Source organism: Anopheles ziemanni, chromosome 3, assembly GCF_943734765.1.
Source record: "Anopheles ziemanni chromosome 3, idAnoZiCoDA_A2_x.2, whole genome shotgun sequence".
Classification (NCBI taxonomy): Eukaryota; Metazoa; Arthropoda; class Insecta; order Diptera; family Culicidae; genus Anopheles; species Anopheles ziemanni.
Genome location: NC_080706.1, coordinates 7,167,118 through 7,239,206, shown reverse-complemented (window position 1 = coordinate 7,239,206; position 72,089 = coordinate 7,167,118). Strand labels below are relative to the sequence as shown.

Below are 72,089 nucleotides of genomic sequence, written 5' to 3'. Positions count from 1 at the left end.
TCAAAATGGCACGTGATAACCGGACCGGTTGACTTCCTGGTGTGATAAGCCCGTTCAGGCCGATAATCCAATCACAGGAACCCTTCGCTAAGCGGATTAACCGATCGGCCGGGTCTGCGATGGTCTCTTCGGTGACTGGTTTCGGAGGGCGGTCATGTAATAATTAGATGTAACGCCTTCGAAGTTCTCCTCCGCGGGGTGCATTTCCAACTGTAGGCCAAGGGACTCCGAACGGGCAAAGAAAGCTGCATGAAGATAAGATATTCCAATCGCAAGATATTCCTCCGACGCTCGAACTCAAGGGAGCGAGAGGAAAAGGATTGATAATTTATGGCCCAACCGGGAGCTGTGGGCAAATATTTGAGAATGCCTTTTGGTCAAATCGTCGCTTCAAATTGTTTGCCGGATTGACCGCTAGCAAACGGATGTGCGGATCGGGTAGCTTAAAATGTTAATCCAGATGACTTTCGCAGGACTTTGCACGAGGTTTTTCTTAGCAGGATTTACTGCCCGCACGAGTTGTTTGGTTGTTTTTCCGATTGGACTTGACTGGCAGCTGAACCCGGATCGGAATAATGCGCGCAGTAGCACCAGGCAGAAAGACAGATAAATAAGATGATTGGATTTGCAGCTCAGACGTATTGGCGACAGGCAGCTCGGATGTGTGAACACTTTTCCCAGAATTGGTGTTGCTCATCGGTACTTGGGGATTTTTGGAAGATTTATTTTGTTTCTTTATCATTATTAGCAAGCAGGAACTTTCCATCATTTGCAGAGTATTTCAAACGGAAGCTCTTGTATAAATAAAAAATTCAAAATTTCCCTACACCAAAACATGGGATCCATTTGCCTTTATAAACGATTCCTCCGAAAATAATATATAACGGTATATTAAAAATTACGACTACGTAGATTAAGCATTCGGCACTGCTTCTGGGACTCTACAGTCTGCTTCAGCATGTTTCGTAAATGGTGCGAAAATCATTTGCCGATTACACGTTTTACCGTTCACTTTCCGCAACGGTTGGAATTGCACATTTAGATAAGGTTCTCAATTTCTTAATTTAAAGACATTCGCCAACCCCCATTCCCGTTGCGCTCGTCACACTCTCGGATTTTCCGTCGACATTATGGTTGGTTTGCTTCGGAGGCTCGAGTTTGATGACGATAATCGCAGCTCATAAAGCGAGGTTTGCCGATCGAATCGAGTGCTTCACAAATCTCGCGCGTTAGTCCTGGTGTGATGTGCGCTGTTGAGGCATCGAGTCTTTTTCCTCCGTTTACCACATCCATCCTGCGGGAAGGATCGAACAGGGACGTGAAAATGAGTGCCGCTTTGTGATAGAGTGATAGAGAGGCGAGCGGTTTTTATCGTCATTATCGAAAGTGCCTCCCCCTCTGCGCAATGCCGCATGCCCACCCTGGCGCACATCCTGCACGAATCGTTCAACGTCTTCCTGCTCGCTCCTTCCTCCCTCACCCTGCGGCCCCGCTCGGTCTCCAAGTGGCGTAATCAAAAATGTGTTGAAAAATTTATATAAAATCATTAACTTTGATCACTGTAATCAGCCGTTGCTGGGTCGCGCTACACCCTTGGGGCGTTTGTATGTGTGTATGCATGTGGAGCGATGGGGACACGAGACAGTTTAGAGCGACAACGGGCAGGATCTCGGGCGGAACGGTTTCACGGTTCGTACTGGTCCATTAACTGTGGTCAGCGATAACGGATCGAGTGATGACAAGCGCTCGAATCAACTCGAGTCGACGGTTTACAGCGATAGGCCTTCGCGTGTGAGGACCGGCTGCTTCAAGCAGTGGTGCAGTCCAATGGCCATCGATCGATAATGGTGTCATAGCTGATGATGATGGCCACATGACAAGACTATGTGGTTAAGAGTGATGTCAGCCAGTTGGCCTGCTTAGAGTTGCTAAAAGCAAGTTTTGGGAGTTTTATTGACTACGGTCTTAATGAAAGAATGTTTGATTCGATTCATCAAATACTATTTACGATGGTATTCTTGTTCGAAAAGTAAAGTTTGGTGTAAGTAAGTTTTAGCGATTTCATAAAGAATTCATGCACATGCACTTGGTAACTTTACGATCAACCGGTTAAAACGTACCGATAACAAAACTGCTGAATCAATCTACCGCGGTGCAGCAATTTGTGATCTTCGACCATAAAATTACATTATTAAATTTGTGATCGCGAGAAAATTGCTCGTTACCTTCAGCGACGCACCCAGGTCGGAGGGAAGTGGGCTAAATTGGCCTTTTCCCAGCCCTCGGACACACGCTTCACCGCAAGCCACGTAATTTTTGCTCTCCACCCGTTGCATCATATTAAGGAAAATGGTGATTTGTGAAAATTACAATCATCGTTAGCCGTTATGAATTGATTTGACGGGTGTCGTCGGCGGGTGGCTGAGGTGCCCGGGGCGGCGATGGGGGGAAACGAAACGATGCTAAATTGTTCACACATTGAACGGTCAGCAATCTGCCCGATGAGCGGTTGATCGGTTTCCGACGAAATTCACCGGCGAACCAGCGCGGGAAGAAGCACGTTAACGATCTTCGAAATAAAAACGTTATCACAAGGGCCGTTGATTGAACAATTTCTTTGCGGGTTTGATCAGTTAGCCTCAAAACGAAAAAAAAATTGTTCACTTCCATGAATTGTTTCTTGTCAAAATTTTCTTAGCTCCGATGAAAAGGTACCGATAGTTTTTGCTTGTTAACCAAATTATTAGTAAATCTTTATTTTCTATTATAGTGAAGTTCGATTGATACATTTTTTTAGACACCCGCTCTATTTAAGGGCTTGATTTTATTATCAAATTAGAGGCTCATAAATGGTATGCTAACATAACCGAACCATTTGTTGAAAAAAAGGGGATTGCCCAGCAATCGATCGGGCGTTTTCGAACGAACGCTAATACAACCAGTGTTAATTGAAGCAGCAAAACCGTTTCATCTTAGCCGCCAAAGGCGGAGGCCGCCATCGCGGACTGATCGTGCCGAAAAGTGTTGCCGAAACAAAAAAGGGAAATCTCCCCCATTCGCCTGCGCCGATCGAGTTGTTCCGGGTCTAATTCGTTGTCTAAATATTTGGCCAAAAATAGGTTAACGCAACCCGCGGGCGCTTATCAAAAGAGCCGTTTGTTGAGCGATCGGTATGGAACGAGCTCGTTTGAAGAATGCAAAATTAGATGACTTATAATGCTTGTGAAACGCTCCCGGAAGCCGGTACCGATCGAAGGGCATTTCATCGTGCGATGCATTTTTTCTACCTTGTACTTATCAAACGGCGGACAACGTTTCCGACAGTCCGCGTACACAAATCCGAACGATTTTCAATTTCTTCTCTAATTTACGCTAATTAGCTTAAGCTCAATTAATCATTCGGACCACTTCAAAGTGCCGGCCCCGAAAGGCTGACGTCAGCCCGCGCAAGCACAAGCCCGCGAGATGTCACCGAAGCAGATTGTCGATGTCGCGGCGTGGTTGTTGTCAGGTTTGTCGTGTTTTCGGCCGCTCGCTTCACGGGCGACGATTCTGTTGATTTGTTTTGTCGAACAATTTGGAAGGCTTTTTTCCGCTCGCCACCCTCGGGCAGCTTTTCGAGGTCGGCCAGGCACGGGAAAAAGGCCCATCGCCGACAACGCAACGCAATCGGGCAGAAAGAAAACAAAAACGGTTCGAACCCAAATCGGGCGATCAACACGCCGGAGACAATAATTTGATAATGATTATGAAGTGACATAAGTGTTCGCTTGCTTCCTGCTGGAATGTCAGTCGGGCCGGGATTCGGAATGGACAAAACAATGGCAATTTTGGGCTTGGGGAAAAGAGTTTAAAATTCGCACGAACGCGAACGGCAGCTTAATGAGGGTATCGGCGTAATTTAGGCCTTGAAACATAAATCGTCGTCCATGCGAAAAACCGATCCGGGCCACTACTATTATCAGAGAGTGCACTTAATGAATCGAATCGCCGGCGACGACTGCGGGACCGGGGACCGAAGCAGCCTTCGGGTGACGGTCGAGTCGGCGGCACGATTGAATAATTAAGACCTTTAGTTCAATCAAATTGACACTAATTATCAGTTTCAAGCTCCAGCGATAACCCGCTCGGAAACGGAGACGATCGAAAGTGAGCCAAGGAGCGCTGGCCGGATCCCGGTTCCCGAGTTGCCGAGAAGCGGTATCGAGCTCCGCGATAAGACTTATCAGCGCAGAAATGGCAAAACCGCTGACGACATTCGAGGCCGGTGGTAATCGCGACCCGACGCTGGTGTCTCGGCGATCGTGTGTGTCGACAGCTAATGAGGCGCAAAGGTTAGGATGGAGGATTAGCAGGAGGACGATCGTGCTGACAGGGCTTACAAGGCGGGAGCAGACGGGCAAGCTAAACTTGCACGTTTGCAACCGCTTCCACGAGGCTTCCCATAATTGCATCCGATTACCCGATCGAGCGCCCTTATTTCCGAAACCCAATCATTACGCCCATTATCGATCGGAAGGGCTGCAGGGAATTGAGTTTTTAACCTATTACATCTCGCCGAAAACCGAGCTGTCCTTCGCTTCTTCCTTCGAACGGGACGCGGCGCAAATTGTCCAGCAAATTTGTCGATCGATTACCATCATTACCGAAACAAGGCGTTCGATCGTCGGGGACAAATTGAATGTTTCGCGAACATATGAAAATCGATCGGTTTTGCTCTTTTACTCTTACAATCAGCTCTACTGAGCATGCTTTATCAGCAAGAAATTGGTTTGCGTTGCATCGATCATTACTTGGAAAAAACATGCTTTCTATTAAGCGTACGAGATGTGAGATGTAATTATGCCTCATAAGGTTATCAATTTGAATGTAAATTTTAAATTATTTCTTGTCGGTCTACCCTGATTTCAACAACAATCATCATCAAATGACACAATTTACAATATTATAAAAATTAGAAAAAGCACATCTTTATCATCCAATTTATTTACCTATTTGTTGAGTGAATCCTCCGTAGATATTTTTCAAATTAAATTAGCTAACCATTGTTTTGCAACTAGCCTTAAGTTGAGCTAAGGTTTGTTTTAGTGCATCGAACAAATTTTCGCAAGTCTGTCTACTCCAGAGTCACGAACACGATTTGCATGACCGTTTGTAAACAGGATCGGACATCAACACGCGGTGGTCGAGAACGGAGAAGCACTTTTCTCCCTTGTTGTGTTCGGTGCGTTTGGATAATTTCAAATCAAACATTCATAATAACGTAATTAGCACTTCCCACCGTTTCCTCCCGCTTTCGCCTACCCTTCTTCAACCACTGACACGATGGATTCAGCGTGTGTGGTCCTCTTCCGGCGGCTTTTGAGCCACCGAGCGTTTGCACCGGATGTTCGATGCACTCACTGCAGCTCCCGCTGGATGGAGGTGTTGCTGCTGCTGCTGGCGGTGGTGGTGATGGTGCAATTATCGCGTCGGCCACAGCGCAGGCGAGAGGGTGTGCGATGGCGACGTGCTAAATGGCCATTGTTGTAATAGCGCGCAACACAGCACCGGCAAACAATATAATTATTCTCCTACAAAACGCGACGCGACGCTAATTGTTTACCCAAACGCAGGCCGGGCCGATGCATTTACCCCACCCTGCAAACGATCCTCGCATTGCTGCACCGGCTGCTCACTCACGCACACACAAACACTTACACCTCCAGCACAGCGTGCACCATGATCGTGGCGGCCAGCGCGGGAGCGAACAAATAGCTTAGCATGCGAAGGGAAAATGCATCGAGTCGCACGGAACGCGAGGTTGGACGCTGCATGCGCTACTTTCGGCACCAGCGGCAAATTAAGCTGTAAGTGACGGACTGCCTTGTTGTCAGCCTCTATTCCAGCTCGTTCCTACCCGTTTGCTTCGTCCACTTCAGATGAAAGTTACTTGTAAACACCAGACGAGTCTGAGAGTGCACGACTCGAGTGAATGCATTTTGCAGCATACACCAGCGAAATGCATACAATCCATGGACTCATAAATAAGAGCCTGGGCAGCCTATCGACTCAAGGCGATATTACATCAGAAGACAGAACAAGAATAATAGAAGACAAATGTTATTCAGAGAAGCAGATAACAGACAGATAAAGTGGCAAGGAAAATGTTTATTCAACTTGCAATAAAATTCAAAATGCATACAATATATAACCAAAGTTTTGATGCTTCTGAAGTAAAAAGGTTGCTTCAAAAATAGTGGGTGAAATAATTACGAGCAACTAATCAAGCAAAACTCATTCGCCACTGTAAGGACTGACTTTCGATGTTTCCCTTTTGATGTTTTCACACTTTATTAATCTAACAAACGAGCGAACGAGTCGAGCAAAGTTATGCTGTGCGAGCCGTTGTGTTTGTGTTTTTCTTCAATCGCTTAAATTTCAATCTCAACACGGCTACCCAATGCCCGACTCAGCGTCAACGGCTGTAATGCGCCGCCATTCTACTTCTAACACTATCCGCCCGGATAAGTTATGATCATTACCATGCTATTCATTTGCCACGCTGCTCTCGCCTCTCGGTCCAACAGATGGTTCGTCGGATAAACGGTGCGACGGGATACGGGCCGAGCCGGTGGCCAAGGATCGACTGTTTACCATACGAATTCATAACGATAATGTTAATCATCGTCCTCGCACCTCCCGGGCGAAGCAGAAGCCACGGACCCCACGGGGGTCTTCAAAGACAGGCGGCAGCAAATGTTGCCGTTTGGTTGCCGTGTCCCTGGTCCCCGGCCAGGCAGGGATGGAAACACGACAAACAACGTCCAATGATGATGAAGATGATGAGCACCTATTGTGCGCAGTGTCGTTGCGCCAGTGGTCACTCGTTTCGGGGGGGAGATTTAAATTTTTGACTTAATTGTTTGTTTGACCGTTTCGAAAGCGATGAGCTCGGTTGTGCTCTTTTTTCCCATTTTATTTTCAAATCTCATTCAACTGACGCACGGCGATCGGGACTTCAGCTGCCCTCACAACAAAGCAGCAGTAAACAAACAAACGTCAAATCAACACCATCAGCTCGTCCTGTTCATTGATTGCGCCCGGTGGTTAATTATTCATTCACGACGGGCACGAGCACCGTTTACTGCCCGATTCGTTGGCGCAATCAGCAGCGAGTGTGGTTGCGTGATCTTGCAAGAAGGAAAAGCTTATCTCCTTATGAGCTCATAGGAAAACCATTCAATCATTCCACCATCGTTATGTCTGTGATTTGTAAACTGCAGAAATGAGATTTGCTGCGTATTTGTTCGCAATTAACTCCAAGCGATTTTAATTGATGTTCGCAGGAATTTTATAACTTTATTTATTTGTTTGCAGTAAAACTGAAACAAAACTACCTTGAAACACGTTTTAAATTGATAAAACAATACAATCAACTATGGCACAACAACCCCTATAGGTTTCTTTCAATGCAAAGTAGCCATTTTTCGAGATATGATTTGAAACTGCGATTGTTAATGTTAGGCCGCTGATTAATCGAGGGATGGTTGACTAAAAAGCCGTCATGTTAATGAATAGAGTAAGCATTAATCATACTCTGCATTTAATATCTTTTTATTAAAAATGACAAGCAAAACGGTTATCCATTTTCCTACAACAATTGCGGGCCAAAGTGGTGTTCGAGAAATGGTTGAAATTGAATTTTCCTAAAAGGTTTTTATCCACTGCCATATACTGGCAGGACCGTCAATTGTAAGCCTCGAGTCCTTCGCTAATCACACACATGAAACGATCAACCAATCCGACAACATCGCACCCCTTAGCCATGCTGTACCGAAGGGAGGACCACGCTCGAAAGCCAGAACGTGGCCACATGCATCATGCTGTTCCTCTTGAAGTGCGACACCTTTTGTAACATTCGAACAAAATTACCCTTAAATAGGTTTTTAACTGCAGTCGATCGTTTGTCTCCCTTTGTCGTTCGTTGCCCAGCCACTTTCCACCGCCCGTAGCCCATCTCATCTGGTGTTGTATGCATTTATGCTGCTGTTTACGTTGCACATAAATGGCTTATGTAGTCATCTTTGACACGATGCGAAAGGGACCGTCGGCTGAAGCTTTCCACCATCGGCCGGGCCTTGGGGTTGGCTTTTGATTGTTATAAATTGTTCACCCATGTGCGTACTCGTCTCATCCTCGGTGGAAATAACTCTCCGGGCAGCCTGCACGAGTCTTCAACGGCGAGAAACAACATTCGAACCCCGACACTCGCTCGCGCGATCCTTTGTGTGGATCATTAAGCGAAGTGAATGGCAGATTTTGTCCACAGTTTCAGCCGTACGGCTCGAATCCCTTCACCCTCCCCTTCCCAGGGTTTTCCATTGGCGAAGGGAAATGGGAAAAAAGCTTCCATACTAAACGGAATACCCGAAATGCAAACCCATCGCATCGTTTAATCACCGTTTCGGGGTTCATTTTCTTCCAATGAATCAAACTAATAACGCACCACTCTTCTCTCGATCGGAAGGACCCTACAGAGACCCTCTCCCTCTCTAACTCCCATCTGTTCCCGTCGTCCCATCTTTCTCTCTCTCCCTTCACCGTTCCGTTATCCTGCTGTTCTTCCACTCGAGGCCATTTAGCGTGTCGTTGGCAATGCGATGGCTGCGCATTTTACGACACTGCAGTTAATTATAAAACGATACTTGAATTGAGAGTTAATCTTGTTAGGTGCGCCTTGTAGTCCTCGCTCCGTCCCCGGCTTCAAGGGTCCCCGGTTCACCTCACCCGGCGCGGCTGACAAACGAGAAAAAGGGATTCGAGTGTAATAATGGGCTTCCAGTTAATGACGCTAATAATAAATATCGAACGAAAAAGTCAACCAGTCAAACGATCGCGTCTGCAGGAAGAAGACAACTTTGGAACTTCAAGGATATGTGCATCTACCAGCGTGCGTGTGTGTGATTTGGCCGGAGTTTGAGGATGGGAAGCAGCGTGGCCAACGCTACATCCTCACGCGCGGAGCTGACAGGCGTTTTCCGGCTCCCGGGGCTTACCGATCGTTTAGTCGAGGCTGTCGTCGCGCACAGACTCCGATTTAATTCAATTCAATTTGCCTCAGCAAGGGATTGAGACGACGACGGTCCGGCCGTTTTGGTAGAAAACGGGAAAAATCGCAGCAGATGGCTCGAATGCCAGCGCATCGGACACGTCACAGGGGGTGCTTGGGGTAAGAAACTCATAAATTAACGTAGCAGCCACTGAAAAGGAACGCTCTCGCTAAAGGACGAGTACGTTATTGTTCCGCTTCGTGAAAGGACACCGCGCAGATACTGTCGATAGACGATGAAAATGAAAAGATTTGCTGCTTTTGAAAACAGTTCACACCTTTCGCTGAAAATGAATGACTTTTTCTATGTCCGTTCTTTTATAAGGATTATTACAAATGAATTAAAAAGAGACTGCGTTTAGCCTATGTCTAAATTTTTTATTCGAACGCCCAAAGGAATCGACCAAGCGACTCCATGACTCCCTCAATCAGCAAGCAATCAACTCAGCTGCACGCTTGATCGTTGCTTTTGCAGTCGCAAATTTGTGAAACATTAAAATCTCATTCATAAACATCATGCCAAATGAGCGGTGGTGTTGTGCTGCGCCTTATGCTCCGGGGTTCTGGCAGACAGAATGTGTTCCTTTCTTGTGCTGCCGGGCATGGTGCACGAGCATGTTTTGGTTTGCTTTTTATTCTACTTAGAATCCCTCGTCGCTCGTCATGTCGCTCGTAAAAGATGCATTTTTCGACGATTCGCTCACTAATTGGCTTCCGGTTGGTTGTAGGAGGTATGGGCTGGATGATGGCGGTAGCGACGGGAAGTCATTTCAGCAAACTCATAACCGATCATCATGAGCCAATGGTGCGGTGGATTGTGGCACGTGAGGATCATCCTAATAGGACAGCAAAAGAATCAACCGGGAATGATGGATCTTTAAAAAAACGAGGCTTTTCTTTCGACGAAAATAAAAGTGAAGACCGGTGTTGCGGTCGTCTGCTTAGCCCAGAGCGTCACGATCTTCGCTTCGATAATGAAGATATTTGCCCTTTTGCAAGGGAAGCGTAACGTCGCCGAGTCTTTACGATCTGTTCCTTGGTTATCCTTTTATTTTTGACTTAAGCAATAATTAACAAGCCATGCTCAAAGCATTGGGGAAGTGTTCCGTTTGAAATCGACGAGCAGGATGTACGGGATGGCTGTATTTCAGGGCTACTTCAAATGTCCACCATAAAATCCGCGGAACCGAGAAACGTTGCGAGTGTGTTGTGATCGCAATTCGTCGCTCATCGATCGTGAGCATCGTCTGCAGAGTGCTCTTAAATACGCGGAGGGTGCAAAGCCATAACGCTTCACTGCTTCCCACTCCAACACTTATGTGCGTGAGTTTGTTCACGGTTGAAGATGAGGTTTTACGGCCGTAAGCAATCAAACCGGCATCCGTCGTCTGTCGGGAAATGATACTGTGCTGGGTGTGGAAGGACAGTTTAGGTGCAAAATACTTCATTATATTAAAACCGAAAAAATGTCCACGGAAATCGTTTGCTCGCATGAAACGTGGGACGTGAGAGTGTCAGTATAATCTAGTCTTCCTAAGATTAAATGTAAAAAAACAGTTTCTTACTTAAAATCTCAAATAATTGCTGAAGCTTCATTATACCAACATACAATTGGTAACATTCCTTTAATGAAGTAATTTACTAAAAAAAAATGTAAACCAATCACGTGAAGCGCAATATATGATAATGCACAGCCAGCCTCATGCGGTTGCGCATGACTGCGTTGCGCAATTAAAACACTTCGCAGCAGCAAAAGAAATGTTAATCACGGCAGGAACGAAAAACATTAAACGAATCAACCGGCGAGACGTTGATGAAAGATCGGGTCGTTAATGACGACGATTTGTTAATTGATCGTAGGAAGCGCGCCACATGGAACACGTTCTGGTGCGCGTTTGGCTGTGTAAGTGTTCGTTTAATTGGCCATACGCGTAGGATTTGCAGAAGATGGCCAGCAACGATCGCCACGTCGCTTCAAGATCAGGACGTTTCCAGAAAGGAGCCTTCCGGTTTGGCGGATGCATTCTAGTTGCTTTTTGTGCTCAAATCATTCAGTTTTCGAATTTTCCTCTACATTTGCGAAGCGCGTTGATAACGGAACAGATATGGCTGGCCACTGCTTGACCTAGAAAGAATCGTTAGATTTTCAATTTCATCCCCTTCGCGCCTGATAAGGCGGACGATAATGCCGGACCGCTCGGATGTGTCAAATGAAGTGTGGAAAAGTATGATTACTCCCCGATTGCGTGACGTAACCAAGACTTTTGGTGCTTTCTTTTTTCATTGCAAACCAATTCCTTCTTTCCCTCGGTACTCACCATTTGAATGGGTCCAACAAATTTATTGCGTTCAATGTGAAGCGAGTTTTGCAATCTGAAATACGTTATTTTCGGCAGCAAAAGTAAATTTCTTATCAAAAATCGATGCGCTAGAACAAAGCTGGCAGCAAACAAACTTGCCTCATCATTAGCCCCTCCTTGCACGCTCGATTGCGAAGAAAAACAAAACCGTCTCGCTGGTCGCAGTTGCACGGGCTGCTGATGATGATTACGAAACAACTGCATTCCGTCAACGGCAGCTGCGCAAGAAACATCGGAACACATTCGCAGCCAAATAAAGAACGAAAATCAAAACAAGCGAGAGTGTTCTTCCCTTCGCCAGCCGGTCGCAGTCGGGCCGAAGACGAGCAATCCGGGACGTGAGCTGGTCGAAAAATAGAAAACACAGTAATCAAGCAATTAAATGTTATCACTTCGCAGCGAAAACATTGATGCCGGAGGGAAGCGAACGCTCGGATGATTAACGGAAAATATGCCAAACAAACGAACCGACGGCAACAAGAAACGGTGGGCTTCGAGATTGACTACAAAAAAAAAAATAACTGGCAGTCACTCCGGATGAGAAAAAAACGCCCCACACCAGACATGCTAAGTCCACGAGTTGACGAGGGCGAAGAGTTGAGAACACAGCGCTCCAAGATTACACCGCATGTCCCGCCGGCCAGCTCTAGCGTCTTCGGGAACTTCTTGGCCGCCCCGAACCACGTATCACTTCACACGACGGCCGCGGTGGGATGAGATTGAAATTAAAATTATTAATTGCACCGAATATAACGATGACTTCATCGTGTTATTTTGATTAGCGCGTTGCGGCCCGGTGGAGATGAATTTGCTTCATTTAATTATCATCGAGCGGGAAAACGTGAGCCAACGCTGACGGACAATGGCGGCCACGAGGGATCATCCAAGGTGGCCCTAATCTCGTTCGCGAGTGTTCGTCGATGGGGGTTTCGCTGGGCGCAAGTGATGGATTTATTCCCTTTCTGCTCCCCCATCGAAAGGAGCGATTGGAACTATGCTTCGAACGGCACTGGACGCCATCGCTAGGCAGAGTGGCGACGACGGGGATGAGATCATAGTTTTATTTCCGACTTTCGAAATCTATTCCCAAATAGATGGGGAACTTATTTTCGTTTATCGATCGACCCCGGGTCCGGGATGAACTCGTTTGCTTGACAGGTTGGGTCTTCATGCTACGATTGATCAACACAAATGTTTTGCAAATTTGTTCCCTTCATAGTTCAGAGGACATCGTAACCTTGTGCCGTGTGCGCCGAAACCGTACTTTGAACGACGTTGACGTACGTTTTTTGATAAGATTTTCAGCACACGCTTTGCTCAAAAGATCGCTCCGAAATGTGCGGTTTTACGCATGAAAATGTTTACCAAATGGCATTTGGTTTTTGATTAGGGGCGGGCTTTTGATGAGTCTGACGATGATTGATTTGTGCACAAATTAAATTCCAGCGGTCCTGTTTAGGGGTTATTAGCGAATGCTTAGGCGAAATAATTGGTAAAACTTATCGCTTTCGTTACACTTGCAAGTGTAGCCACAACAGGGCAATAACTGGATGGAGATTGGATTCGTGGAATGGAGAGTTCAAGGAACAATCAATGATCGCCGGGACTGTGCTTAATTTAAAATATTGCTTTTTCGCGAGCGGAAAAATTTAGCATTGATTTGATTAAAAATGTACCAGAGCAAATAAACGATTAGAACACGACATTGGCCGATGGTTAATCGGAAATACTTCTAATGAGTTACAAAAAAGATTGACAACCTTTTTGAAGTAAAAAAATATAGCTGCCTTAAAGAATAAATAAAGAATGTCCACGATCGATCGATCGTATGGGATGACTAATCGTCGCTAATTGCAGTATTGGCAAATGGTTTTGCCAATATTTTGTTGTGCTAAAAATAGTCAGCCCACGCTAGCCGGTGTTTGCCGAACAGTGGACACTTCCCACGGGACATCGCCGAGGCCGAAATGTGCGACTTTTCTCACGGTCGGTTAAGTGCGCGATCGTCAAAACAACGCATCCGTTTGATCGTCGAGTGTAAAATGTACCTCGCGCGACACGGTTCGCGATTTTCAATCGAAAAGTGCTAATCGGCGAGTAAATAAGGCATTCTTTAGCTTGTGGCGAGAAGCCGGGATGGATGGTGCCTGAGTAAAGGCACGTCACACTTTGTCCACCTTGGTCGTTAATCGATCGTTCGATTGCAATATTGATCTTTTGCTGCCGGAGGCCGACAAAGAACGTTCATTTACAATGGGTTCGTTGAAGTGGTGGGCTTTATTCTTCCTCCAGATGTGCCTTTTCTGTGGCGGGTTTAGATTCCAAATTAGTTGCAGTTTAAGGTATTCTTAGATATTCACCACCGGATGGTTTTTTTGCTGAGTTACTTCGAAGAAACCCTAGAGCCTTGGCAATAAAATGCAACAAAAGCTTTTATCGCACTTAAAGAAAATCAAAAGCAAGGGCCTGCATCTCGAAATGCACTGCGTAGAATCGATTGTTGTGCATCGATGTGCCCCGAACCAACACCGAGCCAAAACAGGGACGCATCGGAACGTCTCCCGTCGTGAGCCTCAAGTACCCGCCCCGGGATGTCGTCCACTCCGGTCTTTTGTTGCGACAATGACCCGGTTTTCCGTGCCTCATTATTTGAGTGCATATACTGGCACCTTTAGCTTTCGCTGCGTTTTGCGAAACCATCCCTGGGACGGCCCTGGGCATAACCGATTCGATCCGGAGCCTCATCTTCCAGGACACTGTTTTGTTTGGTGCGCTAATTTGCCGAGCAAACCTTTTTCTCCTTTGCCACCATCGCACATTGAGGCAATTTCTATCGCACGTTCCACCTTCACTCACGCCCGCAGTTTGGAAAGTTTTTTTTTTACACGGGTGTCTTGCTGTCGCCAGGCACACAAACGCACCGGAACGGAACGTGGAAGGCCTCCCGCCGACCGGACAATCAATTTCCAATACAAACTCCCGACAAAGCCGCCCCGAAAGTCGGCAACCGGCAAACCCCCGGGTAATCGATGACAAACGTGTCCGGAGATTCTGCCACTTCCACAGCTGCTGTCTGAACGCATACCGACACACCGTGGGCTGGTGCAGCTGGCCAAGAAGGGTGGAAAACCTACCGTCGAGTGCCAACGGATCGGGACTGGTGGTTATTTAAAATCGTATTAGTTTAATTTATCGATCGGCAGCGATTTAAGTCGCCCCGGGGGCTATAAATTATTGTTTATTAATATTTCTCGTCCCCGGCGTTCGCGCTCACCACTCGGCTTGGTCGACGACCGGCGGTTTTGGAGCTTTTCTGAGGGACCTCCGAGGCTCTCGAGGCCGACATCCACATCTGGCCTGCGTTTGCGCACCGGCGCGGTTGATAATCGTCTTTCGGAAAACCCCGCACGCGCAGTTTCCCCCCTACGTATCGTCCCATGTTCTGCTCGAGTGTCCATTTACATTTCGATTCGGTTTGTAATCCACCGGAACGGCACGAGCTGCGTAGGGTGTGAGATGCAAATTTGACATAAATTTAATTTGCTGACATCGTTAAATAATTTCGAAATTTTATGATAATTTATTGGTTATTGTAGTGCAATTAGCGGATTCTCGCCACATCGGCAAAGTGTGTGAAGGTGTTCGCCTCTTCTTTCTTGCGGTTCTTAAAGGGCTTTAATGTGCTTTTGCAGAAGAAAGATTGCCGTAAAGAAGCAAGGAAACTGGCTGTTGCTATTCTTACAGCAAAGGCTTCTTTAGGTAAAACGCACAGGGGAATTAATTTTCTCGGGTACAAATGATGCGCAATTAGGATTGATCAAAATGGCCTTTAAGAACCATGAAACGTGATTTACAAAAGCTCATGTTAAGATTGTGCGGAAACAATTTTAAAAATTCATAAATCTCAACACATTCTACAACCGAACGCTGCAAGTTTCTAATCTATAATAAGTTTTTGAATATACAAGAACCTTAAATGTTAACACACAATCAAGATATTTTTGTCTATTTTTTTTAAGTATTCTTTCAACCATACAGAACCACAAATTTTCTTCCACTCAGAGCTTCTACGCATTTTTGCTTAGGCGGCATCCCAAACGCGGTGTCAAACGATCGCGCAACCAACAGCGACACAAGCAGCTTCGCCAGAGCTAATAAATCATCCCTAATTTTCGCCTTAGGCCCATAACAAATTCAAGCCGAGCCACGAAACGAAAAGAAAGGCGAACTGTTATCTGCTGGCGCTTTTCGTGTCCCGGGATCGGTTTCACGCGAGCAAACGATCGAACACGCACTTCAAAGGAACGGTCCGTGAAATTTTACTATTTATCTACGCTCGCGCACGGCTAACGCCGGCAGGATAATTATCAGCACATTTCGTGGCCTGGACGATGATCCTTGCTGGCGCCAGGGGCGGTTCCACGCGAGGCGTCGAGAGACCCGCACGGCAGTCGGACCAGTTTTGGTCGCGCACGATTAGCGCTGGCCGCGAGAGCCTTGCACGAAAAGTCTTGCAAAGGTCCTTCGGGACCCGATCGGTGATCTCATGTTGCAACACGAACCGGGCACTCCAGCGGAATACGATCCGTGGAACAAGTGCGACTTCGAGTGGTCATAACTCACGGATACAGTCGCCTCGTTTTGCGTTTGCGATGATCCTTTTTCTCTCGGACGTAAGTTAGCATAAGGATATCAGCGTGTTGGCGGCGGCTCGTTAGATCCTGCCCGACAGAGACAAATGCCTCACTACCCTGGAACACTGAGGGTTAAGAATGATTTATGTTGCGGTCATAGCATATGTTCAGTGAATCGGTCAAGCAACAGGATAAAGTAAAGTTCGCCAGAGCTGCATGGCAAGCCCCGAGAAAATCGTTCAGTTGATGATAATTGCACCGGACGAAGCTTGCGCCAAATTGACCAAGACTTCAAATCGTCAAACAAATGTGCTGTAAGGCGTCATATCACTCCATTCAAAGTTCTCGAATGTAAAGCGGTGAGGTTGAGAGGCAACTTTTCCTTCCCCGAAATTTGGCGTAGCGACCAGATGACCGACACATGACCAGATGAAACACCAAAGAGAAAAAGCGCCGCCGCCAAAGTCGTTCAATAATTAATCACCACTCTCACTTGAGCTGAATGGTTGGGCGTGGTGTCAAGTTACATGCCGATACGATAATGATGTGCCGCAACGAATGCATAAAAACTTGTAAAATTTGTCCAACGATGCACCCACGGAAATATGACTAGAGTCCGTGTTGGAAAGGAACCATGTCTACGTTAGGCTCGGACTCTTGAAACGAACAAGCATCATTGATATACTCATATTCTAGTCTGTTCCTTCATGTTAACTTCAAAGTATATAATCGAAATCTACACAATCTCATTTAAATAATAATCCATATGGTCGATAGTGTACGAACGAAATTTCTTAACGAGCTCAACCCTAGCGATTGATGGGTTATAAAACACATCTGATTTCATTAACGAACATAAATTACAACCGCCGAGGATCTCAATGTAGCAAGAAAAAAGCTATCGCACACCAATCATAGGAAACGATTGTACTGATTGGCAGTGTTTTGTAATTGTGCCGTGCTTAATTATGACAAACTGCAACTTCCTGCGCCCCGGCTCGACCAATAAACAGCGCCATTGATTGCCACAGCCCGCTCGAGGCTGGCGACAGGAAGCAACGGAATCGAACCGGCTGCTGTTCCGACGCGCTGATTTCCTCTTCCCGACTAGGTGGCCCTGTGACCGCCATAAAACCGTGCACTTTAGAGCCCACGTTTGGGTTTTTCGGGGCCCTCATTGGTTCTAATTAGCATATCGCTGAACGCTGATCGACAATTACCATCTGGCCATCGGGGATATGAGGATGATGATGCGTTCGGAAAAATAAAGGGGAGCTCCACGATCGGTCGCGCACACGAGGGAAATGCTAACAATCAACGCCAATTATTGTCCACCAGCGATGCACCACCGTTAATCCTTATCAGATCGGCCCAATCTGTCAATCTTCTGGCCCGGAGGATCTACCCAAGGGGAAGGAAAACTGCCACGGAAGGTGGGAACAAACGGAAGCCTGCTTTTTGGCGAACGGTGAACGACGAACCACGGCTGGCTCCGTAATGGTCTGTCGCCTTTGGATTGATTTTTTGTTTGTTTGCATTTCAAGGAACGCGTGCACGCGCTTTTCGGTGTGTTTGGCGCGTTTGTCCGTTTTCAAAGAAACAAGGACTCCGCGTGTGCCGGGGTCGTCCGGCTCGCAATCGCCTGGCAGTTATGAAATCATCCTTTGCCATCACAATCCACACGCACACAACAGTGTACGGAAGTTTTGTTTCTCCCTCTTTTATCCTTTTGCCTCGTTCGTTCGTTGATCCTTCGGGTGTCCTTTTGGGATGCGCGATTACACCAGCACATGCCAACCAGCATGCAGGGAGGAAGTGAGCGAAATGTCGTAGTACGAAACAAAAACACCTCGTTAGAAGCGGATTACGATCGGTGGCAGCTGATAACGAGCGAAAATAAAAGTGACTGATACCGGGACCGGTACCGGTACCATGGTATCGGAAGCTGCGTTGTCTTTTCCACCGCTAGGGGACGAAATTTTCTGCAAGGAAAACGCGATGGAGCCCCCGATAAGCTCGCAGCATCGCCGGGAAAATGGATTCGGGAAAAAAGTACCCATAATGGTGAGTAAGTTGCATCGTTTTAATGATTCGCGTTGGTGCAAAGTTGTCGCTCTGGGGGGTTTTTTGAGTCCTTCACAAAAGAGACAATCGCACTCTAATCATCTTAGGTGGAGGGTTGGTTGTTTGAAAATTGTTTGATGGTTGTAATAAGCTTGTGATTTGATGAGATCATAGTGATTTTACTACATTGCTGTGGGTTGGCAACAGCGAGCTCGTTTTTGGAAAATAATTGGTTTAACTCCTTATGAAAAGAGGACATTGAATTGCGCTTATAAGTCAAATAGGAAAAATATGTGGGACCTTCAAAGATATATTTATACCTCAAATTGAATCTTGGTGCTCTTTTTTCCCATTAATTAGTTGAAAAGTCTTTAGGACTAGGATTACTTAAATTTTTTTATTACTACCCAAAATTTATTACTTGTAAAAGCCTTTCCTAACTAACGTTTCTAATTTTCCTGCCAACCAGCATGGCTTAAAGTTCAAAGCAGAATTTTATTTACTCACTAAAAATCTGATACCGCAGCAAATCAGCAATCGGAAACTTGGGTCTGGTCCTGGTGAATCACACGAGAGGTCCTTTCGGGTCGTTGTTATGCCTTTTATGCGCTTTCGAGTGGTTCAACTCATTAAAGTCATATTTACTATCGGCCGACCGTACGGCTCTTGCCTTTTTGATGCGTGGCGAATGCACAAGGTGTTGGTTTCATCTTTCGTGCCGCTCGGTGAGTGGTCCTCGTCCTTTGTGGTCCTCTGGACAAATTCTTTCCTAGCCAGCGCGGAAGCATCCGTTCCGTTGCAAAGTCAACCGAACCCGGCAGAAGCTCGTAAAAGTCCTCTCCTCGGCCGTCTTGTCGTTTCTGGTGTCGATGCGGTTGATTTTCGACTGCACTCGACACCGACCCCTGCCGTCTCAGCATTGTCTCAGTTTGTCGTTTTCTTGATTTGATGCCCTTCGTTCTACGGAAAAGATTCCCTTCCAGCAAGCGAGCTCGTTTTGCAGAACTTCGAACCGGGATGGCTCTGGGCAGCTGTCAAATGGGACGAATTCGGAATCGTAACCAATCATGTTTCGTACGGAGCGCTTGTTAAATGTGTCATTTGTTTGTTGTTAAGTGACTGTGCCCTACCTTTCCTGGACCGGTTTTCTCCCCGTCGTTCAGACCTGGTTTGTCCCTACGAACGGTACCGTTTTAATTGGAAGGGATTACCCCTGATGATCGGGATCGACAGCGGTTTACTGCACCGGTACTTGATCGGTTACCAAACCGCAAGGATCCGTAGAGAATAGACAACAATTTATGAGCAGTCTACCTCCATTCCCGTCCGGCCCTGCACGAGATCCCTCTCCCAATCCGACATCGTGCCAGAGTGGAAGAGGGAAATATTAACAGCAATGACCATTTGTGGTCCTGAAGCTCCTTGATAGTAGTAGTGATGTTGGTTTCGTTGAAATATGTTTCTCGTATTGTCTATCACAGATTAATTGCCCTCTAATTATCCTCATCCGTGCGTTCCCTTGCACACGAAACAGCAGAAACCGAAGTTCGTCGTTGTAACGAAGATCAAAAATCTGTTTCGATCCGTCTCTAAATGATCGATGGCAGGATCAAGCGGAGCTGGCACATCCCGAGGGGATTTGAGCTTTTCATGCACGCTCCTTCAAAATCTGCTCGCTTGACAGAGGCACAGTAAAGCAAAGTAAAAAGCTGGGAAAAATTGGCCAACTACTTGGAGTAAAGGGAAAAGTGATAATTGTGGGTTGCGGTGAGCGATCGTTTTCGCGTTAAATGATTTAGCGATCGATCAAACCGATGACTGACGGATTGGACGGTTTGAACGATGGAAAAGGTAGAACATGTGTTGTTTGGTGGTAGAAATTCCCATGAATTCCGTACGACCTGATGGGAAAAGTTTGAACAACTTCATTATTTGTTCATCTTCTTAAAGTATGCTGATAAGCAAAACATAGGAAATTATTGATTTTCATGAAAACATGTGATAACAAAATAAAATTTAATATATAACTAACGTCATAGTTCAAATGAAGTTCAGAAAACCGATGATAAATTGATTGCTGAAAGAATGAAGGGTTTCTACGTTCTTTACCATTGGCCTCCTTCACCTTGTGCATTTATTAGCGGATTGAGATACGTAAACTGAATTTCTACAGATTGCTGCAGAAAAAATGGATAATGACTTTCATTCCCTGAAGAGTATTACTCTGCACCGCTGGGAAATTTATTCTATGGAAAACCTCATTAGAACCTTATTTCGAGCTGTCAATGTGACGAAATGATCAAACCCTGATCGCTTAATCCCGTTTGAATATGCACGCTTCCAAAAACTGACACAAGCGGATTACGAGGCATTTATGCCACTTCTAAAGTGTGCCTTTTTCGATCGTCAACAATGTGCACTCTATTAACATCCATCAAACCTGCATTACCGGCGTGAATTGGACCACTTCACTGCCCTCTTGACTTTGCAAAAGGGAAACAAATGAAAGGCCGAAACAAAACTAACCATTTGCCACCCGCACAGCTGCAGGATATTTGCGGAATCCGAAGTCAGCCTGCATTCAAACGGACCGGCACGGGATGACACTTGGGCCGGACGGTGTTGCATTCATTGCAGCTTTTCTGCGTGTAAGCAAAAAGAGCACCTACCTAACGTCAAGGTGCGAAATGCCCCACGCACGCAGAAACGGGCTGGCAAAATGTCAAATTTAAAGCAAATTCATCAGAAACCTTGTCCCTCCCTTGGTCGTCACTTCGAGAGGCTTCCCTGGGGTGGCGAGCGATCCCTTTGGGCAATTGTTTGGTGCTATTATGTACAGGTTTGCTCAGCACGAGACAAAACGTGCTAGTGGCGCACCGGAGTGTGTTCCACGAATTTTTCCTTTGCCTTGGTCGAAAGGTGTACCTTCAGGCTGCGAAACATCATGCTCAATAAAAAAGGAACTTTCCAAACGTACAAACATTCAGGTTCCGTAAATGTGTTGAAACCGATCTACACAGAACAAAGTAGATAAACGACAATGTAATTGACTTCCATCGTTTTCAGATTGTACTGAAAAGGAACTAGATGGTTTGAAATGTTACGCTCAATGTTGCAGAAAAGCGGCACTCTAGGGATCACAAAGACCAGGATCTTCGAAAGAAATAATGTAGCTAAATGGTTCTGACAAAGAACTCGTGCATAAAAATATAATTTAACAGCTCATGTTACCTATTGTTGGTTAAAGTGTAAAATAACTTCGATTGATTTCAGCTTGAATGGTAAATCCTTTACTATCTTTTTTACATTTTGATATTCATTCGATTCATTTTAATTTTTCTTCCTATAAATAATAACAACTACGGATGAAATTCTCTAGCAAAATAATTATGTCTACCCCTATTTTTCAAAAGGTTCCATTCCGAGTTTTCTATCAAACGCTTGCGTAAGAAATCATAAACCTTCCCCGGGGAAAGATCAGTGGGAATGAGGCACGAGGGAAGACCAACGCTCAATTACAATCACTTATCTCGTTAAAATATTTGTTTGAAAATAATGCTCGGAAAATACGCACCGTATTCGGCTGCGTCAAGGCGCATAGGGTGCTGGTAAATGCGACATGAATGGTTCCTCTCGCTGGGGAGGGATTTTCCGGAGTGCAAACTGATTCTTGCGCTGAAAAATTCATTGCCCACAAATAGATTCCCTCCCAGCACATAATCACAATAGCCCGATTGCATCCCTTACCTCATTTCATCGTAGACAAACTCGTCTTCTAAATAGTCTACATCATCGCCCCCTTTTTGCGTTTCGCCGAGGACGACTGAAGGACCAATATTTATGGGACTTTCGGTTTGCCTGTGTTTAGCTCCGGCGTGGCTCTGATTCGTGAATGTTAGGTTACATATACCGGAGAAGCTCTGCTTGTGTTACACGCATACACGTCTGACAGTAACTGACACCACGGGTGGAGGGTTTTTTGGATGAAATGTGTATCATAGCAACTAAATCGGACACGTGCGCAGAAATGCTCGAAACGATACGAAGAATTGAGTTTCTGCTTTTTCCCCGTAATGGTCCTGCGAACGTCGGTGGAGAGATATTGAGGCAACCGACCAATATCGTTTGTCTAATGCTCTTTTGTGGTCGATTTCATAAGGCTAAGGTAGTTCATTCCGATTGTTTCCAATCGAGCGCCGTTTCAGAACAACGAGATGTCTAACTGAAACGACCATTTCGTCACGTTTTACTTTGGTTCAGCTTATATTTCTGAATTATGAATCATTTAATTTTTTTAAAGAACATATTGATATGTTTTAGTCCTATAATAATTTTAATGATTTTCCCTCGGTATATTGAATTATCACCATGACTTAAAGGACGCATACGTGCTCGTCGTTTAAAGCAAACGCAGCCAAAGACTGATAATATGCTCCCAGCAAGAGAAAGTTTCCCTCGTTGCACAGTATTGCCTCGAAAGGGAACATCCTTAGCTATTATAGTAAACGATATAATAGACTGCCGGAGCGTTGGTAGCTTCAACCTTACATCGTCCCTTTGGTCGCCATCTTGCTGGTGTGAAATTCGAAGGGAGAAATTTCTACTCCTTCCATCCTTTTAGTAGCAGCGATCGTTCGTATAAACGATGTCGATGGAGTCATTTTGACAATTTTATGAACTATCAGCTCTTGCGTTCTCGGTTGGTAAAGCATTTCTTTCATTTCTTCTTATTTTACACCAAACTTTAGCCATTGGTAACGGTAGTTATCCATATATGAACATAAGTGATAGATTTTTGAAGAATGTTTAAAGAGTGAGAGTGGGAGTAAAACAAGACATTTTATCCTTAAAAACAAATTGCTTCGAGTTGGTCAATGATGAGTCAATCAATGCAAACTTTCTCCAATTCTACACTACATTCATTTCCCTAAAACAATAAGGCATACTATCATACTCTTCAAAACACCATTTTAAGATTCACTACCTGGCATTTGAGAGCCTGAACTCATGGCGCCTCCGGTGACGTCCGGAAAACAACGACGTGAAAAAGGACAAGCACATAAACGTCACCGTTGACCGGAGTTCTAATTAATGACACATTTTGCCCATCGCTGGAGCATGAAAGGGGCAGTGAAGCTGGGAGTGGGGTCGGCTGGCTTGCTGCCTCCTCTTCGTTCCCTGTCAGACGTCACAGAGAGTAATAAATCAATTTCCGTTTGTAAGGTTTTTTTCTCTTCCCACTTTTATTTGAGTGCACGTTCATTTCCTTTTCTTTCCGCATTCGAGAGCCGTCCGCAAAGACGTACAACCCCTTTTTCGGCTGCACTACTTCCCGTTCTGGTCTGGTAGAACGGCGATGGCTCGAGTTTTGGCGCCTCGGAAATCCTTGCCGCCATGGAAAGCGGATCCGGTACAAGCAGCGAAAAGCCAAGCCCACCAGTGTGGCCAATGCGAACTTGCAAGGATTCAAATAACGCCGCTGCAGTTGCCTTTGCTTTTGTTTGCATCCGTTCGAGTTCCGTTGCAGAGTGGGAAACAAGCAGACACACACTTCCCCGACCATGGAGGACGGGAAATATGGGCTAAAATTAAGAAGGAATTTTTCATTTTCCCTGCCCTTTACGCGATGCCGACACCTTGGATGGAAACCTCCTCCGTTAGCCGTGCTTGAGAGAAAAAAAACATAGAAAATGGAACAGAGGAAAAATTTCAAAGCAGCCGTGAAAATTCGGTACGGTGGAAAATGAAGTGCGAAGAACGACGGCTGCGTCGAGAAAAATGGAACCATCCGGCGGCTGCAGCACAGGGAGAAACATAATGATGAGCACCGTTTAAAACGGTTTGTTACATGTTAAGTGGTTGATTAATAATGTGATCACTAATGGGAGGTTTTACGCTAGTGGCGTTGCATGCGTTCTTGCTTTTCTCCCCTTGTAGGTTGTTTATGTGGCTTTGGAAATGCTGAACACGAAGAATTCATTATCCACTGGGAGGGACTGTCGAAAGCGAGTGGCATAAGTTATTATGTTTAGCATTCCAGAGATTGTAAAAGACTCTTGAAACGTTGTCGATCTACGAGCAACTACATGAACAATTTATGAGATTTAAAAGCGGTATATTTTGATGCACAAATAATGTAGGTATTTATTAAAAAGTAGTAAATGATAAGTTGAAGTGTCTGTTCTGTTAAACCTGATTTAGATGTCCTAAAATCAAATTTTTATGTTTCATGTGTTCAAACTTACCGGCCCGCGTCTATCAATATTTTGTAGTAAAATCTATCATGTACTAAAAAATGTTTATATGAGGTGCATTGAATTGAGTAGAGGTGATGATATCCCCATCGTAATCAATTTGGTGAATGGTAAGTCGAATAAACTACAAGCTTAACATTATCGTCCCTTCAGTGAAACCCGGATTCTCCCTCAACAGAAGTATCACAATCAATAACGATTACTACACGGACAGGTCTTACTTGTCCGTGTTCCTTATTCTTGCCACGCATTAAGCGTAAAATCATCATTTAAAGCTTGTTTCCCTTCATTTCATCCAACTGAAACGCTTACAAACCTACGCGTTTTACATGCTATACTGAAGCCCGAAGCGTTCAGTGGGCGCCGGTTCGGAGAAAGGATCGACGCCTCGCAGCATAATTCCCATTGGGCCAGCAGTCGCTTCCGTTTAAGTTTGGTCCAATGAAGTGAAGGCGAAAAATTGCTTATTAGGTGTTGGTAGTCTTGACAAGTACGCAGCACGTGGGTCGTTTTGCGTTTGCTAATCCCAGCGACTTGACATCGTGCTGCATGCGAACGTACGTTCTCGGCCGTGTTGTGAATTATTTGCCTACGTTGGCTGCCGGAAGCTTGCCAGTGCTGGGTGGGCTTAATTAGTGGGAGATTGTTGTACTTCCCGGAGTTGTATCCTTGCCCGGACGACCATTGTGAAGGGTTGACAAATCCAGATCGAGGCGAACAATTGGGGGAATCTGGTTAATGCGATTAATTAGACAGGACAGAGTACGGGTCGGAAGAGCACGAAGAAGTAAACGCAGAAAAAAACATCCAAAGTCCTTACCGGTGTGGGTCGTTTTTTCTGCGCTTAAAGTATATCTGATGTCAGTCGTATAACCGACAAAAAAAAATCAAACACAAAAGGGTTTTATAACCTTTCGGAGGAAGAAACATACAAAGCTACCCGAACCCATCTTCAATCCACGAACGATGGAGAAACTGTCCGAGCAGACCGGCAAAAAAACGCCTAATGAAAGTCAACCGAACTGTATCCTTGCCAAAACGGACAGAGGACCGAGGACCCTGGCAGAACAAGAGGGGAAGGGGAGGTGGGGCGAGTGAACCCATTAAAAATTAACCAGAATAAAATGAGCCCTGAACCGAGCCAAAAATTACTCACACAAAATGGTGGAAAGATATCGTACCGGTCGATGGTGGAGTTCAGCCGAGGGAAATTGAGCACTAAAACGAAGGAGAGCAAAGACAGGCGAGCGAAAGAGAGCGAGTGAGTGTGAACCGGGTGACCGTTTTGTCCGAAAATTAATTACACAGTAAATAAGAAATTATGGAACGAAAATTGAATAGCCCCTCGGGGGATGGGAAGGACGATTCGGAATGTTGCTGCTGCTGCTGCTGGGAGGCAGAGAATGAACGTGCGAGTGAACAAGAGCGAAGACAATTTCTGCTGTCCGTGGAAGGGAGGAGAAGTGGTGCGGTGCGGAAAAAACGGGGTGGCGAATGGCGGCCCCGTCAGAAAGGACAGCTTTTATAGAATTTAGCAGCTGCTGCCTCCGCTTCTGAAGTTAGTAGTATGTGCACGGCGGTTCAGAAAATACGAACCATCGAACGCACACACATACCCCTGCTTGTGGGTTGAAGGGGGCCAGTGTGGGGTTGGAGGGGGAGGTGTAATAAAATATGAACAACTTCATTTCTCCCCCGAGACCGACATCGCGAATAACAGCTTCTTCGCTCGAAGAAGGATGGCAGACAGTACGTCCCCGTTCGGAAAGGAGCTAACATTTCACCCTCCCCGGAACCTCACCACTCCGTGCCCACAAACCACCTCTTATATACGATCGTGATTGGTCCCCATATCGACGTAGACGGAGAGAGCGAGAGGAGGAATGACTGTTTGAGTGAGAGAGGAACGTACGATGCAAACAGAAGCCCACAAGCCACGCCTTCGCTGGGTTTCGCATCCTACAACGGTATATAATCGAAGGAGCCATTGCACGCACACACACCCTCCGCACAGGGGTTGACAGCTCGCCGTTGGTGTTGGTGCGCGAGGGTCTCGAAGGGACAGAAAATAACCAGTTTCCGTGCGCCGGGGGTTCTGCAGCAGCGGTTCGCATGCCACATTGGTTAGTTTCCCGACAGACGCAGACTCGAACGCACGTAACGTAAACGTCCGCACGCACGCACGCACGCACGCAGGCTAGCGATCTTTAGGAAATCATCGAGTCAGAGAGTCAGAGGTTTAGGCGTAAAAGTACGTCTTAGCAAACAGTTTAAGCAAGTGAAAGGAATTTATCAGCTCGTTCCGTTGGATGTGTTAAATCCTTGAAAAATTTGGAAGTTTTTGAAAAAACAAAAGTTGTGATCGGTTTCACACACAAGCAACGTAAACACTCAAAGCGGATAACGGCGCGATCGGGCTCCGAGAAGATCGATGTGATTGGTGGTATGTGTTCACGCTGAAGGTGCCGCAATCCATAGTGTTCCAGCATAGGGTTGTTGTTGTTTTTGTTGTAGCTCTTGTTGTTGCAGCTGTCAGTGAAAGTGTTGTATTATTGTTGTTGTCGGTGCCGTCAACAACACGTCAAAAAACAAAATCAATCGCTCGATCCGAGTTCGATCGAGTTCGATAAGCTCATAAGCACCCGGTGCTTTCGTAACGAGTTGTTGCAAAGGTTTCGCCGTTGCGATGCCATCCGGTGTGTGTTGGAGTTCACAGTGTGAAGGTACACGCCCGCAACAGCCAGTGCTGTGATGTGCTACGTGACGTCCAGTCCGACAAATACTCTTCCCTAACGAACAACGCGGATTATTACTGCGAAGATAAAAGCGTGAAGTCGAAGTTATTAATTTCGCTTGGCGTAACAACGACAGTACAGTGTAACCGTCGCTTAAGAGAGGAAGAGAAAAAGAGAGAGATAGAGTGTCTCCTCGTTGCCGTAGTGTTGGTGCTTCGGTGTAGATCTTCATGCTAAAATCATCAGGAATGACTGTAACTCCGGTACGAATGGCGATGACCAGCCCGACGGTGCCCATGCAGCAGAAAAGCAACTCCCGGATCAGCAACTTCAGCGTCGCGTCGCTGCTGGCCGACACCCGGCCCAAGACGCCCCTCGGGCACCATGCCATCATCACCTCCTCCGCCTCCATCACCACCACCACCACCCCGACGCACACGCACTCGCACACGCACACCCCCCACAGCACGCCGCCCCATCTGCTGCACGGGCCGCACGGTGCCCTCATCCTGCATCCGGCGATGACGGCCTCAACCACCACGACCACGACCACCTCCCTGCCCGGCACCTCCCCTGGCTCCACGAGCGACCTGCTGCCCGCCAACCTGTCCTCGCACACCACCAGCTCCTGCTCGCCTCGCTCCCAGCCCGACGGCGCCTCCCTCCAGAACGCCGGCGAACCGGACCGGGCCGATACGCCCCACAGTCTGCTGGAGTCGGACGACTACGACTCGAACCATGACGAGGAGGAGGACTCGATCGTCGACATCGAGGACATGGACCAGCACGACCACGAGCTAAGCGACGGGCGACCGGGCGGTGGTCGAAAAGGCTCACCCGGTTCACCCTCCTCGCTCGGCATGCCGCACGGATCCCCGCAAGCCGCACTCGCTGCTGCCGCCGGCCACGTCCCAATCCGACCGACTCCGTTCAGCGCGCTGGCAGCGGCGGCCGCCGCTTGGGGCGGAGTGCCCTGGCCCGGCACCCGCCAGATGCCTCCCTTCGGCCCGCCCGGTCTCTTCCCGGGACAGGGCTTCGGCGGTGGCCAACTCGGTGGAGGTAAGTTCACACTCTCGGCGCTTTCGTCGTTCATCTTTCGCGATCACTCCAGCCTAGTGTTAGTTGGTACCTTGAGGACGCGAGGTTAATCGGATGCGCAACCGGAACTTGTGTACCCGATTTTGGACGCATTGGAAATTAGGCACAGCGACGATTAGGCGCAAATGAGTCGCTAGCATGGGTTGGTCCAACCAACGGAGAGGCCGGCTGGCGATGTGGTGGGTTGAGGTTAAAGATTAATTTGGTTTTAGACGATAACTGCGTGCCTTCGATGGGGTCTTTAACGCAAGGTTAGAAGGTTAATTGTGGCGCCGAATTTCGAATTTCTTCCCGTCGAAGCACATACCCAGTTTTCGTCGGCCCGGCTACCGAAATGACGACGCAAAACTTATCAGTTTGTTGATAATTTGTAGGAAAATCCTTCTAAACTGTTGTAAGAAACGAATGGTGTACCCTTGGCATGCTTTCTTTCACAATTTGTCAGCAAGTCGTCAGTTGCAAGCAAGCAAACATTCATACAAACCATTTGCACTTGACATATCAGCTTTCAAAGCGCTGTCCTCTTTTTGCCGCCCCGGCCAATATGTTCGTTTCTATTTTTACTTCACCGAATGGCCATCGCAAGGGACCTTGTAAAGTTTCGTTCTCTCGAAAACATGTGGCTAAAAGTCATAGACAGTGGCAGCAAAAGGACCATAGACAAACGGGAACCAAGAAAGGCGAAAGCAAAGTGTCACAGGAAGGAAACTTTTGCGGCAACTTTTGCCACCAGTCATTATCACCGGGATTTGTTTGCTAACGCCGTTTCTTGCTCCTTTTCTCCACTGCTTTTGTTCGGGCCTTCCGATGGAACGGAAGGAGAACTGAACATCCCGTCGAGAAGCGAAAACCCGGCGGCTCGATTTGAAATCGATATCGCACTTCGCTTGCGAGGCGCTTGCTAAAGGGGGCTCCGTGAGGGAAAAGCTGTAACAAATTAGGAACATTTAACTCATCTTCAGCACGACCCAACGATGGGTGCGCAGAGAAAAAAGGCAGAATGAGGAAACGAACATATAAAAAAACACACACACATACACACACCAAAACGAAGCAACGTGCGGGATGGGTGTAGCGAACAAAAAAACCTAACAAGAGTTGAAATGAATGAAATGTGAAAAGAAGCGAGCGAAGTCACACATGCGTGGTTAAGATTTCGGGCCAGCAGCAGATTCACGTAATCTGGAGATGAGTCGAAATGTGTTGACGAAGTTGCGGCTAATAGGACGCGACGTTGGAGGTTTTTTGTGACTCCGAGAAAGTGTCAGCGAGAAAAACCGACGGGTTTGCTAAATGCTGAAAGGTTTCTGCTTTCGTTTAGTGTGAAACAGATTTCGGTGTGTCAAAAATAAATGTTACTTTTCGCTCCATTGATACCAGTTGGTTTTGTTTTACGTGGAAATTTAGCATTCTTTAGTTTTCGTTTTCGACGATGTCGTTCTTGCCAAGACGATTCGGTAAGAATGTTGGTTGGATTGTCGCAAATAATTACACGGTCGATTTTTCGCACATGCGATCGGATGCTTTGTGAACAATCTGGTGCTTAAGAAAGTGTTTAAGAAGCTAAAAATAACTCATCTACAACAGCTACAACAAGTGCCTCTTGGGTAGAAAAAGCGGAAAACAGTTTGCTTTAATGAGGCGGCTTTGGTGGACACATTTTCCCTCAACCGAAAGTGTTGATTTGGGGATGCCCGTTGGTAGTTTATTCGAGCTGACGATCGATTTCGAGTCCTCTCGATGGCAGCCACTGGTCGGAATAAATCATCGATCAGAAACCGATCCACGGCAAAGAAGAAGAACAACTAACTAAGATGCTTCCAAAACGGGAACATGAAATAAAACCAAATTATGGACGCAGTGAAGGGACGGGGCGGCGGCGTTGGATAAACGTCATCAAGCGCAGATGACAAACGATCGGTCGGAAAAGATATAAACATATTTTATCGGGTCAGCCCCGATCCGGAGCCCTGAATCTGATTCCGAAAAGGCGCGGAGCCGGCGAGAATTTCGGAAGGAATGTTTTGGCTCCGAGCCCGGTCGGACGCTTCTTTTCCTTCCTGCTTTTCCTTATTGGTTACTTGGGTGCTCTCTCTTAAAGCAGAGCACCCTCTGACCGGCTTTTGACTTTGTCCACTTCCCGGAATCTGGGGCCCGGGAAGTCGCAAGCCTCCTCGGGAAGTTAAAGCCTGCCGACCGGCCTGGGCCAAGAACGGAGGCAAGAAAACAATTAATTAGGCTCGGTCTGGACCTGCCGGCCACGCACTGGGTGTTTTTTAATGCCTCCGGAGGCTCTGCCTCATCTGGTAGCAACCACCACCACCACCACCACCACCACCACCACCACCATCACCGACACTGCCGAGATCAAGAGGTCCCAGGGTGAGAGAAAGAACGATAGCAAAGGAAAAGGAAAGGTGGAAAAAGAGACCGATAAGAAAGACTAATTAATAGATTTAAGATACATCTCGCCGGCGGGGATCGGATCGCGCCCCGAAGATCCTTGGGATAGAACAAATCGGAAGATTGCTACCTTCCGTGGGAAAAACAAACCATCACGGAAGGGGAGGGAAAAACAGGTAAAAGGCTAACATAAAGTAAATAAAGTAAAACACAAGCAAACCAGGGTGACGGGGGTGACGGGGACCCGATTCGAGTGACTTCATGACTTTATTTTCATCTCGCTGCCGATCTTGAAGATGCTCTCGTTTTCAGGGAACGAGGCGTGAGAGAAAGCGAGAGCCTCGATGAAGCCTTGGAAAACAAAAACAAAAAAATTAAGTAAGCTAGATCAAACCTGGGCGGAAGAAAAGCCCGAACAGGAAGTGAAACCGGTGGCTTCGGTGATGGTCGGTTAATTAACTTGTAATTAGTTTACACACCAGCCCGGTCGCTTTTTGTGTCTTGTTTTCGTTGTTTCCTTTCTTGGAGGCTTTTTTTGTGGCGTTGTTGTTAGTTTTGGGGGTTCCAAAGACGATCTTTCTATTCCCGGCGTGGTTTGCGCTTGTCTTTCGTTTTCTCGTCTCCGAGGCAAAGAAATACGAACAGGAAGCTCGAAAAACCATCAACGAAACCGAGGATAGTAGAAAAATTGAGAACGAACTACATAAAAAAAACCGTCTATGCTACTATTAACATAATTTCACCGTTTAAATTCTATAATTTAATTAATCTAGCTTCTCCCCTTCCACCAGGCAGCCGGTACTCGTGATCGTGAGGTTGATTGTCTGAAGCTTCTCTTGCTTCGTTTCCACCTTTTTGCTTTTCTCTGCTTCGCGCCCCCCAGCTCCCTTCACCTTAAGCGCCATTTTGTGATCGCGTTAAGATCAACGGCGAGTTAGCTCGCGCCCGGCCTAAATCGAGTTGTAGTCGTTTGTTTCTTCCGGGCGACGATTCTTGCCCTCCCCTCAGGGCGTCCGCCCTTCACCACGTCTGCGCCGGTTGAGTGTGTAATTAGTCATACTGTTTTTCCGCTGCCTCCGGGGTCGCTGCCGTCCCGGCAGGAGTGTTTTCGGAATTAAATTTTGACAACCCATTGACGCCATCTTTCGGGGCCCGCGATGGCTTGTGCGTTTTTGGCTCTAAGGCGTTTTGCCTCCTGTCCCTATGTGTACCTCCTTTCCTGTTCCCTCCTATGCACGTAGTTTGGGACATTGGGGTTGCGGAAATTAAGTCATTAGGGAAACAAGCGCGCGATCTAAATGCTGGAAGCTGAATATCAAAACGGACGGGCCACTTCGGTAGCTTTCGGGTTCCGGTACTGGCACCAGCTGAAAGAAAGAAAGCCACAAAAACACACACACGCCGCAAGTTCCTCGGGTCAACTAAAGGGAGTATTTGGTGGGGTGCTGCAGGGGTGAAAATTTGATAAGTGTTTTAATTAGCCCGTGTGGCGCCTTTTTGATATATTTTTATGTCAACTGTTGTTCCGTTGGTTAATTTCTGGCAAACAGGAGGAGAAAAACGAATGAAAAAACGAACTAGGAAAAACAACCAGCCGAAACTCACACTCACACACTCCCGCCCCAATTGCCCTAGGCTGGAATTAATTTGCTCCCCGAGCGCGTGAAGGGTTGTACATGTTTGTTTTAGTTTTTGCCTGGTGTGTTGGTTTTGTTTTATTGCATAATTTAACATTTGCTTAGAGAAAGTATGTAAACCATTTCGGTTGATAAAGCAAAGTGTAGCTGCCACCCGGAGCGTATTTATTCTGGAACAGTTGGAAGGAAAAGAACGGCGGGTGTGTGAACGCACAATGGTTGTAAATTTGTGGAACTATTTCCCAAGTGTTGTTACATGTGAAATGGCGATGTTCCGAAAAATGGTGCGTTTTGTGTTGAAAACAAAAAAAAAACATGAAGATATGAATCTAATATTTTTATTCATTCATTAAGTCACTCGTTCATTCATTCGTCCGTCATTACCGCTCATCGGGGATACAAATTAAGAACAGCGTTTATGAAAACGAAAATGATAATCAACGTGTACGGCGCAGAAATAAAAGGTGCATTCCCGGTAGCGGACTCCATTCGTTCCCGTCGTAAATCCGTTAACGGCGAATGGTTCTTCACGAAAAAGCAAGGCTTCCAGTCACCCGGGGTTTGGCCGGTGGGATGATCATCTCGGGAGGTTCGGTAAGATCATCTCGCTCGGTTCGCTCGAACTCCAATCCGGAATGCCTCCACCGGGACGAGGGACGGATGCGGGTAGCCATTTTTCTTTGCACCAGCAGTTTTCTCCGACGGCTGTGTGAAGTGAAATGAAACTTCAGGCGACATGTCGTGATTATCAGCAATCAGCAACTACCGGATTTCGGTTTGTGCATCGCATGCAATGCGGCGTGTTGCGTTTGCGTCGCACGAAATGCAGTATGAAAACAAAGAACGGACCAAACCGGACCCGCATACCCCATTCGATGGCCCCCCGGGCTAACACTGGGACCGGGGACACAACCCGGTAGCTGCGCCCGACGCCGTTGACGGGGCCCGAAAATATATCCGTGGCGCGCTGCAGTGCCAACAGTTGGAAACAAATTAAAACACTTTTACGAGTGCCGTTTTCGCTCATCGCACGCTTGCAGTTGCAGTTGCAGTTGCAAGAAGTAAGAAAGAACGAGAGATGAAAAAAATGCGAGGTGCAAAACAGTGCAAACGCGAAGGAGACACACGATCCTCGCGAATGATGAGCTTCTGGCTGCGGCGAGGGCCGACGTCCGATCGCTAATGAGTCTTGAGAGATCGCATAACATCGCCTTGTCGGAGGTACCTGAAGCCTTGTCTTCAACCTTCTTTCTCAAGTTTTTTTCTCTCCTTTTCTTTCTCTCTCTTGTTTTATTCCCTTGAGGACATGGGCTTTAATCCGCGGCTAATACACGGCGTTCTTCTTTTCTTTTGCATCTCCTTCTACCTTCGTTTTTTTGGTGGCATTCGGATGAAATGAGTGTTAATGTAGCAACGGGTTTCCATCACCCGTCTTCTTCGCCCCCCTCCGCGGGTTTGGGGCAAATTAGGCCGTCTCCCGTTCCAGTCCAGGCTGCCATGGGTTGGGCAGTGAAAATTACAATAACAAATAAATTAACAACAATACTTTTCCATGTTCGCTTTTATTATAAACAAGTATCAAATTAATGTAATAATAATTTTAAATCACTTCACCAGCCCGAAAGCGGCATGGCGGCAGCCCATGGCGTCGACAGGGGATGAATTAGTACCGGAAGAGACGTAAACGGACCAGGGAAAAAATGGCCGCGGGTGGGAAAGGGAGGGAACGGGAGGATTTGATAATAGATTCCCAACACGCGAACCCATCGAGACTGGCGTTGGCTTGATGATGATGTGTGTGTGAGTGTGTGTGTTTGTGTGTTTTCCCTCACTCTGTACTTAATCGACTGCTTAGTGACCCCTAGCCGGGCGTTTTACGTTTACGCGGAGAGCTTTTTTATTATTTATTGTAATTTCACTTCACTAATTAATATTAATTCCACTCGAAATCAACAAAAACCTAGTCGGAGTGGGGTTTTGACGGGAGTCGAGTAGTTTGTGCCTCTTTTTGCTTTTCTTACTCCACAATCACTCGCTTCCATTTTCGGCTATTTGGATCGCATTTACACTTCCTTATTTGGGAGTCCAAAAACCGTTTCTAGTACGGTTCCTTTTCAAGGCAACGAAAAGGCGCAAGAAAATAAATTGAATTGCCTCCCTCAGTAAGTACGCGGCTAAGTTGTTGGAACGATTAACCGCCAATCACTCTCGGGATCAATATCTATCGCGAGGTTTTGCTGGCCAAGAAAACGGCCGGTTTAACAATAGACACTAATTATGAAGTGTTCGCGTTCGGGAGGAGGATCCCGGTGGAGGTGGCCAACATGGCAGCGCACTGTCGCTTTCGAACATTTCTATTAACTTCACCCGAAGGTCAACCGAAGATCGGGGTCCACCATCGAACGGTGTCTTGCGTCTGGATGTGCTTTTGTGCCTTCGCCACCGTCGGATGCATTGAAAAATAATTTACAACGCCATTGTTCTACGCCGACCCGGGAGGTACGCCAATGGCGGGGAAATGGTTTATGATTTGATTGTGAACGATCCTTGACCGGAAGGTCGGTGGAAAAGGGGATGGCAAACGCGTGGGGAACGGGAGTAGTGAGGGCGATCGATTGAGATTGCAAATTTTCCTCACCGTTTGGCTTTACTTTCTAGCTGACCGGAGGGGGTTTACGGCGAACAAGACTATTGTTGTTCGTGCTGGATTGTGGTTGTGTTTGTGAGTTGGAAGTCCCGAAGAATCCTTTCCATGGCCTGCGCGAAAGAAAAGGCTCGCATGGCTCGGCGGTGGGGAAGAATTTGAAATGCAAATCCGAAACGTGGAAACGAGTGATTTCCGCGAACAAATTCCAACCGATCGAAAGGGAAGCCAAAGGTTGGAAAGTTTTTCCTTCATCTGTGGCCGCCATTCCTCTTTTGGTTCGCGGGGGGAAGGCAGTGTAGTATGGAATATGATTAAAGAAATTCGATCATGTTCTTTTCTGGAGGCGGGCTCCAGAAGTTGACCGGAAGCGCGGCAGAGAAGTCGCTAACGAACGGACTGGCGGTGAATTGAGGGTGGATTTTCCGACCCAAGCCCCTTTCCGGCCGTTACCATTCGAGTACGACTTAATTTGTCCACCGGCAGAAACAACATGCAATACATTCCGGACTCGTTTCGTTCCGTTCTACGGTTGCTAATTCATCCAATAATTTTGCCATTTTATGTGCGCGTGGTCCGGATCGCCACCCTTGCATACCGAATGGGGCAACCGGAAACAAGTTTGGAACACGAACCCGAAAACAAGCCGCATCCGTGTGTTTATTTAGTTTTTGCTTTTTTGTGCCTTTGGTGAGAAGGCTGACATTCTGGGTGCATTCAAATATCCTGCCTGCGGGACGTGACAAAAGTCGCCATAAAACGCGACGTCGATGCAAATGCCGCTGTGCGTCGAACCATTCCAAGAATCTTGCACCAATTCCCCGCCATTGCAGCAAAATGTAGACAAACATAAGAGGAAGGAGAAAAGAAAAAGCAGCGGAGAAAATTGTCAACCGGAGCGAATGACATATTGCATTTTGGCGAGAGGGGTTTTGTGTCAGTTCCGCGAAAATGTTGCGCGTAATTGAGTGGTCGGCGTTGCAGATGCACCGCTTTTCGGGATCGTCCGGAGGGGGAGGGGGCAGAAAATGCAATTTTCCTGAAAACAATTAAACACCAGCGAGCATTCCCGGAGGGAAGTGTGGCTTGTGGACTCGGCTGGAGGTGAGCCATAAAATGACAACCATCATTAGGAACGGGCACCCGAAGCCGGGCGCAAATGAGATGAATAAATTTCAATCCATAACGACGCTGGCATGCGTTCCGTTGTGAGACGACCATTAACCCTTGCGTGGATAGATACGGTACGGAGTTATTGCTATGTTCGGAGTGGAATGATTTCCATTCTAATTGGCTTGACCGAACGCTGTTTACGAGGCACATATTCATCAATTTTAACTCACTTTGACAAACAGGCACCGTGCACCGAAGGGTTCACGTGTGGTTGGCATTTCGAAAAACGACTACCTTCGGCACTCGTGCTCGCACCATTCACGATCGCTAGCGGAACGTCATGTTGCGCCCCACGGGCCCTCGGGCACGAGGATTGCCAACGAACGGGATGAGCTGCCTCGACGGAACGACGATATTTGCGCGCATCCGACGTTGCTAATGAAGCTGTTAATTTAGATTTGTTTTACGTAACGGCGAATTTGGCGCTCGCCAAAAAGGGATTGTTCCGCGCTGAGTCGGCCGGTTGGGTTTGGCTCTTGCACCATCGTGATGATTTGAAAATTAATTTCCTATCCGCGGCCTTGTGCTCGGGGTTTTCAGGGTTTGTTGTTCTAATCTCGGCCGGGAAAGCCCGACCCGGTGGTCGCTTTTCTCACGCAGGTGCCGACCAGCACCGTCTAAACACGTCGATACTGTGTTTGTTTTTCTGTATGGTTCGCGGTTTTATCTTGCTCCGCTTTGGTCGCTTTTCCAAACCGTTCCCTTCCATTGCCACCGTTTTGGTGAGAATGGAATTACAAAACTAGCATTTACCGGCCGATAAGAATCGTCCCTCTCGCTGCCCGCCGTACCGTAAATCATCCCATAATCCAGCTGCGTTTCGGAACAAAATGAAAAGAGCATTCCAAACACGCGGCTTCGCGTCTGTGTTCTATTATCGTTTCTGATCCGTTTGGAGTGATTAAAATTCGGAGCCAAAATGAAATATTTATACTCGGCGGTTCGTTCTTAATTCGTTCGGTGCTTCTAGCGTTAATTTTTTTCTCTGTTCCTGCGCTATGTTAGGTGATTTGGACGACTAGCTCCGAAGATAATTTTGGTGGTCTTCTGAAACAATTGTTGAAAAAACGTGATTAAAAATGTAAATTATATTTTTCTGAAAAAAAAGCAACATGTGGTATCAACAAGGGTGTTGGGAAACAAATTATCATTCTAAATTGCTTGAATGATTCATTCTTCGACTGGAGAATCGAATTGAATTTGTTTTTGTGAAGCAAAAGTATAAGGTGGACATTTTTTTCCATAACTAAATCCAACAATCCTTTTTAAAGATTACTAGGCTTAATTTTGTTAACATCGAGCTAGACAAAGCCTTCTCCTACGAGCGTGATCCAGATGGACATGATCCTCATCATCATCATCATCAGAAGCCTCTGATCCAACGTCATCGCCATCAGGGAGCGACTGTAATTAATTCCGTGAACTCGATGACGCTATCGTCGTATCCCATCGTCCGATCCCATTTATCCCTAGATGTTGCGTTTTGTTTTCGTTTAGCTTTTCTTCACTTCTCTTCCGTTTTCGCTTTCTTTGCTTTCAACTTTGGTTCGCCAGTAAGGAACGATAAGAAAAAGGAACTCGACGAAGAACACACGGAAAGGGAAAATTCAATTTATTGGAGCTGATGAAAACAACCAGCAGTAGGGCTTTCTTCAAGTTCTTTTCTTTTAAAACTGATGCACTCGGATGCGGAAGTACGGACATTCCGTGGCCAATGACCCGTGAACGGGGGATGTCTTTGGGTTGAAAAGGAAAAAAAGGGGTGCTAGGAATTAATAACTTTATTACTTCCATCGGAAGGGGCGGGTCTAGTTGGTGTTGATTGGGGCACACGCTCACAATGCAATCAATGCCAATATGCAATGGCCCATCCACATTCCCCGTGCTTTCGCCGTTGGGACCCCCGTTGGAAAGACGGGAAAGGCAAACGGGAACCACCATTTTGGCAGATTGACTCCGAAACGGACGCCTCGGATGCTTGGGTGGACCACATGAGCATCAATTGTGGACCGGAACTGGAATTTAAATAAATTAATAACAATCACACACTCTCGCCCTCGGGTGCGTACGGAACCGCGTGGTCTGGTGTGCGTTGGAATGAAAATTTATTTCAATCATTTTCTATTTCCCGTGGCCTAGCACGGCTCGTTTTCGGGGAAAGAAGAAAAGAGGGAGAGACAGTTGTAATACGAACTCTTCTATCATTTTCTCCTCGAAAGCGAAAGGCCATTTTAGCTGAAATTATGGAAATTCTTTCCACCTTGCGTCTTTTCTCCCGAAGATCGGCTTTCTGGCGGCCGACGCTAATGTTTGAATAATTCGCGCACAACATCGCGCCATGTTCGACGCCGGCATTGGGAACCGGCCGCCTGCAAGCTCACCGGGTGTACGAAAATTTGCGTGTCAATCGCTAATTTTGGCAATAAATTTTAATCGGCTCCATAATCGCGACCAATTAATAACGCCTTCCTCCGGCCTCGGGCTCGCGTTCGTTCGATGCTTCGGCCGATTAAGATTGAAGCCCAAACCGTTGTCCCGAGGTAAAGGGAAAGGTGGACGTCCGGAAGAAAAAGGCAAACAAATACAAACGAGCCTTTCGGCAGGCAACGCTACGAGGGACAAGTGCAAAGCGACGATAATTAGTGTGCCTTCTGGTTGCGTTTGCAGCTTGCCCTTCGCTTCCTTTGCGCGCTTATCTTATCTTAAACGATACCTCCGGAACACCCGGAGGCGGGCTGGCAGGCGGTGCAGCGGATTATCCACGAGTAAACGAAAGGAAAAGCGCACCCGAACGAGGAAAAAAAAGGCCGTTCCAAATGGGCATAAAAGGCACATTTCCATTCCCGAGCAGCTACGGCGAGGTTCCAATACCGGTGGCAGTGGCGCGCAAAATGTGACATTTGCGATAAGGACCCATTGCGTTTGCGTGTGTGTGTGTGTGTATGTGCGTGGACAAAGTCAACAAGGACACCCGGCAAGGAGCTGGGGCGAAATAAATTACGCGCTTATAAATTATATTGAGCCATTAAAATGGTTTATCACAGGTGTAATTGATTTAATTAGTCCATTAACTTTTTAGCCTCCCGACGCAGGCGCCCGGCTTTGTTTCTTCCTTCGTCCTGTGTGGAGGGGGAGGACCACATCGGAGGCTCGTGTTACACGGCGCCGAACCGTTCTAGGTCCGATAGGATCGCATTTATTGCTATCTTAAATCGGTCCACTTGCAGCCACCGGAGATGTTCCCGGCTTTTTTATTGCTTTACGTAAATGTGATGTTGTTCGATGGCGTTGTTTGTGCCGGACAAACTTTCGATCCGTCCAACCGGACTGGAGTAATTTCCAATAAACAACGGCCCAGCTCCGGCCGGCGGCTACTGTGGCCGAGGGAAAATTTAATTTGAAATTTAAAATTTCATTTAACACACACGGGAACTCCACCAAAGCGAATGCGAATACCAGCGTGTTTCTTCGTCGGCAGGCGTGTTTTGCAAGTCGCGTTGCGGCCAGTTCAAGCCAATTAGTGGTTGTATGCAAATGGTGGCTAATTAATTGCAAAAATCTTCGTCGCCTTGCCGGGGGACAGTATTAGCTGGTTGAAGGTTTTTTCTACCCCTCTCTCCGCTGCACGATGCATTCTGCGTTCGTAGTTTTTTCGTCTTCATTTCCATTTGGGAGCAGAAAGCTGAGGAGTCATTACCTCTCTGTCGATCAACTATTTCAGCTCAATGGTGTGTCATATGCACGAGTCATTTTACTCATAAATCCAGTAGTTTAAAGTGTCATAAAGTTAGTGAAAGAAAACCATCTGTTTTAAATCGATTTAGTAACACTGACAAGAAAACCTATCAAATACTTCACGGGCAACCGTTTGCCATAAAAGTGTGATGGTGAAGATCGAAACGACGCTATTTAATTCAATTAGGTACCACATTTCGGCCCTTGTCAAAATGCCCGGCCCAAAGTTCTAAGTAGCAATGTGTCTCCCGCTGGTGCGGTGTTAATTAATCCTTTCTTCACCCGATCGACAGCAGATAAACGGGCTGCATCGGGCCCTTTGCCGGAATCCTTTAACAGTGTTTCGTTTTAATGCCATCCGGCACCCGGGGGTCATGAAACAAAAGCGACCTTAAAAACACTAAATACACGCAACCACATTTTTCCCCTTTCGCGTCACTGTGCTCAACGCCGCTTCCCGGAATCCGGAGAACGAAACCAGATGGGCGACCCTTTTCGGTGAACCCTTTTCCGGAGGCGTAAATAAAAGGCACGGACGCCATCGCCAACGCATATGGTCGGGAGCTTTAAGCCTTTTTCCTCACTTTTTATGGAACCCGACAGGATCCTCGGGGCAGCAAAATGTCTCCTAAGCTGGTCGGCTTCATAAACTTTTGTTTCCGAAGCCTACAACGCTTGGGGACATTTTTTCTAATCTCATTCTGAGAGTGGGGAGGGGAGTTTTGCGGTTTGCGACGCATTTTTCCTACCGTCAAGAGCTACCCTAAAGCCTCTCCATTTTTGGCTAGAAAACCCCGCTCCAAAAAAGGAAGCAAAAGCTAACCTTTCGCCGCGTAAAACAACATCAAATAAACTGGATTAGTTTACGACCCGACAGCAAACACCGGGAGGTGCAGAGGGAGAGGGAGAGTCATTAGAGGGCGTTTTGTTGGCGAGGATTTATTGGCCCAGTTTCCGGGTCCGGATCCGTGGGTCGGGTTGGGAATGAAAATTTCGGCCAGAGGTTATCGGTTGGCGTTATCGGGATCGGAGCATCAAACAAAAGAGAAAGCCGAAGTTCGATTTATTTCGTTCGACAGAAGAGCGACGTCCACAAAAGAACGTGGACGAAATAAATAAACATTTTCTTGCAGCGACCGGAAGTTTTCCCGTGCGGGGATCGATTTAAACCGACCGGGATTGTCGGGTGAAGGAAATGTGGTTTCAATTAGAATCAAATTAAAATGTGCAACATTCGCACTCGATGAAACACGGCGATCCCATTTCCCCGAAACTGGTGGCGAATTTTCCGACTCACGCGGTTCGAACCAGAGAAAAAGATCGCTACATTTAACGCATTCCGTTGCGTCTGATTGAGCGCTTGGAGGTTGTGTGTGAGTGTAAGTTTTTTTTATTTCGCGACATTTGGCTAGCTGTTTGGCGGAATGTTTCTCTCCCCTCTCACCACCACCCCCCACCGGGTCGATCGGTTGGTTTTGGCCATCTTCCCAGTTTTGTCCCTTTTTTGCCGCCGTCGACATCAAAAGAAGTGTACGGCCACGTACGCATTCCACACGGTTCTTCAGGACCTGGGATGGAAGGAAGGCGGAGCGGGGTGTTTGCCATACCCTTCGCCTTGCGAAAGGCATTTGATCCGTTGTTTGCAAGCTGATTGTCGCGTTGTACTTTTGGGTGTGTGTGTGTGTGTTGTGCGTGCCGCCGGTCGCTCGGGGGAAAACGCAACGGAAGTTGAAGAAATTTATCGCCGTACGAAAGAGGAATGTGGGTGGTATGCTGGGAGGGGTGGTAGTGCCCGAGGGGAGGATCACATCGGGCCGAGATTATCTTATTACCATTTGTCAAACTCCCCGCGGCGGAGGGATGGATTTGTCGGGCGGATTTCGCCTATTCGCAGCATTTCGCAAACCATGTGCGCGACACAAAGCGTTTCGGTTTGGCCGGCCGACGACGGCATTGCGATCGTGCCCGGGGGGTGAGTGATGTGGGGGGAGAGGTGCAGCGAGGGGTCGGAATTCGTCACGGCATCCATTGCACTGTGAAACGCGCAGCAGCAAATTGATTTGATTGCAGCTAATGAATTGCTCGTTATTTGGTGTTGGAGCATGAGGGGTGGCGAGAGAAAGAGAGAGTGAGAGTGAGGGGAGTGTCATTGGGGCGGATCGTTGATCAAGCGAACATTAGCAATTTAGATAAGTAATGTCTGACTGACACGGCCGGAGGTGGTGTTTGGGCGGGATCAGCCAGACATTATGGGGATCGGTTCATCGTGTACCCTTTTGTGTTCGCTCGCGAGGTATTCGAACAATTTTTGTGACCATTTTACTCGTTGGCAAAATTAAACACACCACAAAACCCTTGCCGCGCGCAGGATGACATATAAATTTTGCTTCATTAACTCCAGCGAAAGCGAGCCTTCTACAAGGCTGTGGGAACGGACCGTGTCATCCGCTTCCGAGAAGGATCAACAGAGATTCCAAAACCCATTGACATGGATCGAAGTGTGTGTGTGTGTTTTTGTGTGTGCTGATGGGTGTTTACGATCGCGATTAGATCCTCCGTTCGATCGCTCTCAACACCGACGGGCTAATCGACGCTAATGGAATGCAAATTTTCCATCGACGCTCGGAACTCGACGCCTTCGGTGCAGGGCCGCGAATGCCTTCATCATAAAACTCATCGCGGCTGCAACCCGACGCCCTAAGGACGCGCAAGTAAAGGCAAGGAAGAAGAAGTAGAAGTAAGAAAAAAATACATGCAAGAAGACAGAGCTTGCGAATGCAAAAAGAAATCGCATTTGAACCTGAACCCGAACTAATCGATTCGCTCTCTCGTGCAAAACAAATTAGTAAAAGCAAGGCAAGGTTTTCGCGCGCACAAACCCACACACACACACACATATACAGAGAGACAGGCATTCACACAGCACCCTTTACGTCGCCTCACCCCCGCGGGGGTACTTTGTCTCAGGCGTGGTGCCCTTGGAATACCATCACTGCCTTCGTCCACTTCAGCTGTTTTTTTTTTTATTTTTCTTGTACGCCTTTCCTTGCAATTGCATTGCAAATTGCAACCCAGGTTGTAGAACATCGAAATGGGCACCACCACATGCGGGTGCAGCGAGGTTTCGAGCACACACAACGCCCCGGCCGGATGGCCCAGAGAGTTTGCATACACCGTGTGTCGGTAGGAAATTAATTTATTAAACTGCAATTCACACCGTTTGCGCGGAAAGGAAAGGTACCGATTGCGCAAAACCGGAGGCAAACGCAAGGAAAAGTCAGTGCAACGGTGGGGCACGGGGCTGGGGTGGTATCAGTGAAACCGTTCCGGTCGAGCGACACCGGGCGGAATGCGCGGAATCGATGTAGTTCGCCGCGATGCGGTTGTGTTTTATATTCTTATATTTTCTTTTCTCCGCCGAACGAAACCGGGCGGAATATTATCAGTACACGAGCCTCGTAGGTCTTGGTGGGGAAGGGGGGAAGGGGGGGGGGGGGAGTTCAGCGTTTATTTACTGCTTCGCCACCTCTGCCCACAAACGGAAACGGGCAAGTAGCGTTCCATAACTTCCGATGCCCCCGGGCGCAGCCAACCCCGAAACGTGAACCCTCCGGAATGGGTTGGGAATTGTTTTCCGTGGTTCTTTTGCTCGGAACTCGGAAAACAACATAAAGCATGTCCACCCTCGGTTGCCTACGGTCTCGAAGAACATAAACACACATACAAACAATCGCAGGGGTTTGACGGGGTGTGGCCTAAAACCGGGAGCCAGCTCGAGGCGATCGTTAAAAAGGACGCCCTGTGTTGTGTGTATGTATTCAGTTCCACAGGGAGGCTTTTCTTGTGGCATATTAGCATTTTGTACCGCCCGAAGAGGAAGTCAACGGGCCTGGAGGGGTAGAATGTGACCGATGTTAATTGAAAAATTTACTTGTACCCTCAACCGCCACCCCCGGAGTGATTGGTTTGACTTCCCTTTCCGTTGTTCCAATGCGGTTTCGTCGCTTCCGTGTGTTTGTTTAGCCTACGTTTCGGGCGCACGGCGAACCGAGTGCTCGCATCCGGTGTGAAAGGGAACGGGGGTTCGAATGACAACAATACCCTTGCGCCGGCAACAGACAACAGATCCTCGCGGTTTGCTTCCGACGACAAAGAGCGACGGTACACACAGATCCGTTCGGCTCGAGAGCGCAGTCCGCCGATTCCAGCGGCATCGATCGTCGTCAATTAACGCTGATTGAGGTTATAATTTACTGTGTCACTTACCCGCACGCCACTCGACTGTTTGCGCCTCGCTGCGCCCTCTTGACTCGCGCGGGCTGTGTTCCTATCAATTAACTTTCCGGGCAAAAGGGTTCCTTCCACCATCCCGGCGGGGGTATCGATTCCTGGCGCGGCTGCCCCTAATAGTCTATTAGTAAACTCGCGCGCAGGTTTCAGGCTCCCGCATTCCCGCGCGGTTCGCTTCTTCCTCTGGCATGCCGTTCGCGTTCGCTTCCGTTCCGTTTCGAGGACGGCTTCTGTTGTCTTATTTTAAAAATAAACATATCGCTGTCACTGCTTGAAGTTGCCGGCACCGGGTAGCACTCGCACGGGCACTGAGGCGGGAAGGAAGGCTGAGGAGGAGGAGGAATTCTTTTCCATCCATCCTCCTTTTGCTCTTGGAAAACCATTCCTAACTAATGAGACTGAATAGCTCCCTGACAAGCGTTTTACCGCGAGTGCATCCCTCTTCGACAAGCGCGCCAGTCGACTCCACCTCGGAAACAAATGTCAAACATAACCTCGAATTCGGTGTTCATAAAAATGAAAAATTAAAAATCGTAATAAATCTCCGACCGACGGACGGAGTTCTCCTTCGCTTCGCTTTGAACCGATGGTTTGGGTTTTGGAGTTTTTTCTGCTCTCCCCCCTCCCCGTCGACCGTTTTCAGACCACCTCCCTTTCCCTCGGTTGGAAGTGTTTGAAATTTATTAGTTCGATGATTCGGCGGGTGTCTCGGGTGCGAGTGCGTGTTTGGTGCTCGCTGTCTTCGGCAACTTCATTAACTGTCACTTGAAATATTGTAATGTGTCTTTAGGGAAGCACACAAACACACTCACGCTTCTCACGGCACATTTAAGCGGGGGACTTCGTTGGGAATGATGGACGAGGTGCAATGATGAGAGCACTTTATTTTCGATGAAAGTTGTCGGAGTACATGTTCGCAGGGTGCTTCCGTACGATGGATGTACCACTGGCACGCGATGGTGTTGTACCGCCTCGTTCCCGTCCAGGTGGTCTGAGCGTTCGGTGTAGGAATTTTGGGCAAAGGGTTCAGTACACTGTTCAGCGCCACGGCCCTTGGAGTGACGGCTAACAACGAAACAGATGTCTTAGGCGCTAAGGAGTGTTTACTACATGAAGTGTGCGTTACTAATCGAATGTTTTCGCTTTATTTCTCCGCTCCATTGCAGATAACGAACCGCCGCGCATCAAGTGCAACCTCCGGAAGCACAAACCGAACCGGAAGCCGCGCACCCCCTTCACCACCCAGCAGCTGCTGTCGCTCGAGAAGAAGTTCCGCGAGAAGCAGTACCTCAGCATAGCGGAGCGGGCCGAGTTCAGCTCGTCGTTGCGGCTCACCGAGACGCAGGTGAAGATCTGGTTCCAGAACCGCCGGGCGAAGGCGAAGCGGCTGCAGGAGGCCGAGCTGGAGAAGATCAAGATGGCGGCGCTGGGGCGTGCGCCCGGCGCCCAGCTCTACATGGGCTACTTCCATCCCAGCCTGATGGGGGGCGCGATGCACCTCGGATAGACGCACCGGCACCGGTCGGCGATGCCCAGCGGGGCGCCAGCTACCAACCAACCGCAACCTACCAACCAATCAACCATTGTGAATACTAGCATTTAAGTGTCTACTTCGACTAAACGACTGTTGCATACTCCTAGGATCCGTAGTAGTACTTCAGGCTTCAGTGAGAGGTTATTAGGTTTAGGTATTTATTTTAATTACCCATCCCGAACCTCAACCCGGCCATCCGAGCCCGCTAAGTGCCCTCAGCATTCGCCCTCCCCCTCCTTCTCTTCCATTTGCCAAAGTAAACACCCAACAACCTGTACCCCGTCCCTCCAACCTCGCGGCGGAAGGTGAGAAGAGTTTAATTTTATTTATTCCCAAACGCTTCCAGCCCACGGCACCTTCACAGTCCAACCTCGCAAGACTCTTGGCCGGGCAGGGGCAAATGGTTTTGCTTTTTGTAAATATCAATCAGTCATTTGGTCCCCTTTGGATCTTAAGGGGCCAATTTTGTTTGTGCGCGCGCGTGTGTGTGTGTGCGTATGGCAAACGCCAAACAAACGTCATCGGCGCGTGAACCAAAGCGCACACTCGAAGCCCAAAAAGGAGGAGGAAAAAAAAGGTTCCACCCATTTGTAAATATTATCTCCCCTCAAAAAAAAAAAACCGAATGGAAAACAAAATACAGGCACACGGCAATCGTGCGAAACGCTTGCGGCCAATTTGCTCCCACCACCACCACCAGCCTAGCTTTCCGTCGCCGTCGTTTCGTTGGGTTGGGAGGTTGGAAAAACCCATCAAGAACCCAGCGAGGAGGTGGAGGCTCCGGTGTGCACTGTTTTAATTTCTTAATTTTTGTAAATATCGCTGCTCGAGGGCAGCCGGGCGGGAAAGGGAACCCGTCTCAAATAGAAAACCCAGCTGAACGCTTCGGTGACGGTAACACTTGCAGAAAGGCGAAGTGACCGTTGCCAGCTTTCGAGTGACCAGTGTAAATAGACCAGTGTGCGTAGAGCAGGTGTTTGGGAACGGAGTAGGGGAAGGGGAGCGTTAGAAAAGCGTCGTTTTTCACAAGCGGTGACAGCTTCCTCGCCGTTTCGGGCTTCGCTAATAAGTGGAATGTGCCGTGCGGGATGCGACCCGTCTTTGATGCCTTGTTTGGGCGTCGATCGATGATGGCTGCTCTCGGACCGGCACTCGCCCGATCGCTGCCAAAGTGTGAAGCCGGGGAGTAGGAGCGCTGGGGCGAAATCACAGACGAGCTGTGGGGAACGGGAGCACGGGGAACGCGTTTAAGTGGAAGGTAAATAAGGTTAATTTTAAGCCCAAAGCAAAACAAACTCAACACAATCGACACAAACTCAAGTGATGGCGTTTGTAAAGAGAAAAAAAAAACAGCTTAAAAGAGAAGGAAAAATTGAGAGGCAGCACAGTTTTCATGCAAGCATAGATGGTACAAAGCGTCGAAATGGTCCGAAACTTAAACAGAAACGCCATCGAATTGTGGGCTCTTGTGTGTGTGTGCGCGCGCAGGGAAAAGGCTTCGGGCGAGAAGAGAAAATGGAACGCAATCGATTCGTGTTCTTTTAGTCAGCAGGAAAACGCAGCAAAACACGACTTGATTATGGCAATGGACGGTCAAAACAGGTGGTATTACATAGGTCCCTTCCCGAAACCGAAAGCTCCAATAGAAACAATAAGTAAGATTGAGTGGATAATATCATGCGATAAGGAGGTCCGTGAGCGACTAGCAGAAGCGCTAATGTTTAAGATTAGGTGCAAATGTGCTGGTGATTTGAAATCTAAGAATAACTCAAAAAGAAAACAAGAAAACAAAACTATATACAATAAACAATTTAAAAAATAATACTACAAAATATGCCATTTACATTATTGCTTCAAATACAGTTCATATCACATAGAATATTTTATATCACAGCAGTCGAATGTTTTTCAAACGGTGATCATCAATTTAAGTTAAGTCTAATAATCATTCCCCATCAACATAATACAAAATTGCAGAGGTTGAATACTTCAAAATATTGATGATGTTTCATGTACAAATGGAACCTTTCTTCTAGTTTTACTTTCCTCCTTATTTTATCAATATTAGTTCCTTTTTGTTGTTTTTCTGCATACTTCTCCTTCATTTAGCTTATTATTCATGGATGTTTATTTGACCTGAAGGTTAAAATTTTCGGTTCATATTTGAGTGCCCAATAAGATACCAGTTTTAGTCGTGTCGAGTCCGAAACTTGATCCCCAACAGAATCCTTAAGATCAACTGCATTTTGGCTACTGTGCGGAGTTAATGCCGCTTAATTCGCAACGATTAACCACAATCAACGGATGATTATTCCCCGGCACGTTCACGATTAATGCCAATCTCGGGTTTTCGGGGCGCCGCGGCCCGGGCATAAATATCCTTCCCAACCCATTATCCGAATCGCCAACCTACCCCGCGGGGGACGCTTCTTGTTGGCCGATTTCATCGTTCAATCAGCGGACGATTACGCGAGGGAGGACGGAAATTTGGACGATTGGCGAAAATTCATAAAGCGCAATCGACAAACCCGATCCGGGCCACATGCCGATGGTTTCAGTGATTTCGCCACGGGACGCCGTTCTGCGCGTCGGAGTCACTCGGGCCCGGGCCGCGCCGCAAGTGGAAGACCCCCCGGTGATAGTGTTGGGCGCGCTCGGTACTCCCGAGGGATCCCGGAGCGAATCGGCACGATAAGACGTTACTAATGACATCATGCGAGACCCGGCTGGGTCCGGTTTTCGTAATCGGACGATTCGTTCCGTCCGTCACTGCGGCGCGGGTGGGGGGAAGGGGCGGCCGGAACACGGTGACCGGCGGGCGGCGGGCGATTACGATGATGAAATAATAATAATCGAATCAGAAATAATTATGCGCTATAACACTCATCGCATTAAGCCGCCGCCATGACTCTGATTCCATCCTTCGCATCGCTGTCGTGTGTTGCGATGGGTTCACGATGGATTCAACCCCAACAGACGGCCGATGATGGGCGTTCTTGCCCCGTCAGCTTATGAATGGTTGCCCCTTGTGACTGTTCGCGTTCTCGCCGTTGTCCGGAAGCAGCCCAAGGGACGAGATTGATTACGACGGAGTAGACATATTCAGAAAGGGATGAGCTGGATTAGTCATAGCTTTTGGAGATGATTTAAATGACTATCGTCGACTTGAAAATGTTTGATGACATAAATAAATTATATTGCTCAGAATCATTTTATTTTACTTTGATTTACTTTGAATGTGTAGATTATGTATAAAATAACATTATTTTTCAGTACAAATCTAGCTGAAACCACTAAAATGGGAGTGATTGTTTGTATTCAACGTGTGCATACGAGATCGTAAGAAGACGAGATCACATCATTTATAAATAAATTATCTCCATCCCCATCCGCTCGCCAGATCGATGAGCTCGATAACAGCAATAAAACTGCTGATGAGTCGGGCAAGATCCGGCGTAACAATCTCTGCTAGGCGAAGAGAAAAAAAAACCACAGAGAAGTCACGACGAACGCAACATTGCCAAACCATGCAACATTCGGAATGGTGGCGCATATCGCACAAATCGCTCATTTCTCGGAATTAATTAAATCAAATTACTATAGCGTCGTCCCGAGCGATGCTCCGTGCGCGATCTTCGTCGCTCACGGTGGAGCAAGTGCGTGTAATGGCAATTACGGTTGGCGTAATGAGCAATAAAAACCTCATCTTCACATCTCGTCTCGAGTGCAACGTTGGAGCTGATGCCGCGGACTGGCGACGGGTTTCGCAATGGCTGCAGTTCCCAAGCTGTTTGTTCCGTTCCTTCATCGTGTGGAGGTGCACCGTGGGGAGCCAGTGTTGAAGCAAAAGGCTTCCGCCAACAGATGCTAATCGATCGACCCAAATAGAACGGCCAGAAGTGAGAAAGTCCGATCTGGAATGAGTTTATCCAGCGGAAAGATCCTCAAATCGGTACGCATTCTTCTTCGTTAATGTTTGCTCGAACGTGCATAGAGTAAGGCTCCACAAAACGGCATCAGAATACTCAACCAGATCGCACGCGTGTATGCGTGTGTGTGTGTATCTTAAGGTTTTAACGATCCACTGATTGGGAGGACAAGATTACGGGAACGGTTTCGAGCCGCGTCGCCGGGAGCTGCGGGATCATTTTTCGGCGTTCGGAAGCCGCCGTCATCGCCCGATACGATCGTGTCTCCCTCCCCACCATACCTTCCGCAGCGGATGGGGAACATAAATTTATCGCTTACCGTATCGTCATTGTCATCGCCATCATCACCATCATCGGAACTGCTGCTCGGAAACGCAGCGCGCCAAGCCGTCGAGGACTTTTAATTTGGACAAGTATTTATATAAACAAATTAACCGGACAGATAGAGATAAAAAAGCAAATTAATATCACACAGCGTCGCCGGGCTCCCATTTTCTGGGGACTTATTTCCATGTGCTTCCCCGGATCGGACTACCGACGGACTGACTGACCGTCCGTTCCCGTTGACAGGGAACCCATACCCATTAACGTCTGCTCCTCCGGGAGACCTCCACCTCGCTCCGGGAAACCGGTTCCGACCGGCGAGAATCTTAGGCGCTAGGAGAGAATCAGATTCGTTCACAGGACCCCGGTCCGCGCCGTAATGAATGGAGGATTCTGTTTTGTGAATGAATAAATTTTCCACATTCATGTCCACCGTAGTGTTAGCCATTGTGGGTCATATGTTATTCTGATATCGTCCTAATCGGCGCGGTGTGTGATTTCGCAAAGGCTTGGGTAGCTAGCGGTCCATTGGTAGAAAAAAATAAAAACTATTCTCTCACCATCGACAAACATGGTTGTTTTCTTTTTTTGTATATCAAATCCAGGCGCTAGCAGCGGCTCGAGTGAGAAGATCGTTAGCGAAGATTTTATGTCGCCCGAACGGAAGGGAGATCAGGTTTCGTTAGAATTTATGTCAATTATTGCATGCTCCGATGGGAACCGACGTTTTCGGCTAATCTAAACCAGATTAAAAAGATAGAAACCCATGTGTTGGATATTTTTGGCCAGTTTTATTTTTCAATGTGGGATTGAGGCAGGATTTTGGAATCGCATTTTTTCGTGTTAGCAGTGTTTGTTTGTATTTTCTCTATTTTTTGAATAAAAAAAATCCCGGTACATACCTAACCTAGTACTTCAGATAAGGAAAGCTATTTCTATTGCCTTGTATTGTAATCGAAGTAGAAAGGGATATTATTCAAATCTTCCGATAAACGTTACGATTTCCTATGCCTTTCTGTACTGGCTTTTATGTCTTCATTTGTTTTCCAGATTAAGTATGCATCCGGCTTCCTTCCTGCTCGAAGCTGTTTTGCTTCGGAAAACTTTTCCGTCTGAAGCGATGAAAAATTGTCCCCCACGGAAAACGCCAAACTCCTGGGAAACTGTTACAGCCTGCTGTATCCTTCATCCTAATTAAAATCGTTGAAATTCGTTCACCCACGGTGCGATTGCTGTACGATTCCAGAAAACAAAGCACCGAGCCCGAGTTCGATAAAATGGCTCCTGCCGCTGGGCGGTTAGGCATGTTATCGTGGCAGCTCATTAATTATGCCGCAATTTGTAGCTTTTCCAGGAAGGCTATTGGTACGGTGTACCGCGGTGGGTGCAACCTGCAACCACGCGATCTCCGACGTGTTTCCCCAAAAATGCGCACTGCTAACGACTTCCGTTTGGGAAACCTTTTATTCATCGAGGCCGGCGGTAATCGCTCATCAGAATTATTGTAATCCACTCCGATCCACCCCTAAACGTTCGCAGCACGGGCATGGGGACCTCACACACCGGTACGCGGGCCCTAAAACCTAAAAACCCGCCGAAACGATGAACGATTCATCCACTCCCATTACTGTCGAAGCACATCAGCGGCGTTCGGGGCCCCGGAATGTTATCAATTTCTCTCCAATCGGCCCATTAATTTCCGCGCTCCGAATTTTACTTCCTATGTCGCGGGAATGGGACCAGAACGCCGAGGGCAGGGGAGGATGGGGCGAGGTGGCAGGGACACGTTGCGACCGTTTTAACGACCTCCATCGCACTGGACGCTTTATCGATGTGAAAACCATTGCCCATAAAGCCGGATCGGAATCGCGTATTCGTATTCAAATCGTGGCCAAACATTGCTCACCCGACAAACAAATTTCCATTTTTGTGTCCATTTTCACGGCGCTCTTGGTAGGTTAGAAGAGGGGTTTTTTTCGTTTCCTTTTTCCAGTTTGGGGTTTTTTTTTCGCGGTAAGCGAAGATCATCGTTTGCGTGAATGGTTTTACGATCACCGGTTCAAAAATAAAAAAGCCGGCGAAGCACCGGAATGCGCGCCGGGATGGGAAACTGCGCGCAATTGTACCGCGTGGAAGCAATTGTTTAATGGCTTTATTAAAATATTAGGCATTTGAAAAAAAAAACAGCAAGGCGAGGATCGGAGGGTAAACGGAACGCGAACGGACTTTGTTTCGGATTCCATCCGTGCACTTAGAGCCGAAAGGGCAACGAAGAGGAACGCTGCACCCAGCAGCGGTGGTCATGAATACGAAATTTTACGACTTTTGCACGATAATGTTCGTCCATCTGAGTGGATTTTCCTGCCACGGGTTTTCCCGCCCGTCGGAAGATTTCCTCTCCTCCCTGGCGTCAAGCGAGGTGGAAGGAAGTGTAATCACTTTACCTTTTTGCACCCATCGCAAGACCGAGTAATGGAGGTAATTAGCCTTTGTTTTGCGTCTCGCGGAAGGTTCCGCGTTTCTGTTCTTTTGCGCGCGCTTGATAACTTCCGGGGCTCGCCTCAATCCACCCGGAAAGCAAAGGAGCCGTTCCGTTTTTTTTTTGTTTTTGGGGCGTTTGTGAAGATTCGGCGAAGATGTTGCAGCGGTTCGTTGGATTACATTTTAACGTTTGCGATTACATATTGTTTTCCTCCGGCGTTAATTATCTCCCCTTTTCGACGGCGCTACATTGCCTGCTTAGGTTGTATTATTTTCGGGGGTTTTCGCATTTCCTTGCCATCGTCTGTCGTTTGGAACGAAAGATTTTTCATCCTTCTGTTGGTTCGCCCGTTCAGTTTGGCGCTGATCTAATGGGGCCTAGATTTTACGACCACGCAACCATTCTCGGCCGAAACCCGTGGTAATGAGATCTTCACCGTCCCGAATGGGAGATGGTGCTGGTGCGGGGGAAAAACCCGTAGCCTGAGAAAATGCTTAATTGTTATTAATTTACCGGGAAATGTTTGCAAGCTTCCGGCAACGAAACGAGCTCAAAAATGGAGGATTTCAAAACGGGCTTAGAAGAGTTGAAGCGAGAGAGAAAAAGAGGCAGCACTGCGTGGAATCGCCAGAAGCCATTTTCATCCCCAAGGTCCAGGGGTCTTTTTCTGGATTCTGCTTTTCCCTTCACAACAAACGAAACCCTACGCCGATCAATTTAACAACTTAATTACAACTTTACGATCAATCGGCCAGCTACCGGACCGACGGTGTTCCATGTCTGATGTAGCCGACGGTTTTTGGGGCGATGTTCGGACGTCGTTTGAATACCACTTCCTTCCCGATGTCTGATGATCCGTGAGTCCGTGAGAAGCCCGCGGCTCGACTTCGGTGGGAATTAATTCACAGATAATTAATTAGACTTCTAATTCTAATCACATCGTGCGTTATAGTTTACTCCGCTCACAATAAAAGGCGCCACTCCTCGGTCGCCTCGCGGTAGCGTTTGTTCCGGTGTTCAATGTCCGGGGTGTGATCCGGAGACTTCAGTTTCTCGGCTGGAAGGAAATTCATTTTCGCCAAAAGCCACTCGAGGTATGTTTCTAACCTCTCCCAACGATCGCGTGGAACCTTTGCAATGATCTCACGCATGGAGCGAGATGATGTTGGACAACTCAACCAGAGGCCGCCTACCAGCTGTCTTTATTTTTTTCTACGTCCCATCTGGAATCTCCTGTCCTGCTATAAACGTTCACCGCTACTGTCAGCCGTTAATGATTCATGTTGGAAGTTGTAAGTTGAACATTTAATTAATTAGTGTTCGGATTTCCCTCCGCTGCTTTGATTTATACCTGGCCCGTGTTTCGGCCGACGCAAACAGAACCGACTTCCGGCGCGGTCAGTCTTTTGAAACACGATGAAGGCTGCGAATAAACTGAGGCAAAACGACTCGTGTTTGAACATATCGAACAGTGAAATTAATTATGATTGCTTCCCTGGCGAATGTCCCAAATCGCAAACTGTGTTTAACGGCATTGATCAAATGTTTCTACATTGGGATTCAGTTGTACGTCTTCTTCTTCTTCTTCTTCTTGGCGTAACGACCTCTTGGTCATGCCTGCCCGTTAAGGGCTTACGAGACTTGTTTCCCTGTTGTACGTGGATAGTCAGTCCTCTCGTACAGGGGAGGGTCCGGTCTCGGTTGGGATTCGAACCCACGCCGTCGAGGTGGTGAGCCCCGGCGCTCATGGGCCGATTTTCTAACCGGCGCTACCGCTCGGCTGTCGCGGACCCCCAAGTTGTACGTGTTTGATGTAAAATATCATTCATCAAAATAACAAGAAAAACTAATAACGCTAAAATGGTAGAATTTAGTTTATTTGTGGAGTGGAGCACGTCTAGAGTTTCTTGGTTTTATTTAATGTTTGGTTGAACAATTTTTTCTAAACTTGACAAAGGTCCACAAAAGAAGTCGCAAATGATCGATTGGTCACGTCAATCAGTTTTTAATATAGTTCAATTTACAACACACAACTTCATCTGTCGTTTTGCTTCTTTCAGCTGCTAATCTGTCCGTGTGGAACAATGCGAAACACAGGATGAATGACTTTAATCTGGTGTGAATTATACCGATGGATTATGACTGAGAGTGTCTATTCTTCTAAACCACTAGACCTTAAAAAAGGTCAATCATTAAGCTCGTTCTGGGTGACTCTATCAAAAGCTCATTGTTGATTGTCAAGCGCAAGGATCAAGCGTTCCACAGCTGACGTGTGTGCCGCTTCTGGATAATCCTCAACCAAAGGACCCCGAACCGTTGTAAAAAAAGGTCAGATTAGACGCGCTCCTTTTGAAACGATCGGGAATGACTTTAAAAGTACCGAAAAATGGATGTCTGATGTCAACGTTGTCCCTTGCCGTGATCGATCGGACGCGTTCTGCTGATGGCCTTTTACCAATAGCGAGGGTGCGAAGATCGGCTACGAATACCGATGCCTTGTGCGGGCATCTATCCTAGACGGTATGGGCGTCGCTGCTGTCAACATCGCAAATTGCTGCCAGACGACCAATCGGCCACCAATCGGGGGCTGCAAACGGCATCGGTTTCTTCGGAGGAGCAGCGCTTCGAGGTGCGGTATGCAAATATTTGCAGACCACACGGCCACCAGCACCGTCCACCACACCGTATCCTCGCGGGAGGAATAAATAAACAGTTGCGTTCAAAAATGCAGCAAAACATTTGAGCGACACGAAGCACGGAGAGACCCCATCGGAATGGATCATCGTATCGAAAGGATTTACTGTTGAGTTTTACGTAAAGCCACCGGTCGAGGAACGGATACTGCCGGTACGCGGTAAAACATTGGGAGGGCTGAATGGTGGCCAGAGGGAAATGCAAAGAGAAAAGAGTTGAATAATTTCGCTGTTCGGATCGGATCGGCCGTTCGGTTGGGACGGTAATGGCAGAAAAACAGCACTTAAGCCGATGGTGGCAGTTAATAATGGGTGGACGGGTCGTTCCGAGGACGGTGGGTGGGGGTGCAGCATAATGCTGGGACATGGCAGGCTTCGGAGGGGTTAAGTTTGCACGACGGAATGGATACCCGATGGTCCAATCCAAGCGTGGTGCCCGTTACCCGACTAATAAAGACATTTAACGAGCATTTTGCCCCCTCACGCCGTTTGCAATCGGGCACTTTTCGGTTTTTTCTGTTTTCTTCCAGCCAACCTATTCCGTAACATATCACATTGGTGCCAAGGAAGTGTGTTGGAAGGTCAAATAAACGAGGTTTAGAAATTAGTGTTTGAATTAAAAGAAGTAAAACTGGGAAATTTTCCTTTGAACATTGTTCAAATTGTTATTTTGTTAAATGAATATCATAATTTAATTCACTATATAACAAACGTATGGAACCTAAATAAAACATTCTCATTGTAACCTCTAACCCTTCAAATGGTCCAAACTGTTGCTCGCGTTCTGGCTCATTGTGTTTCGTGCACATTGTAGTGCTCTTGTTTTCGCTTCATTTTTCCTGATGGGTGGAACCAATATAACTCTTTCGCTTTTCCCTGTTTCTGTTCAAATTCCCCCCACTTCGACACCCAATCCAGAGGGTGGGGGGGTGGGATGGAAATTCGAGCAAATCGTGAAATCGCGCCACCGCTTCCCATTAGCCGAAAAAAGGGGCAAAAATTGAAACACAAATCGGTTAATGGTCGTCGTGGTCGTAGTCCGTTGCTGGCACGATCTAACTCCATCCCACTGGGGACAGAGATAGAAAGGGTGGGAAAAGGTGTCACTTGGTGTTGAAAGGATGGGGGGGGGGGGGGGAAGGTGAAGGTTTTCTTCCTTTGGCCCGAGGAAATATTGGCAGGAAAAGCTGACGAGCCGAAAGCGCGGGAATAAACATTTAATTGCATTGTTTTCTCCATCCCCGTGGCGCAAAAGGAGCGACCGACGGTAGTTGGGCGGCACGGAGCGGTTGGTGGTACCAGGTGGGTTGCTGGCCACCTCACACCCTTCCTTTCCCCTCACCCGGTGCGCGAGAAATGGACGATCGAAGTCGTGGCCGGGCCGGTGTGCGCGTCGATCGCGGAGCGAAAATAAAATGAAATGAAAATAAAAGATGGGGAAAAATATTACGCCAACCAGGGAGTGCCGATAAACGAGCAAATTACGTGTCCACTTAGGCACCCAATTACCGGCCGAAGGGAAGGCAGCCCTGGCGTACCCGGTGGAGCCCGGTGTGTGGAGTTTCGTTAGGACGGAGGCGGCGAGAAACCGGACCAATTGATAATCCGCTCATTATCGAATTAATGTCGATAGACACAGCTCGAGCAGTGGGTTTGAGAAGCGGTGGGGTGAGGAAGCCCGGTATGGCCAGTTAAATGTCCGACAAACTTGATTGGATGTTGAACGATTTCTTCAGGCAACGCATAAAGTTTAATGCTGCTCGCTGGAACTTAGTTGAGCATGTAAAAGGGTTAATTTGCGACGCGACAAAATATTCCCCAGATGAAATCAGCTGTAATTAATAGACTTGAACTGCAACACAGCAATAAACAGGCAAATACGATGTGTTGATATTTGTTAAACCTGTTTCGTAACAGTAAGCTGGAAAAGAGCTTATGTTTGAAAAGTGTGAAAAATGTTTGGATTTGAAATTGCTCTGCAATAAGTTTGAAAACCAATATTTAATATATTAAAGAGTATATCTAAAACATCTATGGAAAACATATTTACTGACCAATAGAGTATAGATATAAATGACGACCAGTTTGTAGCATTGCAAAGAAGTCAACTCCCTTAAACATCGTAAAAATACCCTGCCCAAGCGATCGAACCAGCTCGGACGTGTCGGAATGGCCGGAAGCTATCTGTTTGATAGTCGAAGAAAAATTAACTTCCAACCAGTCACTGTGGGTCGAACGGAGGGAAAACATGAAAGAAAATAAAAACCACCCCCGAGCATAAATTGCTTTCCTCCCCGAACCCCATTGCGGGTCGATCAACGCTGTTCGCCATTAAAAACAGGACAATTGGGGGGCATCTCGCCGGGGCCGGGGTCGTTGGAGAAGGGACGGGGGCACAAAAAGGTCACCACTTCGATTACGGTTCTACGTCCGTCCGCCGGATGGACGTCCGTTCGGTGCGAGGCGAGAAAAGTGGCACCGAAAAAGGATGCCGGAATATGCAGCACCAGAAACCGGAGATGGAATTTACGAAAAACCTCCGCCCTTCCCGCTTCCCAGCCCCATTTTCCTCTTTCCGGTGCCGTGTCAGCGTGGGCGCTCCTTCTGAAGCTCATTTGAAAGCGATCCTTTTTTCGCCACACTTATCTCCAGTCACTCCTCGGCGGTGTGTGCTGCAGGGCTGGTCGATATACCACTACCGAGGGGAGCACGGCAAAAAGGACGAACAATCACGGTCCGAGGACCGAGGCGACCAACAACAAAATCAATAAACTTAAATTTTCTGCAAATTTCCAAATTGGACATATTGATATTACATATTTATTGGTGTCGCTTCGTTTGTTGGTGGTTTTTGTCCCCTCTCACACTCAACCATACGACTGTTCGCCCTTCGGTATTGAGTATGAGTTTGTATAAGTGAAGGTTTTCCCTACCCGGTTGTTTGGGGGAAGTTCAGGAGGAGGTGAGATTTTATATACTCACCAGAGAAAACACTTCTTCGTGGAGTCCTTCAGCGTCAGTTCCGTTCGGGCGATGTTCACCGTCCGCTTGTGATGGTGCAGTGTACAGAATCCTTCGAATCGCGCAGAATCGCTATCACGGTCCATCGGAAAAGCGAATGTTTGCATTGCCAACAGACTGGCTCGGTCGGAAAATGCGCAGACGCGTGCATTGGCACTTCATGCATCGGAGAATCGAGGAGAGTCCACCAACATCAATCCATGTCCTAGGAGCCATGTTTTCCAGTGGGATCTGTACATAAACTCCCACCACTGGTTCTTCTGCTGTCTCTCACCACCTTTTCTTATCATCTCTGTTCTGTGCTTTGTGGAAATGCTAGTAGCCATCACCATGGGTCCGCCACATGGCTCCTGGTGTATTTGTGTGCAGTACAAGTTTCCTTCGTGTTGGTGCAAGGGACAACGCGCAGTAATCGAAGCAAGCTGCAATCAGAGAAGACACGGTCGGAGCGTTTAGCATCGGTGGTTACAATTTCTCAGACATGGCTTGTTGAAATATTATGCAAATTAAGTAATTAAAGTGTTCCCCTTCCCGCTTTGTGCTGCGCGGGGTTGTTTCATGGGCAGCATTTTTGGCCCTTGGCCTTGCTCCGGGCGAGACAGGGATCTCTGGAGTAGAAGGTACAATGGTTGGTTGGAGCAGTCGTTCGAGCTGGAGGACATTTATAATTGGAGTTATTTACTGGAAAACAAATTAATTATATAAGGCCTTGGGGTGGTGAAGAGACAAGAAACTCTTAATTTTTAAATAGTACAAGATTTGTCTTACAGATTTTGTTTTATTTTCCTATTACGATAATTATTAATCATTGAAATAATTGTTGCAAACACTTTCTACGTCGCGGGAATTAAAAGAATTCTTAGGAATTTCTAATGTGGCAAGAAAAGTCAAAAATTTACTCTCTATTCCCGTTGGTTGTGCTTGTACAAGAGTAAGAGCTTTTTCCCGCTTTTCCACTTCTTTTATCGGTTTTCTCACGCTGATATCGTTCCCTTTTCATCTGAAAGGTGCTGTTGGAGCGAGTTAGAACTTATGGCTCCGAACTATTTCCAACAATAGTCAAATAAGCCAAAGAATAACATTTTTATATTTTTTAAACGATAAAGAATAACAAACTTATCGAAAACATAGCACTAAATATTGATTTCAAAGGTTTTACGTCACTGCTCACAGTCATTTAGTTGTAAAGTTCACTGAGTCAGCCAATCTTCTGCCAAGGAAAGCACGAGTTATCGCTCTCGAGACCAATAAATAACGATAGCTTTCCGATAGCCTCGCTTAAGTGCTCCGGTTCGTTCATTCCTTTTCATCCGTTTCAGAACCTTACGAGGACTCGTTTTCATGCTCCTACCCAGTATCCTCCCGGTTCCATCGTCCAAATAATCTCAAAATCTTCTTTCTTCGCATTTTCATAAACTCCTCTTGCCGCACAAACGTTCCAGAGGTTCCAGGATAAACATGGCTGTGAGCAAGGCGTTTTAATTGCTGCTTAAACGGTTTTTATTCTCTGCTTAGTTATCAATATTTTGATGTCTTAATTAGTTGTTTCATTACTCGCCGTGGCTTCGCTACCGTCGCGTCATCGTCCTGTGCCTGGTTGGGGCCAGGGATATATCGTCCGACCGTTTTGGGTCGGTTCGCCCGGGAGGATTAAGACCATTATCGTCCGTTTTACGATTGCGCCTGCTTCGTGCGTCCACGCCGGAGAGTCCATTCAGGTCTGGAATGATCTGTAGGCTTCGCGTACGTTTGCTACACTGAAGGTGCAACAATTCTCCTTCGGTCATACAGCTCTGTTCGAGTGACCTTCCTTTTCATCTTTGTATCGTTTTTATTCACTGTTTTATTCTTCTTAGTCGTTTTTCTTTACTTCATTCATGTTAAACGAAGTTTTATATTTACGATTTTCTAGAAGTTCTAAGTTCTTTTCAAATACATTTTTCTAACAATTTGAAAAACGAGTCAACAAAGAAAAGGTCATGAAATCCACTAGCTTCCGCGTGGAATTGTTTGGGTTGTATTTGTAGCCGGCGCTTCCTATTTATGTTGGGTTCCAGAGTGTATTCTTTTTTCACTGTCCCCTTAAACCGTAGCCTTGATTAGATTCTGAAGGCAGTTTCCCGATGTTCTACTGGCCTCCCTTTCTGCTCTCCAAAGCAAAAACAAAAAATACTCCCCAACATTAACAATGGAAATGAAAATTGGCTGAAGAATCGCGGTTATATGGGCTCGCCTTCCAGGGAAGTCGTAAAGGTGTTTTCGTGTTTTCTGGGCACGATTTTATGTTTCGAACCGCTCCGGCAGTTTCGGATCGTTCTCCTTGCGGGGTTTTTCTAGCCGCCCTTCGTGTGGACGTTTGTGTTAGTGAGTAGCGGTCGAAGTTGGGGGGACGTGGAATTCACCAACTGAGCATTATGTTGAGATTGTTTCCCGTAATTGAGATGTTCGCCGAATGGCTTCAACGGGTTCCACCGCTCCGTTTCATGCCGCACCCGCCGGAGGTCTTTATCCTTATCTCCCCCTTCTGTTCTGGTGCTGGTTGTATATCATAATGAGATCGAGTCCGATGCCGCCCTTGGGATGGACCGCCCTAACCGGGCGCCTTTTCGGTTCAAATGCTCCAATCTTCGCGTATGCGCGAGCGACCGGATAGTAAAACTCATTTATATTGGCGGTTGTCTTATGGGGAGGACAAATCGGAGGCGAACATGTACGGCCCGGGCCGAAAGGTTGCATAAACTTTTCGATGTTCACGTTTTCCGTTCGATTATCTTGCGGACGACGGTTTGGGATTATGGCTTTGCGGCACCGCGTTTGAATCGAACGGCACGGCGATTAACTGGCTGGCAGGAAACACGATGTGAGAACACGTTGTTCGCTCGTTGTTTGTAAGATTTTTATGGCTTTGCGATGTCACCGCTGGTTTTGATTAGGTGGAATTATAATGACTAGAAAATGACGGCGAAGTGATAATAAAACCTGAAAATTAGAAAGGCTATCTTCAATAAAATGAATAATTTCAATCTAATCGAAACAAAGTGCGGTTTACAAAACAAATTAAATAATATCCTCCACCTTATTCCTTCATATTCAATCCCAGTGGGCGATTCAGCAGACTTCACGCCAGCCCCAAGTGCAATCACGCGAACTTCCGGCCATCCAAGCAACATTGGCTTCCGATTGGTCTCAAAAACGTTTACATCCGCAGGATGGGGGAAAATTCGAAGGAAAGCCGGGAGCAGTCCACCGGGACCGGTTGGTGTCAAAGCGATAAACTCGGGCAGAAAAATATGATTATTCGTTCGAGCTCATTTCCGTCTGGTAGTGCGCGATGATAAAGCCATTTTTCCGTCATTTTTGTTCCCATGCCGCCGTTTTCCACCCGAACGCCTACTTGATTTCAAGTTATTCGCAAAAGGGCGTCTTGCTGCCTTTCGGTATTTTTTCCCCCTCAGTTGCTGCTTTTTCTCGCTGTCGCTTTTATTGTCTCTCCTCAGCCGGCCTGCTCACTCCAGGCAGGCGTCCCAGGACTAGGGATGATCTGTTGACAGCATCCTGGGCACAAAAAAACCGGTACGTGCAACCAGAAGCAACCCCCGAATAATTTCCCTCTTAAACTTATTATGCCAGCATGGTAGATAATTCTATTCATCGCTCATTTCTCCGGACCTCCGGCGTCTCGGCCTCGACACCCGTTCTTATCTGCCATTTTCTTCACGTAACGCAAAAAGGAGGATTCCATCCGGGGGGGGCGAGCGCCAAGGACTTGTTCCCTGCTGCGGCCCGCTTCCTTCCTAACGGGAGGCAAAGTTTTATTGTTATTTAAGATGGCAATAATAGCGCAGCGCACCCCCGCACAGCATCCGCCCATGGCCCCCCAAAGAAATGGTTTGATTGTGTGTATAAGGGTAGGAAAAACGAGAGAGATAAAGGGAGAGAAAGAGAGAAAGAGAGGCCCTGAGAGAGACACAGAGATTCTTATGACAAAGAAGGTGCTGGAGCTTGTTTGTCAGCGCGGTATTTGCCGCTCTCTATCAAGCGAAACCGCACAAATACAAATGCACGGTGCAGACATTTTCCAGCAAAGAACTAATCTCCTCTCGTCCCGTGGATCCCCAAACCGCAGCCACGAAGGAAGGACGAAAAAGAGTCCCAAGCGGGGAAAATAATGGCTATCGAGATAGTAGAGTAGACCGTGCATTCGAGTGAGCGAGGTGAAGAAAATTGAATTGAGATGGATGAGGTGAGAAAATCTCGGGCAGGACGAACGGTTGCATCAAGAAAATTTCGTTCCGATCGACTTAATTCCTTTCAGCGACCATATCTTCCCGGATTGCTTCCTCATGAGCCGCTTTTTCTATTTACCACAAGTGTTGGAGGAAGCGAATGAAAAAGCAAGCCCGGGATGGGATGCTCTCTCGCTTCTGATGAATTATGCACGATAAAGTGAAATATAATTTCCTCTTTGTATTTTTCACGTTTTGTAATTAATTTTGCATTGTTGAGATGAAAATCGGTACGGTTTTTCTCCTCCTCAGCTTTCGATTGGAAGTGAACCGGTGGGACAGTGAGTTCCAAAATTATTTCCATTCTTCTTCTTAACAAAAAGAATACGGAAAGCGGTGGAACATTTTAAAAATTATTTACTGTTACATCATTTTCTTTCGTTGTTTGCTTTCGATTAGCTTCAATAAAAAATACCTTACACAGACTTCAATCAGATGCATACAAAATGGTACGTACTGTAATGGGATGCTGTCCAATGCTAACGAGGGTGACAATTTTATGATTGCAAAAACATCCACCCCCTCCCTCCCCAATCCTTCTTCCACCACCATCCCAGCCGGATCGTATTGTTTGTCATTCCCCATCCCAGCATGTATTTCTCATCTCAATTCAGCAAATCTGCTGAATCGTTTGATGGGGATTGTATTTTCCACTCGGTGGCTGGCGAAAAGGTGTCGCTTTTCCAATAATGGAGAAAAACTTTTCCCTCCACCACCCCCATCCCGTCGACGGTATTGTTCGAGTCCCACGCTTCGGCCGACTGACATCGAGCAGTAAATAACAATAGAAATCCAATAAATAAATATTAATTAAACTTTTTCCTCGCCCTTGCGCCAACCCCGCGTTTCGTCGCTTGCCCAGCAAAAGGAAGATGGTGCTGCTGGTGATGGTGGTGGCGCGGTTTATTAGCACTACCGTCCATAAAACCGACTCGACCGAATGAAGAATGGAGCCACAAAAACAATGAAAAACTCATTTACAAACACTCGCCCGGATTCGGTTGATGGGAGGAAAAACCGTTCGGTTGGTGTGGTTTGCTGGGTTTTGCTGGGATAAACCCGTACCGTTGGGCAGCTTCTTGTGCCACTTGGACCGTTGTTCGCGGTACCGTAGTATCGAACTAGAATGAATGGGAAACGAGGGTTTTATTTTTGCATTCGCAACATTTCTTTTTGTTTTTGCACCCTGGGGGCGCATACCATCGCAGGTAGTGACGCGAGGTGAGGAAGGGTTGCAAGGAATGGTTGCTTAGGAAATGTCCAACTGTCACCGTCAATGGTGGCCCATCCGTTGTTTTGTCCTCGCAAACAAACCCGGGCGCCCATTTCCGTTGCATTCCGTTGCGTTTCTTGTTCATACGATTACGTTTCTTGTTTCCGGGAGCGGCACCAAGGAATGTGATTGTATTTTGCATAATCTACAACAAACAATAGGATTTTGCAATGTGTTAAATAATGCATTAGACCTACTTACAGAAATATATGAGTAATTAAAAAATTTCAAATCACAATAAATGAAATTGTGGAGCTAGTCTGAAAACCTAATGTGACACAATAATATAAAAGTCACATAAGTAGCTTGTTTATTAAAGACTATTCCCATCAATCGAATAGAAAAATATTGACATTTTTGTTGAAAAACAACCAGTGTGCATCATTGGGGGGATGGACATAGAAATGCAATAAACAATTCTCGCTCTACGGCACAGTTTCATCATGAAAAACAGTCCCAGGAAATGGCGGGAATGCGGACGCTACGTACGTTGACAGGTGTCTCGTCCAATCGAGTCCGTTCGAATCACCGGTAAAACAACAACATATTGGCTATTTAATTGTTTTGCAGTTGCAGTTGCGTACTTGTTCCCTTGCCATCGTCGCCATTGTTTGGTCGCGTTTTTGTTTCGTGTTTGTCACGTAACTTTTCCCGCCTCTTCTGCATTGGAGTCGGGGTTGATATTTTTTACACCCTTGATAAAGTAAATAGTTTGCAGACGGGCGGGATAGTTCTGTGTGTGTGTGTGTGTTGGTGGTGTAGATGGATGAAATTCAATTAAACATTTATTGATTGCAAACAACTTTGTTATAGATTTATGTCCATATCAATGGTCAGTGTTTTGTCGCGGTGTCTGTTCCCGACGAGTCGCGGGTTGGAAGATTGCGTGATGATTGAACTGTAGATTAATTAACTCATCCCTCTTTGTGTGAAATGCAGTACATTAGATTAAATTACGTTTGAAATGTATTCCAGGCGATGGTAAAGCTAATTGGTTTCGAGGAACACGGGTTTTGATTATGTTTGATTAAGATTATTCACGTGTTGGATTCTATAAAGTAGATTGCTTCGTAGTGTGCTTAGTCTGTTAATATGTTTCAATGAGTTTAACAATTGTTTAGATGATTTGATTTTCCCAGTTGATGTAACTAGATTTTTGCTATTCGTTGATAGAAATAAATTCATACCCTCTTCGCTCAACACAGAAAATATTATGATCGAAAACATATTGTGAATCCACCCTCCTCGAAAGGTTAGCAGCTCAATTTATCTCCCTCATTCGTTTTCTTTCTCTTACAAACGTTGCGTGTTTGACGAATACGGTTGATGTAACCCCGTTTGTGAACTGCTTCCGAGAAAGCCTGCGGTTTGGCATTGGCGTGGAAAATTGTTGGCAGAAAATCATCATCCGCTCCGACCGAACGAGAAGTGGTTAAACTTAAGTCACAGCGGGACACGGAAAGGCATTCCGGTCGCCCTAGTTCTCTTTTCCCTGGCAGCCTCCCATAACCATCAGCAGTTTCGAGATGCTTTAACGGTCGGTCGTTGTCGTTTGGCTTGTTTTCCGTCCAGCAGCATGAAGTCATGTGTGCAAGTGAGCAACGGCATTAGAGGCACAAATCTGGGGCTACTCAGCAGGCGAAGGGATATTACACTTTTATTTTTATTACACATTTGCCCGCCAGAAGAGGGCGCTAGGGAAAGATTACGAATCGGATGTCCTGGCGCGCGGCATGAATATTTGCATCGCGTCGGATGGGGGTGTGGTTAGTTTGTTCCCTTTCTCTCTCCATGCCCAAAAGTTGCGGTTTTCCGTGTCCTCTCGTTCACAGCCCAATCGACAAAAGAATTTCCCAAGGCAGGGTTTGACGACAGGCGACGCAAACAGATTGAATATTAAAATTGTATGAAATTAGGTAAGCGACGCCGAATGGAAATTACGACAGAAAACAACGATGGAACGAAACACATGAGCGCGGGGTGCGCTTCGAGGAGTAAAACGGGGAGGGAAGGGAAATTATGGGTCGTTTAAAAAAAGTGCCCGGGAAATCTCGTTAATGCGGTGTTATCCTTATTAATGTGAGGCGGGCGCAGGGAGCATGCGTGTCATTTACATTTATATTAAAATTTTGTCAACAATTGATAGGAACGATATTTTGTGGCTCACTCCTGCTTAAGATATTCATTTATTGTACTTCTCTTCGGCGTAAGGAAAACTCCGTAGGGGAAATGGAAATCATGTTGAAAGATGGGAGTTAATAAGCAACCAGCGTGGGATGGATGGACAATGATAAATTGAACCAAATTGCACCAATTTAAGCACAATCATGCTTGTCTCGTGTAACATTCAAACTTTGTAAAATGATTCGTTCACAATCGAGATGACATTAAATCAAACAAGTCGTAAATAAATTTCGATTTGGTTCACAAAAAGAAAATCCTCAACCTTCCCGGTTTCTTTGCTAAACGAGAAATAAACCGAACGATTTTTAATCGAAACGCTTAAGGAATCATAAATCAAAAGTTTTAATCGACCAGAAACAGATTTGTGCTTCATTCACCTTCAACCAAAACCCATCGAACCCTCCGGGATGATCAGCCGAAACAAGAATCCTATTTCCGGGAGAATGTGGACCACTTGCTGGCGTGGTTTTGGGGACGATCGTAAAATTGCCATAAAAATATAACCTAACTTTCATGACGCCGGCAGCGATGATGATGTGGCAGAGTCCCGAGTCCGAGGGAATCGCAAAAGTTGCTTACTTGGAAAATAGAGACACATCACCGTGATCCTTCAGCCCACATCACGTCCGTCGCCCTCGACACTCACTCCATCCAGCTCCCATCAGGCCTCAACTACGGACGGTTGGCATTTCTTTTTCGCAAACCCTCCCCTGCCGCCGACCGAAAAAGACTTCTCCCGGAGCGTGCATGTGTAAAGACCCTTGCATAATCTCGAATATCAAATATCCGGTTATTCGTTCGCCGATGGATGGCCATCCGAGGCTGCAGAGGCCGAGTTGGCCGAACGGTGGGATAAAGTGTTGTCCCGTGCTGGTCAAGATTTGTGGCGCAATAGATTTTCGAAGCCATGACAGTTTCTTATTAATTTAACTACTTATATGCGCCTACAACTTTCTTTATTTTCTCATCAGTTAAGTGTATCCAAAACCTGAAGAAAAACCCTCACAACAAACCGCATTGGTGTTTGAGGTTCGTCCCGTAATCCGTTCGTCATATCATATTTCCCGTTGCCTGATCCACCATGGAAAAAACCCACCCCATGTCGACACTTCCGGACCGGGCGTTTGGGTTACACTATGCGAGTCACTTTTCCTTGGTATCCGCTTTTCACATCTCATAAATTTTCACTTGTAATAAAACTGTAATAAATAATAAAATATAAGGCAGCACCACGTGCTGACACCGGGGACGAGTGACGATACAGTCGGCGGTGGCGTCCTCTGCCGTTCATCCCCTTGTGGGAGCTTCGGGGTGGGTTTTTTGGGGAACGTTTATTTGTGAAAAACCACATCAATCTCCTGTTTCCCTACGGCATGTCACTCCACCTCGCCCCGGGGAACAGGTCCTTTTCTCTTTTTAGTACGCTATCTTCACAGCCGACGTTGCCGATAGGATGTTGCACTTTGTGTGCACGGACGTGGGACGTTTTCCATGCACCCAACCTCGGTGGCTTGGGCCTTGGGCTGATATGGAACAAAACGCTCCCGGGAGCGCACACCATTCGTCGAAGATCGTTACCGGTCTGAGATTAATATTCTCCTCACTCTGCGCCGTGCGTGGATCAAAATGGCGCCGATAGGGGATGGTATTTTTCGCGGTGAGGGGGCGATAAAAACATCCTCGAGCGACACCATCATTTTTCCACCATTTTCCACGTTGCGGAGGAATGGGGGCGAAAAGTACATTCGGGTGGCACTAATTTAGCGTGCAACTGATTAGCATGCATTCCATCGTTTCCTTCGCGGCCGTTTGAAACTCCGGGACAAACCGGGATGATAGGAGGCGCGTGGATAGGGGAAGCTAAACGACCGCGCAGAAAATGAAGATAGATAAAGTATTTTGGCCTCCGGTGGGCCACTAACACCGGACGCCGGACCTTCCCGGTGAATCTTTGGCCCGCATGATGGTGTGGCCTTTTTGGAGTGCCCGGTGCGTACGGTTTCGCGCCACTATCGTGAGTACGCCACGGTGGACAGTTTTACTGCAGCATAATTGGATGTTTAACTTTATGGGCTCCGTTTGGCCCGAGTGGACCGCGTTCGGGGTTCGGCGTTTATCGGTATCAGCATGAGCGTCCTTGTCCACTTCCAGCGGGAAGGAAACTCCGCATGAACCGTTGGATGGAATGGCTTCGGTCGAGCAAACCTGGCGTGGTTCCTGTGCAGAACGATTAGAAAATACGACGCGGTTTATCGTTCCTCGGGCCGCTCACGATGCTCGCCATGGCTTTGGGTTAGGAACGCATTTCGATAGCTCGACTGGGGATTATTTGTTCTATGGTCTTTTGACTGGCCACGGCGGAGGAGGATGAGGACACAATACGCATTCCGGCATGCCAGCGATAGAATGTTGTAGTTTGGTAGGAAAACAGATATCATCGTGGAACGTGAAGTTGACCGACGTAAAAGCGTAGCTCGTGGCGTGTCGGTGGAAAATAATGTTTCCAAACAAAACAATGTACACCGCGATAGAATTTCCGACGACCGCGAACGAATAATGTGCCTCTTTGAGAATGATATTTGATTATTCGCTTGAGTTTTGGAGAAATCTATTGGCACATTTTATAGGAATACCCACACTCAGACTTTTTTCGTAGGATCTTACAATTATATATATTATTCTAATGGAAAACTTTGATCGTTATTGGCTCAAATGTAACTGCAAAAAAACTAAAAAAAAAAAACAAAACAGTAGCAAACAATAATCGTTTACGTATTTTCCGCACACTGGGAAAAGTAAACAAATACTGCCATTTGCTTTATTGTTTTATTCCCACGATGCAATCGCTGGCCGGTGAAGGGATTTTGTCGTCAAAAAGTCAAGTTTGGGCCCTCCGTAAAACCCTGAAAGATCCTCTCGACGGCTGCCGGGCGTCAACGTTAATCCGACGGCCACCACTACTCACCAGCGGCTTTTCGCTGTAATTGCCCGCCGATCGTTGGAAGAGGTGAGGGTGCGTGATGAAAGAATGTGAAAAAAAAGTAAGAATGCAATCCGAAAAAGATAATTGAAACAGTCCGCCGGGGCACGAGCGGTCGGAAAAGTGCCGGGAAAAAACTAGCGACGGCCATTGTAGGCGAGCGTATCATCGAGGCAATCATAAATATCGAATTTCCATGAGAAAGTCAACACGGGGCGGGCATCATCGAAAGCGCCGCCAGCGGTAATCTCCTTCACGCACCACCACCACCACCATCACCATCAACGCCCGGGATCTTCAGCACCGTTTGGCCCATGTTGAGCCTTTGTCGGAACACTAAATCGTTTGTCAAATATTGGGATAAGGAATTAAGGGACGCGAACGGACGCCGAGGCCGAAACCGGAAACTTCCGGTTGGCGGAATGAACGGCGAAACATAATCCGTTTAGGAAATCTGAGGGTCGCTCAATTACAACGGTCCTCGTTTCGGGCGGGGAAAACTGTGTGCTCAAGTGAGGATGTGCGTTTATTTTGGCGAGTTGAAAGAGAAAGACGGTGTGATTGCTGGTGGCACCTTGGAATGCTGGGAAGAATCGAGCCTGAATAGAGCTAATTATGATTGATCTTAGATTAGTTCGAACGCCGTCGACGTATGCTTCGAGCTGAGGGCCCATTTTTGACGACGAATCATTGAGAAAGGGTTACCAGAGGAAGTTTCCTGCACGGGTTAGAGACCGCCGTCAACATGTAGCGCATTCTTAAGTACATTGGCATTCCTAGGAGCGTACAAGGTCGGCATGCTCGAGCCCGGTAAGCTTCGAGCAGCATTACACACTCCAAATGAAGTTGTTTTCCATCGTTTCAACAAACCGGGTGCTCCCCGACTGTGGTCGTGTAATGTTGGAGATTGTTGCATTTTTGCCCCTCAAACTCCTCCATATCGCCATGTCACAGCTTCCACAGAGGGACGTGGAATCGTGGTCCTCGGAAGAATGGTTGGGTGGTGGGTGCAAGAATTGTTGTTGCTTTGTTCGACCCAGCGCACGCCGTACTGTCAAATGAAGAAATGGCATTTTAATGTAAAACATATCGGTTTTATGTACATTCCGCGCAGTGTCGAAGCGTGATAGCATGGTATGGTAAACGACTTCGTCTGGCAAGAGAACTTGTGCACGTTGTGTTAGCATTAAAAACGGTATAAAATAAACATCACTCAACTTGCATTATGGTTTGGAAAATGATGTTGTTACAAGTAGCCATAACTTTGTGTTAGAGAGTTTGACCAAAGAAAAGTATATTTGTGACTAGCAAGATTCCCATTTAGCTATTGAAATAAAGTTATTTATTTTCTTTTCGCAGAAGCTTTTACTAAAAGAGTGACTTATTTTGATAAAACTGAATATTGTAAATAGTTTTTGTGTACGTGGTAATTTAAACTATTAATTTAAAAAGCTTCAATAATAATACATGCCAAGTTGCAAAGTATATGGCATTTTAAAACCAGTTTTGAATCGAATCAGTATTAAAAGTAAGTGAATGTTAATTTAAGGGATGACTGAAAACACATTTGAACCTGCTAATAAACAATCGTCTACTGTAAAGCAATCCTCTTAAACCCGTTCACAAAACTCAAACACAATACCGCTAACTGCTTGAACAATACACATCAACAGCCCCAAAAGCAGCCAATTTAACACCCTTCTACCAAAGCGGGTGGGAAAACTGTGCGTGCCCGACCCTAATGAACTGGTAATGAAATAATTGCGTACAGAGACGAAAAACATCAAACAAGCAACCGGCCCCTAAAGCGGACGAACACCTACAAGACAACCGAATCGAGGGCGGCCCACACTCCGAGCGGGATCATTAATATCCTTTTCCCCCTCTCGCGCAGGAAAAACTACTCCGTCTAGCGAAGGACGAAAGGAAAACTCCTAGCCCAACCACGGCATCTATGAGAATCGTGAACGGTGATGGTGTGACTCGGACTCGTCCCCTTTTTCCTGGGCCGGTCGAGTGTTGGTTGCGCGCCGAGAGCGAAACTAGCAAATGCGATTATGATAGAGTCATTTCCCCCTGTTTCGGCCCCGGCGGGTGCACAGTTTCCCGAGCCAGGCTCGAGGGTTGGCGAGATTGAAGACCGCTGTAAACCACCACCGCCGACAGGGTCGATTTCACAGTGCTCGAGCGGGAGCGGGTGTGGGCTGGGAGGGGTGAGAGAAAACACATCATGTTGTTAAACTAAACAGTGTTTAATGGAAATACGATACGGGAGACTTATGTTCGAGATTAATCGGGTGAAAGAAATTAAATTTATCCCGGAAAACGCTCTTTTGCGCAAAACGCGTCCATCGCTTTAGGGTGCCGTTTGGGAACAATAGGGCGGCGGGGTGCGGGGTGCAAGCCGAGAGTGAGACGGCAAGTCAAAAAGCGTATGACATATTAATCTTGTGTCGGGCATTGATTTTTATTGTTCCCGACCCATTTTCCCCTCTTACGTTTCGATCGGAAATCACTTCGGCACGGAACAGGGAAACTTAAGGAGCTCGTTTATTGTCGGTTGTGCAAATACAATTTATCTGTCAGGCGGGTGGTTGTGCTGTGTTTTTCCTATATTTTTTCGACTCCCTTTTATGTGTGAAGTGTTGCGGTTTCCTATTACTGGTGGGTTTTGGGAGAGCAGGGAAACAAATCAATGAACCGAGTGAGATCCAAATGAATTTAAATGTGTGATTCGATTCGAAATGATAGCCACTCTCGGCGGATAGATAACGAGATGACAAAAGAAGGAGACACCTAGCAATTCCAAGCCTTAGGAACAAAACAGAGATAAAGCTAACGAAAAGCTGACGAGGGGAAAAACGACCTCAAATCTGGCTCCGTTCGAACGCAGTCGGACGAATCTCATAAAGATTGACACGTGACCAAGCGGCGGCTTACCGGGCGGCTTCGTTTACATGATCGACGGCCGGAAGCGAGCGGGACCGGAAGATAAATTCTTATTTTATTCATAATTGCCAACCAGCGCTTAACCGGCCCCGAACGACGGCCCGAGGTAGCCGCGCCGGGCGTGCGTCCTCCTGTCCGTGCAATTTCGGCTTTTCCTTTCACCCCGACCGATAAAGGATAAAACCTTCCGCGTGGTTTGGCTGACTTTTCCTTTCCATTTCCAGCTGGCCGGGCCGACAATGGGACGCTCGTTTGGTGTTTACTTTGCGCCGAAGTGTGCGCGTGTGTCGGTTTGTTGGTTGGTTTTTTTCAACTC

The 72,089-nt window shown here is 46.9% G+C and overlaps 1 protein-coding gene across 1 annotated transcript; it reads left to right on the top strand.

Moving 5' to 3' along the window:
- Positions 1–27,368: 27,368 nt before the first annotated feature.
- LOC131287970 (muscle segmentation homeobox) lies at positions 27,369–45,625 on the top strand. Its single transcript, XM_058317065.1, has 2 exons — positions 27,369–28,197; positions 45,285–45,625. The coding sequence occupies exons 1-2, from the start codon at positions 27,369–27,371 to the stop codon at positions 45,623–45,625; spliced, it is 1,170 nt and encodes a 389-aa protein (XP_058173048.1).
- The last annotated feature ends 26,464 nt before the right edge of the window (positions 45,626–72,089 follow it).

Bases quoted from the DNA above. Each gene is read 5' to 3' on its own strand.
- LOC131287970 (XM_058317065.1), top strand. From the start codon at position 27,369: ATGCTAAAATCATCAGGAATGACTGTAACTCCGGTACGAATGGCGATG. The intron at 28,198-45,284 runs GTAAGTTCACAC...GCTCCATTGCAG, and splicing joins CGGTGGCCAACTCGGTGGAG to ATAACGAACCGCCGCGCATC.